At 39.3% G+C, this 72,089-nt stretch overlaps 2 protein-coding genes across 5 annotated transcripts; both read left to right on the top strand.

Annotated features, from left to right (window-relative positions):
• Positions 1 to 11,511: 11,511 nt before the first annotated feature.
• Positions 11,512 to 36,940, top strand: LOC135466541 (RNA-binding protein Nova-1-like). Of its 3 annotated transcripts, none has more exons than XM_064744082.1 (5): positions 11,512 to 11,668; positions 31,875 to 32,015; positions 32,540 to 32,688; positions 34,867 to 35,020; positions 35,425 to 36,939. In XM_064744082.1, exons 1-5 carry the CDS (start codon positions 11,551 to 11,553, stop codon positions 36,669 to 36,671), a joined length of 1,809 nt encoding a protein of 602 aa, XP_064600152.1. In that variant the 5' UTR covers positions 11,512 to 11,550; the 3' UTR covers positions 36,672 to 36,939. The 3 variants fall into 3 exon arrangements, with proteins under 3 accessions (XP_064600152.1, XP_064600151.1, XP_064600154.1); XM_064744081.1 differs by having other exon boundaries at positions 34,852 to 35,020; XM_064744084.1 differs by lacking the exon at positions 11,512 to 11,668 and adding an exon at positions 11,999 to 12,243 and having other exon boundaries at positions 34,852 to 35,020; positions 35,425 to 36,940.
• A 6,100-nt stretch (positions 36,941 to 43,040) lies between these two features.
• Positions 43,041 to 66,308, top strand: LOC135467792 (atypical kinase COQ8B, mitochondrial-like). Of its 2 annotated transcripts, none has more exons than XM_064745639.1 (14): positions 43,041 to 43,100; positions 44,274 to 44,490; positions 48,380 to 48,964; positions 49,490 to 49,556; positions 51,452 to 51,523; positions 52,825 to 52,950; positions 55,862 to 55,947; positions 56,385 to 56,525; positions 56,949 to 57,030; positions 57,370 to 57,463; positions 58,158 to 58,299; positions 60,874 to 60,981; positions 62,498 to 62,650; positions 63,303 to 66,308. In XM_064745639.1, the coding sequence occupies exons 2-14, from the start codon at positions 44,299 to 44,301 to the stop codon at positions 63,591 to 63,593; spliced, it is 2,139 nt and encodes a 712-aa protein (XP_064601709.1). In that variant the 5' UTR covers positions 43,041 to 43,100; positions 44,274 to 44,298; the 3' UTR covers positions 63,594 to 66,308. The 2 variants fall into 2 exon arrangements, with proteins under 2 accessions (XP_064601709.1, XP_064601710.1); XM_064745640.1 differs by lacking the exon at positions 43,041 to 43,100 and adding an exon at positions 43,129 to 43,176.
• Positions 66,309 to 72,089: the final 5,781 nt, after the last annotated feature.

Genomic DNA, 72,089 nt, shown 5'->3' with positions numbered 1-72,089 from the left:
GAAGCAGAACAACACAAGATATAACACAAATTACTGTGCTTTTGCGATGAACAAGGCAAAATTTACGAGCAGCTAAATGTCGGTGGTTAACCCCCGGGCACTCAGGTCTCCTCAAACCGTAAAGCCGGCCGCCGTGTTATATAAGCATAGCATAGTATAATGTACAGCCGACCAATATCCACACTGCCTGAGACTGAGTGATGTGTTTGGTGTACACCCGACCAACATCCACACTGTCTGAGGATAAGCGTTGTGTTTGGTGTACACCCTACCAATATCCGCACTGTCTGAAACTGACTGTTGTGTTTGGTGTACACCCGACCAATATCCACACTGTCTGAGACGGAGTGTTGTGTTTGGTGTCCATCCTACCATTATCCACATCACCTGAGACTGAGTGTTGTGTTTGGTGTACATCCGACCGATATCCACACTGTCTGAGATTGAGTGTTGTGTTTGGTGTACACCTTACCAATATCCACACCATCTGAGATTGAGTGTTGTGTTTGGTGTCTACCCGACCAATATCCACACCATCTGAGACTGAGTGTTGTGTTTGGTGTACAGCCGACCAATATCCACACCATCTGAGATTAACTGTTGTGTTTGGTGTCTACCCGACCAATATCCACACCATCTGAGACAGAGTGTTGTGTTTGGTGTCCACACACCAATATGCATATCATCTGAGACGGACTGTTGTGTTGGGTGAACACCAGACCAAAATCCACACCATCTGAGACAGAGTGTTGTGTTTGGTGTCTATGCAACCAATATGCATACCATCTGAGACGGACTGTTGTGTTGGGTGAACACCAGACCAATATCCACACCATCTGAGACTGAGTGTTGCTTTTGGTGTCTATGCAACCAATATGCATACCATCTGAGACTGAGTGTTGTGTTTGGTTTGCTATCCGATCAATATCCACACTAAGACTCAGTGTTGTGTTTGGTGTCCACCCGACCAATGTCCACACTGCCTGAGACTGAGAATTGTGTTTGGTGTACACCCGACCGATATCCACACTGTCTGAGACTGACTGTTGTGTTTGGTGTACACCCAACCAATATCCACATCACCTGAGACTGAGTGCAATGTATGGTGTACATCCAACCAATATCCACACCATCTGAGACTGAGTGTTATGTTTGGTGTCTACCCAACCAATATCAACACCATCTGAGACTGAGTGTTGTGTTTGGTGAACACCCGACCAATATCCACACCATCTGAGATTGAGTGTTGTGTTTGGCGTCTATCCGACCAATATCCACAGTAATACTCAGTGTTGTGCTTAGTGTCCACCCGACAAATATCCACACCATCTGAGACTGAGTGTTGTGTTTGGTGTACACCCGACCAATATCCACACCATCTGAGACTGAGGGTTGTGTTTGATACCCACCCGACCAATATCCACACCATCTGAGACTGAGTGTTGTGTTTGGCGTCTATCCGACCAATACCCACACTGTCTGAGATTGAGTGTTGTGTTTGGTGTCCATCCGATCAATATCCACACCATCTGAGATTAGGTGTTGTGTTTGGTGTCCACCAGACCAATATCCACAACATCTGAGACGGAGTGTTGTGTTTGGTGCCAACCCGACCAATATCCACACTGTCTGAGGATAAGTGTTGTATTTGGTGTCCATCCGACCAATATCCACATTATCTGAGACTGAGTGTTGTGCTTGGTGTCCACCCAACCAACATCCACACTGCCTGAGACTGAGAATTGTGTTTGGTGTACACCCGACCGATATCCACACTATCTGAGATTGAGTTTTGTGTTTGGTGTACACTCGACCAATATCCACACTATCTGAGACTGAGTGCAATGAATGGTGAACATCCAACCAATATCCACACCATCTGAGACTGAGTGTTGTGTTTGGTGTTCCCCCTACCAATATGCATACCATCTGAGATTTACTGTTGTGTTTGGTGAACACCCGACCGATATCCAGACCATCTGATATTGAGTATTGTGTTTGGTGTACACCCGACCAATATCCACACCATCTGAGACTGAGTTATGTGTTTGGTGTACATCCGATCAATATCCACACTAATACTCAGTGTTGTGCTTGGTGTCCACCCGACCAATATCCACACTGCCTGAGACTGAGAGTTGTGTTTGGTGTCCATCCGACCAATATCCACACCATCTGAGATTAACTGTTGTGTTTGGTCTACTCGACCAATATCCACACTGCCTGAGATTGAATGTTGTGTTTGGTGAACACCCGACCAATATCCACACTGTCTGAGATTGAATGTTGTGTTTGGTGTCCACCCGACCAATATCCACACTGTCTGAGACTGAGTGTTGTGTTTGGTGAACACCCGACCAATATCCACACTGTCTGAGACTGAGTGTTGTGTTTGGTGCCCACCCTACCAATATCCACACTGTCTGAGACGGAGTGTTGTGTTTGGTGAACACCCGACCAATATCCACACTGTCTGAGACTGAGTGTTGTGTTTGGTGTCTATGCGACCAATATGCATACCATCTGAGACAGAGTGTTGTGTTTGGTGTCCACCCTAGCAATATACACACCATCTGAGACTGAGTGTTGTGTTTGGTGTTCATCCGGCCAACATTCATAATATGTGAGGGTTGTTTTTGGTGTCCATCTAACCAATATCCACACATTTGTGTTTGGTGTCCATCCGACCAATATTCACATTACCTGAGAGCTAGTGTTTGCTTTGTCTATCCAAGCAGTATCTACACCATTTGAGGCCGAGTGTTTGTTTTGTCTATCCGAACAATATCTACAGCATCTGATGCCGGGTGTTTCTTTTGTCTATCCGAACAATATCTACACCATCTGAGGCCGAGTGTTTGTTTTGTCTTTCGAACAATGTCTACACCATCTGAGGCCGAGTGTTTGTTTTGTCTATCCGAACAATATCTACACCATCTGAGGCCGAGTGTTTGTTTTGTCTATTCGAACAATATCTACACCATCTGAGGCCAAGTGTTTGTTTTGTCTATCCGGACAATATCTACACCATCTGAGGCCGAGTGTTTGTTTTGTCTATCCGAACAATATCTACACCATCTGAGGCTGAGTGTTTGTTTTGTCTATCCGAACAATATCTATACCATCTGAGGCCGAGTGTTTGTTTTGTCTATTCGAACAATATCTACACCATCTGAGGCCAAGTGTTTGTTTTGTCTATCCGGACAATATCTACACCATCTGAGGCCAAGTGTTTGTTTTGTCTATCCGGACAATATCTACACTATCTGAGAGCGAGTGTTTGTTTTGTCTATCCGAGCAATATCTGCACTATTCAATATATTTATTTTGAGCGTTGTTAAACGATGAAGGAACAAGATTGTCACACCTAATGATTTAGGAATGACTTCGTCTTGAATCCATTTTCTCGCTTACAATAGTAAGACTCTCAGTTATATATTAAATAGCTACACTAGTCAAATTGCCCTTTCCAGAGATATGCCAATACTGTAAACAGCTGAAAATTATTTCTGGCACGAAAACATCTTCTTTTTCGCCATAAAATTTTAAAGAAAATGTATTCCTGCTAATGTATACAATTAAAGTTCATTTCTGTTTTTAAAATGTTTATGCCGTATCATATCAGTTTACCTTGTCATTTTCATAAAGGGACGAAGAAACAATATTCAGACTTAATTATTTTTTTTCAGAATATACAAATACACAAAACAAGGGTGCGAACTTCACTCTTTGAGAGATAACCGCGTTTAAGAAAACTGAATACCATAGTACCTAATTATACGAAAAATGTGTCACGTGCCGACAAAGATGAAACAGCTGCTGTTTGCCACATGACTTTTGCTCATGTCAAATACGTTTACACATAGTGTTGTCGGCTACATAAATATGTTTGGTACATTTAAAAACAGAAATCCTCCATGCGGAGATTTAGATTTGCAATTTATCATTCTCCACACCGTATACAATGCAAACTGTTCTTGACCATAAAATGGGGAAAAAAATTCCTTAAATGGATAAGTCCATTATAATTAAATGTCATTTAACTTTAATTGTCCTAGGTTTTTCAACCTAATTTGCCATAAATAAACATGGCAAAATAAACAAATAAGTATAAACTTATTTGTCACAATATGGGTCTTAACTGCCCACCATTCAGGAGTGAAACAGGTACATGTACCAGTGCAACAAAGTACGGGGCTCTTTGTCACTGGTCTTATTTACAGTCTGACACTCCACGGTCTTCTCCAGGACTGCTGTGATTACATGCAGTACTGCTCCACGCCATATGGCATTACTGTCATGTACCATGCAGCCATCTCAATAAAATCTATACACGTATGGCCTTTACCCTATGTAAAGAGCAGATCGATGCATTTCATATACACAAGCCTATACAAAAGAAGTGTCAACCGATGCGATCAGCCAATTTACTCAGTGTGAAAGAAGATTCAGTTTAATGTTATTTTAAATTATGCTGGTTCATATATATTCATTATGCCACGAGTTATAATTTAACATGCATTACAATAATATATAGCAAATCACCTCATTAGGATATGCGTATATTGATGATCACTCCCCTTGATGTGCATATCACAGAGAAAAAAACCGGAAATTATATTTATAAGGCAATTGCGCGATAACAAAAAAAAAAACCCCACACCTGAAAATCTGAAATCTGAATAGGTGATTCTGCCAATGGTAATCCAACACGCAGGTGAAAATCCATCATTAAACATTGCAACAATTTAATGGTTTATAGGCCCGTGGCACATACATGTATCAGCACAGCCGTAGGTCTACATATAGGGTCTACAACATGGGATTCGCGATATGCACATACAGGCATGCGTTATACTTAAGCTACTTCCCCTCCCCTTTTATCTTTGGAGAAGTGGCTGTGCAATAATTAGAATGAGCTGACAGTGCTCTTTGAACGGCGGGTGAAGATTCAGAAGGAGGCCGTATCCGATAGCCGGCGGGAAGGTTTTATATTACCATATTCAGCCTGACACAGCCTGAAATAGAACCGACCCGTGCAGAGGCCACGCGACCACTCAACTACGCCTGCGCAGCAGGAACCACGTGTACCGGCGAAATCGACATCTGACAGCTCGCTATGTCGAACAGTTGAGAAGCCGGCCTTGCGAAGCGTGTGGCCGGCGGCTGAGGCAAAAGCTCACTACTTTACACGGCTTAAGGACGGAGACAGGCTACTCAGGCTTCCAGTAACGATGATTCAACTGGCAGACCTTACAGGTTGATTATCAACTGCAATTTTACCCCCTCTCTTTGTGTTATTTTTGTCGAAATATGGCGTTTTGTGATTGTGAAGTATCGGTACAGTGTGCGTGTAAACCCCTCGTAAAAGATAGGTCACCTAGGCTTGTCGGTCAGAAGCTGTGTCGTCTAAAACCTTTCACCTTTCATACTCATCATTCACTCATGTCAAAAAGGCTACTGGCAAAACCATGAACATACAATATGGGGATCATCTCGTGTCGATTTTCTGAGAACTATACAGAACCAGTTATGCCAACAGCCCCTCTGTTACCAAATATGTGTGTTCCTATCAGTAGGGCCTCGTATAGGACTACAAGGTTAATACTTTATTGTTAATAATTTTAATCATTTGATAAATACACGTATACTGCCTGGTAAGATGACATGTACAGTAATTAAACAATCCACGTGTGGTGAGTGAAAGTTATATTAATTGTAACTTAAGTGTTTGGGTCGTTTGTTGTTGTAATGAGTTTGTGGTAGATATAAATCAGTCAGCAGTGCATGCGTATGATGACCGACAACATGTCGGCCAGGACTGTATGGAGCCTATTGTGGAGATTCTATACCGTACAGTCCGGCTGTCCAGCCAGCTTACAACTGATAATCAGCCATGAAGATCAATACGGCCGAGTCAATAAAATAACCCACTGAACCAAATACTCATTAATGGTTATATATTACATTCATTACGGTGTCAGCATAATAAAGCTTGTGTAATGAAATGTCTGTATATACATATATTTTACTAAGATAAACTGACTCTCCCTTCTGCCCATCTGGTGCTGTCCACCACGTGCTTGGGATTCCTTCACATACTTCGTGTTTCCTGGACGTAATTGCATGCTTGGGCGATCTCATTACCCTTGGGGGTGTCAAGCTGTGAGATGGCGATGTCCGTTTCTACTGTGTCATCGTATATGTCATGAATTCCATGTGGAAATCATCTCGTGTATCACGTGCATATTCCCACTTACAATGTTTGGTCATATATTTTCTTAATTACAATGCATTCTTTTAAAATAAAATTTCAAGGACAATTAAGTTTTTTAAAAAATCCCCTGTTATAAGTTTGAAACACGCATATATTATTACATTTTAATTTAGCATATGTAATTTATACATTGCGCGATATAAATCCTGCACATTTTTCACGTTTGTAACAGTACAAGATTTTTTTTATTTTGGAAAATTGGAAACCTCATATTCAGTTGATCTACGCCCATCATGGCATGCAGCCAACGTACTTGAGCTTTCGGAAGGGTCAATCAGTGTGTACTAGAAATATTATTTTCATTATCTTTCCTTTTTAACTTATTTAGGTATTTGTATTTTTATTTAAAACAATCAATTTGTGCAGTGCATTCGCTTCCAACCTGGTTCACTGTGTATTATTACGGTTTTAGTTCAAACTTAAGTATTTTAAGTATGTAAAGTATGCTTGGGGTTTAACGCCGTACTTAGCAGTTTTTCAGTATCAAGATGACCAGGAGTCATTGGGTGTGCACATGTACTATATCTTCTAGTGGCAAGTCGAATTCATGCCCAAAAGCACTGCCTCCACTGAAATATATTGCTGAAGACACCATACATGACACCTCAACCAGTCACATTAAAACAACACCGGGCCAACGAGTCGTGTTTCCTCGCTTTAACCCCTTAGTGCTGAGCCCCAAGCAAGGGAGCAACAAATGCCGTTATTAAAATCTTTAGTATGACACAATCCGGATTAGATCCCACGTCTCCCGACTCCAGATGCAAACGCTCTAATCATTATATTTTGAGTATGTACCTGATTGTCATATATATATATATATATATATATATATATATATATATATATATATATATATATATATATATATATATATATAATTATACGATTATCCCAATTAAGGCATATATATTTATATGTATATAGGGAAGCATGTGTGGACTATGCAGGCATGCCATGAAGCCTAATTCTTGCTTCGTACATGTAAGGGCCTATGTAATGTTAATTGTTTAACTTATATGCATGCGTACACGTGTCATTCTCCTCTAGTAAACAAAATATAAAAATGTAATCTTACGAAACAATCTGAAACTGGAATGAGTGAACGTTTGTACCTCGTCAAAGCTAGGCAAAAGAAATGGTATCTGGTGGGGAATTGAAATAAGGTAATGATGTTAGAACATGTTGTGGAAATTAAGGATATATACTTGTACGTCCACTTGAAAGGACAATATAATATATATTTATAAGAATCTCCCCTTAAATATTGATCTATGTTCATCACCGTTGAACATTAATTTAATTATCGGTGGTGATCATTATTAATATCATTTTTGTCTTTCATGCACGTGTGAATGCAGTCATGAAGTTGTGGAAATGTGTGCACCCGACGGCGACTTTAATTCGTGAACGTGTGCATGTCAAGAAATCATGACATTGTGTGCATCTGTCGTGCACATGCCCAACCATGAGGTCATGGAATTGTGGAGCACGCAACCAAATTGCCTTCAGCTCTCCCGCCGGTTTTCTTTTCTTTTGTTTTCTTTTTTTTAGCGCATGAAAATTATTCAAAGAAGATCTAGTGTTGGCCCATACAATATGAGAAAATCGACATATATTAATGCATTTTTGATAAGAAAATTGCAGGTAGACTGTTAATATCGTGCCGATACTGGGAACAAAATCGTCTCGAGGGAAAGACCTAATTCTATAGTTCAACTATAAAGTTATATCCCGTTAAAATTGTGACAGGTTAAAAAGAAGCCGTGACAGCATGAGTTGTTAAATCGGAACCTATGTGGATCTTACAACATTCTAACCTATATAGAGCTTAATGGTCACGCGTGGTACATATGGTCGTGTATATCTCCATAACAAGGCAATTAATACTCCGGTTTTACTGGTTAGGGAACACGCTTTGTTGAGCGAAATCTTGCAGAAATATTTAAACGTTTGATTAAACCGCCGATAAAATTAATGAGCGATCGCCTCTACCGAAGTTCTATGGAACAGTAAATACACTGTAGTTTATATAGACTCTTTCGCGTCTGATCAGTGCGCGATATTGTATTGTATTAATATCCTTGCTAATATCCTTGTAAAGAGATCAACGACTATTGAAATCAAATATATTGTCTTAATAGGTAAATAGATGTCCAACAGAACATTTGCGTCATCTGCATGTGGAACATACGGTCACGTGAGAGCGGTCAGTGTTAGTCCATGGGTGCATGGCACAGCCTCGACCGACTGTATACGGTCTGGGAGTTTGCCGGCATGCAGGCCTCAACCGGTGATCCCATCAACAAATATCCTCCCCCGTTACCATGGATATTCATGGTTTAGTCCGTCATATATATAGGTTATCCACTGAAGCACATTGTGCCCAGGACTCGGTGCCATCAGTATCGGTATTACATCAATTCATGGCACCGACTATACTGGGGAATTCCCTGACCATGCCGGACAGCTACATACAGCATGATACCAGCTACCGATACTGATTGTGACAATCTCCACCCGCGCCATGCACAATCCATATCACATCATTTGTTATCCATTGGAACCATGGATGTAGTGATCAAAGATGGTTTTATTTTTCTATAAATCGAACTTGTCAAATTAATGCCCCATAAAGTCTGCCGGTACATTCTTCTGAGTTCCAGATATATGTCCACTGGTCGATTGTTGAGCTATAATATAATATTGTGTACAAGACGTCATACCTGCAAAATATGAGGACACTTTCAATCAATAAACATGCTCTTGGTCTTTCGTTTGGATTTGATGAAAATGGCCATGGCGCACAATGCATACCTCCCTATAAATTATCTCCACATATACCTTGCCTGTACGTGCAGTGAATAAATTTTCCAGCGTTCGTCCATGGCGAATATTAACTAATTACTTATGAAGTCTGTTGAATATTATTTTGTTAATGACGTGTTATTATAAATATAACATAAGTAGACACGCCGAGCGTATGCTTCAGTTTAAATCTTAACGAGTTTTTAAATACTAAAACAGTATAATAATTCGGCCAGATGTTGACATTTCCTAAGTACCGTAACTTCGTTGAGCAGGACGTGCACTTTCCCTCATATACAGTGGTGTTTACCACTTATATACCTTCCAAATTACATTTGGAATTATTAATTTAAAGCTGTACATGCAGTGTTTCGTTCTTATCTATGAATGTAAATGAACGGTTTCTGCAATTTTTTAGTATCCGCAGCCAAAGTGTTCTAAAAGTTTTTCCTTACATGCTGGTATGTTCATTCGATTGTCCCGTCAAAAGTTTATGCTAAGGTAGACAAATAATCGAAGAGGAAAAATTATATTATTAATGTACTATGTATGTACATACAATGTAAATTTAGACTGGGCCATTAATGTCAGCAATTGTTAGTTGCTTTTTTTAAAGTGTTAAATAAATATAATCGGTTTATGAAATATACATGCATATACATCCTGTGTGTGAGTTTCAAATGTTATGGTTTATTGTCGTTAATAGATGTGCTGTTAGGTGTATACAATATATATTCATAGGGTCTTTTGACTTATACTGGACACATATAGGTCCATCTTTTGTGTATTATATTAAAGCAGCGTATATATTTTCAATTAATTTCCATTTAAAACACAATGAAGCTGAAAAATTTGCATGTATATGCGTTCAAAAAATTGAAAACCATGAATGCATTTGCACACGATTATGTTTCCTCGTGCATGAAGTATGAGTATTTATTGTACATAGTTTGACTACATACCTTTCAGAAATTTAGTTGAGTGAAGATACATGCTAAACATTACGCTGTATGAGGTTATATTGCGTATCGTGCCTATATGCATGGACGAAAGACACTTAGAATATATTTCTGGATGATGATGGTGGTGATTTTAGTTACCGAAAAAAAATATATATTGCCATATAACCAAAAAAGGTTGTTGATAAAATTTGTTCCAAATAATTATTGCGGTATTTTGGTGTTGACCCATGGTCTCAGGTGTGTGCCAAACTGTTACGTAATATCAACACACGGTTAATTACATGGTCAGTCACAATACCTGTACAGATTAAAATGGCATTATAATTAATTAACATCCAAAGGACTTAGTAGATAGAAAGTCCGTGCAACGTGTATACTTGAGTAGCGTTGAATCATTCTGGCATAACGATCATGACGGACTGTAGGCAAGTTGTCAACAGCGTCGGCATGCGAATTGGAATGAGTAGCACCTGTGGAATTGTCTATATAAGAGGCTAATTAAGGGTATCATAAGAAATCATCACGAGAACGACGGAAAGCATTTGCAAAATGTATGTATTTAACTCTCACTGATTATTGACTCGGGGATTATTGCATGTATTATCGAGAAGCCCCATATGCAGTGAAGTTAATGTATTCATTTAATTTACATGTAGCAAATTTTGTCCGATCGAATAATAAATTATAGACCTAAGTAGCGGTAAACTGACATTTATTAACACTTCTTTGGGGCTGTACGATGTATTTGTTCTGTTATAATATGTCAGGCCACTACGAATGAAGCTGCATAATGTGCATAAAGGATGTGAAATGTAGACCCTATAGGCCTACACACGAAGGCAGTAGGCCTAAATTTGATACCGGCTTCTATATGCGCGTATGTGGGCATGGTTTTAATATCTTTATTTTCACGTTTTAGTAAATAGATTATCTGGTGTTCATAATCAGGAGTAAAATAATTATTTAGTTTTAATTTTAAATTTCTTCAGATTTGCAACAAGGCAAGATGTGGTTACATCAGTTTATTTTAACTTGCAGCTACCACATTACATGCATGCACGTAACCTTATAAGCGAGATTTTGGTTATATATTTTTTCTTATTGAGGCATACGTATTTTTAAAAAGGTGCATATGTCAAACAGGGATAATTAGGCTAAGAAATATGCATGGGCTGAAATTTACATGAGATGTATATATTTAGTCAGTAGCGAAAGATTGTCTACACAGCTGACACAGAAATTCACATTCCGACATCTGCTTGACCACGCCCCCTTTTTCACACAGAGCTTCGCTGTGATCTGACGCTCCTCTGTGGCGAGTTCAGGAGAACATTTGTCGTATTTGGTATAATCTACTGGGTATCTGTTAAATCTAATTAGATATGTAATCCCAAATCCATGATCAGACTGGTTTTGTTGACGGGTGTCGAAGAGCCGAAACAAGTCTCGTGACCGGTCTCACGTCAAACACGTTACCCCACGAGAACTGGGCGAAGTAAGAAGATGGCTATGAGCTACGACGGCATGAACGGATCTGACATGGACACCTCGGACTCGAGGAAAAGACCGTTGGATGTCGAGTCAGAAAGCGGGGTCACAAAGCGATCAAACCAAGGAGGAGGTTAGGCAATCGTACCCGTTGTATTCTTTCCTCAGAAAAGTTTTGCCACCAGCCTGAGTCCCGTCATTTTCAATATGGCGGCTCGACATGCAGCCGGTTTGCACTGCAGTGGCACGAAAAAATTTTCGGAATTTTCTTCAAAATTCTTTTACTGTGGAAAATAGATTTGGGAATCCAGAGAAAAATGATATTTTATGCCATTTCCAGGTTTTTCTTGTTTTTTGATAGGCATTTTAAGGATTGTTTACCACTTTCTTTTCGTTAGCAACTGGAGAGCGAATGCATTTCGGTGTGGAAGCATGCATGTACGAACATGTGCGAACAAACTGCTGGGATCCAATTGGATACTATTGTTCCAAGATTTAAGGCCAAACTATACCGTCATCCCAGGGTAGTGTTTAATTGACAACAGGCTAGGTTGAGCTTGCATTTCTCAACTTGCTCGTGAACAGTTAGGATATCGAGCAGCAGATTGAAGATGACCCTTCTCGACCTAAATACTCCTATCGATAGTGTGGAGGAGGCCGCATTTGACGGACACGAATCTTCGACCTTCACTTTCGGCGTATGGCGAGGTATTACCACCATTTTGCTCTAAATTCATCGCATTTGCACTTGGATATTTTCGCCCTCCCTCTATCCTTAGTTAACATTTGCTGTCAGTCTGCTGTTTACCGCCGCAACCGACACATATTTCAACCCCTCATTTCAGCATTCATTCGCCGCTCATTTTGCTTTCGACGTCGGCGTTCCGTATTATTTATTTAGTTTGCCACCATAGCAGTCAAATATACAGAACCATAGAGGCTACTTCTGAAATGTCAAGGCATATGCATGATTTGAGAGCTAGTTCAGTATTTTTCTGGCTGTGGAACCTGTTCTGTGACTTTTCTTTCATTGCTAGTGATGAACTGCCAACGCATACGGTGCAAGTCAGCACAGGCGGGCCTCGGTACTCTCCGGCTGTCATTGCTGGGAGACCGACTTGTCATGCCGGGCAGCATGATCTTTGACAGCTGGCCACAACCCTTCCTGTCCAGACTCTCTCTATCACTCAGTCATGTACCCAGAGTCCTATCCCAAACCACTTCATAGCTGCCTCATGCCGTCCATATATATTTGCAGTTGAATGTTGACAATTTTGAAATCTGTAATGTAGCCTATTTTGCCATCCACATGTGGTGTAATTTGTTACAAGTAGGTCCCACATGTAAAGCCAGGCGTGTAAAATGATGTAGCAAATACATATTTTGTAACACATGTACCCAGAATTCACCAATTTCACTCAATGCGTTAAGTAGGTCTCCATTCTGTTTACCTTGAAGGCCAGCCCATTTTACTGCGATGTCTTTATAGGCGGTAAACCAGTCCTTACATACTGTATATGAGGTCATTCTGCACTGTGTGAAAATCAGCTAGCAATACATTTGTTTATCATTTTCATAAACAGAATTTATATTTACTGGTAAGATTTGGGGTCTGAAGTCCTGAATGTTGTCTGTTTGTATGGACAGATGTGCCAGTTGTTGGTGTCATTTAGTCAAGTTGGACATTCCTGTGTGGTTGTGCTTGTGTTTTAACTTGTAGCATATTTCAGTTGTCGTGATCAAAATATATGCATGGTTTAAATTTTCAGTAGATTGTGTGTTTATTTAAATACCATGTCTTCCACGGGTACGAAGACCAGTGATAAGGCTACAATGAAGAAGAAAGATCAGTGTCTCTGACGCGAGTTCTCTCCTGCATATTTACTGAGGTCTAAACCAAGGTAATTATCCCCTTCCCGGTAACTGGACAAAGGGGTGGTGAGAGAAATATACATGTACTCATACTGCGGGTTCACACCCCATCTGCCAGTCTATCATTCCATTTCAGAACAGTTTTCCATATTTGTATAGAGTTTGAACTTGGTACATGGTTTCATCTTGGCAAGACACATATCAATTTCCAGGCTGTGTAATTAATATATTTCCGATGAAATTATACCATTGCTTTTTTTTTTTTGGACTTGAATTTTTTTCAAAACAATCTGTTTATCTGAATTGAAACTTCACACGAGCCTTCACCAATACATGATACAAATCAGGTTTAAGTTATTGATGGTTTCGTCCAATTTTAGAAAAAAAAAGTTGATTTTTTTGCATGTGACATGGTTTTTATTAAGATGTCACGTTCTGCTAAACTGAGTTCGCTTTGTTGTCAGCCTTTTAAAGCTTGTAATTATATAGTGTACATGCTGACTTTAGTCCTGTTTGAATTAACTTATATCTGAATGGTTTTTGTAATTTTGTTCACAGACTCCTTTCTTATTGTGTTCATGGTGCTGAATGGTACAAGGGAACTCATGTTGTCAGTGGAACAGGCTGGGGAACCCACCACTGATCTGGTTTATAACTAGTCTATTTTTTAAATACATCGTTATTATTTGGTTTTTGGAGATCTTGCCTTACAGTACTACTTTATTCATTTGGTCATCAGAAAGGATGATATCCGTCAAAACAAGTCTGTGGGTGAACAGTTCATATGGTGGGTGCTAAGCTGCTTCCCAGTAAGATGATTTACTTTGCTAAAGTTTTTGACCATTGATGAAAAATATGCATAAAACAGAGGAGTTAAAAAGAGAGAGAAAAAAATGCCTCAAAAGTCCAAACATATTTTTTAAAACTTTAACATTTCCATTAAATCCATAATCTTTGCTTGAGAGTGCCTACGAGAAACAGTCCGTGCAGTTGGCATGCACTAATTCCAGAAGTCATCTGAAATGTAGATAGCCCAAGACCAGCATTGCTAAACAGTCTTTGAACAGTAATTCAGCCATTCAAACTTCTGAATTGAATAAGTCGAACCATTATCCGCCATGTATTAAGTTCGAACTTCCACCATTTTTAGCAAGGTATGTGCTGACTTCGAAAATTTCTTCTGATACTTTTCGTTGAAGTTATTTAGTTTTAATTTTTTTGTCCTTCAGAAATAATGGTATTTCAGTCATGCATTCTGTTACAGTTTGTCTTTCATACAGCCACCATGTACATGCACCTTGTCCAAGATTCAAGCATGAAACATTGCAGAGGTCAGGTGGACTTTCAAAATTTCCAACGCATGTTTTTAATAGATGGTTTACCGGTGCACGTTTTACATCTTTTAAACGCAGATAACGTGGGGATTCAGATTACACCAAAAGTAGGATTGACTTGAGCTACAAAGATTTGTGAAATTTTCAAGCTCGGTGAAATATGGCAGTAGGACAGTATGTACTGTTTTGAGAGGTGCATGTGGTAGTGAAGTCTACTTACGTGTGTATATAATTATATTTTTTCTTTCACAGTGGTATGAATTAAATAAAAAAACATCTTGGCTTGCAAATGGACAGTAACTCAATTCTCAGAATTTGTCAGAACGCCATTAGCTGGAAGAGCCGTATAAGTCACTCTGTGGCTGTAGCTCCGTCGATTTTTTTACATCTTTTAACACAGGACATTTACTTAATTGAGGGTCGGAGTACAAGATGACATTAGTTTATTGCAAGACATTGTCACTTTTGCAAATTTGCACGCTTTTGTGATAAAACTTAGACTAGTCCAGCATAGTATGTCAGTTCTTTGGATCCAGGCATAATGTTGGCCAAGTCGTCGCTGATGCGTGCATCTCCTGTATGCCGCATACAAATCTACTTAATGACGGGATGAAGTAAGTGATCTAGTTATTCAATACATTGGTGACAGATTGAGCTTGTAGTGTCAAGGCATTCAGCTGAATGGACCAAGTGTGTAAACTTTGGATTTAGGAAGATGCTTCTTCATGTGCATAATACTGGGCATTCAGATGAATGCTGGATTCTACTGATCGGGCAGGTGAATGTGATGTGTATTCTGATTGTGATAAGATTTGTTGAGACCTAGGGCATAGTGTTTGGTGTGAAACCTGCCCAGTCCAGTGGCTGTCAAGGCCTTCGAAGCTGTTGAGCCCCAGATGGCCTGAGATACACTCTAAAGTATTTGCAGGGGGAATAAAATGAAAAATTATCACACATGTCAAACACATGTCACAATAACAAAATACTGCAAGATTTTCTAGAATTACTTGCCATGTCAGATATTTTTTATCGAACTTGTCGTCTCTGTTTATATTTGTTTGGAGCTGATTATTGATGAGGCCTAAAACATACTTTTTATGTTTTTTGGGCGCTCCATTTACATGTAGCTTTAAAATATTTGACGGTTATTGTAGATTAGTAGACATTTCCTGAAGCACTCAATTCTGACCTTTTGGATGCCTCTTGCATATTTGCTCAGCGAGTACTTCAAGGTGTACATGTATACGGGTTCAGTTGCGTCTCAAATTTGAAATGTTTGTGTGTTACTTTCATACTGTATATGTACATGTACATCTACAGGAAGTTTTTGTTAGGCTAAATCAAAGATGTTGGCATCTAGACAGCTTAGAAATCATTTTGATGCACTCATGTGGCAAGTGAAAACAAATGTTTTGTTTCCTGTAAGCTTCATTGGATGTTGACATCTATAGACCTGTAGACGTATTCATCAAGTAAGGGTTTTGTCGGTCTGCTGGTCTGTGATGTTTGCAGGTCTATGATGTTTGCAGCTGAACGAAAGTCCTCATTCATGCTGGTCTCAGAATTGATTAAACTTACTTGTTGATTGACTTTGTACCATGCAATGCAAGAAAGAGAGACAAGGCAATGCAGCCCCTTCAGCAACACCTCTTGAATATAAGAGACATAATTTTCTTTGACTACATTCACTCTGGTATGGCAGTACATGTATGCAGTCTTATGTGGCATGCATGGCACCAGCTTCATGGTGTCTTATAACATAGTGCTCATCTACTTTGGTTAGTAGGGCAGCATCTAGTCTGGGAGGTCGGCATCTAGTCTGGGAGGGCGGCATCTAGACTTGTATGGCTGCATCAAATCTGATATGACTGCATCTAGTTTGATACAGTGGTATCTAATCTGGTATGGAGACTGATAGTCGGACATTGCTTGAGTGTACAAAATCATGATCTTATATCTGCTTTTGATAGCTTTCCTTTTCAGGTTGGAAATTTTTGAACTTCAACTTTGATTGTACGGCTGTTTCATCCCGCCCTTAGACAGTGAATATGTGGAGTCTGCTTTGTCGCTGTTCACAAGCAGTGGATGAAGCTTGCACATCCGTTTGCACAAGCTAACAATAATTGAAGACCAGTTGTCATCAGTATAGAGTTCCTGTTTGTACATTACTGCTGATTAAGTTGGTATGTAACGTACCAGGTCTCTGGTTTATGGTGTGGACTTTCGACTCTCGTAAAAATTAAATTAGCGAATAAAGCAGGATTTGTAACTGTGATTGGAGTTCTTCAAGATACATCTATGCAGGAAAATAGGTATTGCCCGTTGTCCCCATAGTCTGTGCAACTCATCTTTATTCAAGTAAATTAAGCTTGAACAAGAGTAGCTTAAGCACATGTTCATGTTCTGGTCCCCCCTACATCCTCCCTCCTACATCCTCCCTATGTAGTACAAGCCCTCCTCCCTTCCCCTTTGGCACCATCTGTTGGGGTGTGTCCTGCCAATGGTCATTGTGTACATGGATACTTATTGGGTGTGTTCAGGAGCAGGGGTTGTTGATTTACTCCATGGGTTGTCATGGTTTCAGATGTACATGTATTGGTAGATGTAATTCTAAATTCCTTGCCACTAGGAATGGTTAATTACCCCATCTGCATGGTGGTAATTATCAGTGCTGACTAGAAATACACACTAAGATCATTTACACTATCCAGAGCTGATTATTTATTCAAAGTACAGTTACTGACTATTCTAATGATATAGGCTGTACAGGATTATTGGGGTATTAGCTTTTACTTTGGCAGCCTTATGGGATTTTGTCACCATTTCTGATTCTTATAATCTGCCTAGTCCACTTTGCATGGACGTAGGAGCCTTGTGCAGACTTAGGATCAAGGATGGTAATATTGTTGATACTTTTGAACTTTTGAGTGTGAAAGTACATGTACCTTAAGAATGCAGATAACAGGGTATTCTAAAGAAGTCAGATGTTGATTTATAGCACGTACTACACTAGTTTAAAGTGAACACAATATACTACCCATACTTTCATTATAATAATGCTTCAAAGATCATTTTTGAATCCTTCAGATTCTATTAATTAACATTAATGCATTGTTTTATAATTTTGGCCTATGAGATGATGTTTGTGGAGGCAGCAGAAGAGGACACAGTGTATGTGCTGATGCCTGTGATGACTCCTCATTGTCATATGACTGAAGAATTTGTAAAGTACGACATAAAACCCAAGCATACATGACCGCATGTATGTGCACGGAATTTGAAGAATATGTATTTTGTTTGGTGTCTAGCAGTGCAGAAACATTTACAACGGAAGTTTTAAGTGAGTTCTAACATGATTTATTTATCTGACTATCTTTTGGTGGAAGAATGCAGATATGATCCAAGCTGTACCTCTGGCCTAATGTAAGTTTTGAGTGTCTGTCATCTCTGCTAAGTACACTCTTTTATATCCAATCTTAATGTTCAGACGAATAGTCACTTCAGTATAGAAGTGTGAGTGTAATTATAAGAAGTATGTTTTGTTCTGATAGTTCAGTGGTTGAAAATCCATTTATGTTGGTAATCCAGTGGTTACCAATTATGATGAACATAGCTAGGCACAGGCCCTGAGTGACAGGAATCCATAGCAGACCTAAGGCGGTGACCAGTTAGCAGTGGTGGCATCAGGGGAGGTCATTGTAACCTCTGTGCTTTTCTGGCGTGTATCTACATGTAGATGTGTACTGTATACATACACATAAATATGTACTCATATTCCTGTTTTAGGATGGGTATCAGATTTAATAATCTAGATTCTGATTTTACGAAGTTATACATATTAACCATCCCACACCTGATTGATCTTCTGCAATGTTCCTTTTGTTTTGACAGGCTGTTAGAAATCTTGCATGGTAACACTAATTTGCAGTGATCTTACCATGGAAGACTTATTAGGAACTTCATCTTACTGTTTTTTCATCTTTTGATTTCATTTTGTTGCGGACAAAGTTATACACAGTATGGTATTGTTTAGGGAGATGAGTGTCCTTTATGTTACATCCTGAACAAGTAAGTTGTTACTGCTCTTCTTCAGGTGAAGGCTAGTAAATGGTCAGTATTGTTGAAATCTTGATGAATTTTCATTGGCTTATACCATTCTGAAGAATGACAGGTTGTGAGATGGCTGACCTTGAGTTTGATATTTTAACCCTCCTCTCCCTGGCGCATTGATTTCGGTCTGTGGTTTATTGATCTTGGACTGCTTGCGGCCATTCTTTCGGATTCTTAAGTTGGCATTGTACAGTTGTGGGCTGAAATACATTGCTGTAGGAAATAAGCGAATGTCCATCTGACCAGATATGAGGCCAGCCAAAAAACGTTGAACATTAATAACTTGGTTGTAGTTAATGTCCATTTGTTCACTGGGGTTTACACACAATGTGTTGGAGCCATTCCCACTCACCTATTCATGGAGTCCTCATTTTTCTGTTCCATTGAAAGAACTTTAAACCAGATTGAAAGAACAGCAAGTTTGACATGAATCTATAGTCCGAGTAAACAGAAAGTGCGGGTTATACAGACTAAGCACTGGATAGATACTGATAAATTTGTTTGTGAATATGTTATCTATGAAACTATGCTCTTAATATGATGCAATGGCAAAGAAGCACCATGGGACCCTAACTTGCCCGTCAAGAAAACTTAAACTGAGGGGGCAACCTGCGGATGGTCGTGGGTTGTGCCCGGTTTCCACCCACCATAATGCTGGCCTCCGTCATATAAGTGAAATATTCTTGAGTACGGCGTAAAACACCAATCAAAAAAAAAAAAAATAAATAAACTGAGGGGGACAGAGTCTACCTCATTTACACTGAAATTACATTTATTGCTAATATTTTGGAAGAAGTTAATTATTTCATTTACAGAAGCACTGAAGTTTCCTGTTATTTGTCACTTTAAAATTATTAAACTAAATTGCAAGTTAAATTCAAGCTCACCTTGCATTACTATTAGCAGGAGAAGCTTCATGTGTCACACAAGGCTGACTGGCTAAAAACTATCTCTGGCCTGTCTTGACATGTTCTAGATCAGGGATAACATGATCCAATATCTTACATGTATGTCATCGGATCTGTGGCAGATCCACTTCCATGGATTAAACAGGCGAAGTTGCAGTCCAAGGCTAGTCTGAGAAAGAACTACTTTCTCAGTGTAGTGCATGCAGTGCAGGCATTTTGTATTGCAAGATGTGGTAGCTTGCCAAAAGTTGGACGACTTGTAGATGGTTTCAGGAAAACTGTGTGACTTGGCGAAGAACCAGCCGCAATTGAATCTTGTATTTCTCCAATGCCACTAAGCCTATGGATTTCAGCTATACATGTAAGTTCTGTATAGCAGAGGGTTCCTTGTGTTTTAAGACGATGTTGAATTTGTCTTTTGTGAGTTTTAACGATTTGACCTTACTAAGTAGCTTTAAATACCATAAAAATAAATACTATATATATGATGTACATGATCTTTCTGATAAGTCTTGACCATGTAAGGAAAAATGAACAGTCAATATATTTTAAACAGATAATGAAATATCAACTAGGGCATGCAATTGGGGTGTGCATGGGGGAATGGTATTGTGTATGTATAAATTCAAAATTCTGAGCAATGAAAGGGTTGTTGTTTATCAGATTTCTAAACAACCAGGAGGCCATTGTGTTTCTCTTGCACATGTCTTTCAGCATTGATCTAGAATGTCTATACATGTGCTTGATGGTTGGGTAATCTTCAAAAAAATCGAGTACATGTATAGGGTTAGACAGTCATATTAACTGAATCCTTTAAAGGCTTTTGTTAAGCTGAAGACCACATCGTTAATCTGCCCATGGGTTGGCTCATTGAGCTAGGAGTACATGTACATGCTGGGTTGGTCTTGTATGTTACAAATCAGATTGGATTAATATGAAAGCTGATTATGTATTCTGAAAGATTCATCAGGCCTAGTAGTACTGTTTGTGACATAACAGTTAATTACAACCCTGGCTGAATGCTGGACTTGGTCAGAGTGCATGCATTTTGGGTTTAGAAGGCCTGGAGTGACCGGCTCTAACCATGGGTGAGTTGAGCTTTAGCTTCCACAAAAACAGTTATAAGGGATATAATACTGTTATCAGTGTAACTCAGCTGGGCTACCTGGAGTCAGTACTTAGCAGTCTGGGTGGAGATTTGTAGCCTTTTGTAACTATCCTCTAGTCATCCTCTTCTTGCCATCAAATAAACATACCCTAATGCAAGAGTGGTCAGTTGATTGCAGCCATGTGACTGCATTGACTGGTCAGACTGTCTGGTCAATATGTAGTCCAGTAGGCCAGTTCCTACATGTGCAAAGGAGCAGGCTATAGGCATGTTCTCTGATTGACCAGAGGCTTTCCTGCTGTGTCCATTACTCTGACCAACCTTGTAGTAAAGGCTGTGGTGTTGGGTAACTGGATACATACAGGCTCAATCTTAGTGCACCCACAGTGCAGGCCAGCCTCCATTTTTGGTAGCCAGCTGGATACAGTAATGATCACATGGACTTGTTTCTCTGTTTCCATTTGATGTATCCATGTACTAAGACTATTTAAAGGACAAAAATATTTAAAACTAGGATGCAAATTAACAACATGTTACGCTGCTCTGTAAACTGTGCATCTGTGGCCTATAGCTCCTTCAAAGGAAGTCAACAATTTTTATGTTTACTTTGTGCATTTTGCTGTATTTAGTTTAATGTTATCTCTGTATTCATGAACTATAGTGAACTGTCCTTTGTAATAAGGGTTGGCTTCGTTTCAAGAACTCAGACCATTCATATGAAATACACATGTGGAAGTTATGTTGATAAACATTCACGTTGGACGATAAAAGAAAAATAATACTAATGGCAACTAACTACCTCCAGTATGTGAAGTACATTAGGTCATTACACAGAAGTCAAAATCCAAGGGCAAGATCGAGATACCGTTTCATAGCTGTTGAGCACTTTGCCTTCTATCTTTTGAACTAGGTGCCGTCTGTCCACATAACCTTGTATCCATGTGTCTGTCCCGTTATTCCGAACAGTGGAAGTTGTAATAGATATACATTTGCATGTGGCTTAAATGTTAACATGTATGTTTTCTCATATTTCACAAAAGCTGTCTCTACTTCTGTTTTTCTATCTGTCTGTTTTTCTGCAACCATGTTTTCGGTATTGTATATTGACATGAACTAGTTTAGTGTATTGTCATGGCGGACATCAGTGTGCCGTTTCTCATCTTCCATTCAGTCGTTTTACACATACCTTTTCCTTGATTGATGTACTTTGCAAACCTGTGGAGCAAGGTATCATATAATGAGGTTTGCTCGCTTTTTTGCTTGTTGATGCTCAAGGCCTCTTCTCACTGCAGATCACTGTCGGTGGTAGTGCTTGGCCACTGACCTTGAGTGACTGAATTTAGGACCCTATTTGGGCTCTGACGTTGAGTGATTGAATTAGATGTCTATTTAGCTGTGCTAAAATTATATTGATGTCCTTCATCAATATAAATTTTGAAATTAATATTCCTTGAGTTTGGTGTACAACACAAATCCAGTAAATCAATACATGTATGTGTAGAATATGTGATTGAAATCAACCCTAGGTATAGCATGGGTTGTGGTTAACACATGGCTGATAAAGTCACATGATAAACCTTCATTGTCAAAATGGGTCTGGTGAAACATGTCATAGTCATGCTATTAAGGAGTGAGAACTAGTACCTTCATATCAAGCCAGTGTCTGCAATAGCTAGACTGCTCTGGCCTTGGAGATAACACTGCCTGGTAACTATTGACATGTCTTTGACCAAACAAACATGGCAGGAACAAAGAGTGGAGTCTGCAGGACATGCTTCAAACATGCACTTGGCGTCACGTTTTGCATCGTGACGATAGTATGAAGACGTGTTCCCAGAGACCAGGATTTTGCCTATAGAGCTGAAGAACAGGATCTTGCCTCCAGGGCTGCTTTTTCCATGGAATAGCCACATGTACATGCTGATAAGCACATTGGACTGATATGAAGAGGTGACACATAGGGTGTATTCAGGAGTTGGGAGCTATTAAATGTTTGTGACGAGGTGTTTGTACATGCACATGTACGTAGGAAAATAGTTCAGCATTTGGTTATTCGTAAACTTCGAGAAAGTAATTATTGGTCATAGTTAGTGGACAACATCCTTCATCTGGGTTTGCTATTGTTTGCCCTTCACTATGGAGTTTTGGGCAGTTTCAGTCCCTCACAGTTCTGAATAAATTAGCGTAGCCACAGAAATTCAAATTCATATATTTTTTATTTTTTTGCCCACATTTTGGTTTGTCTTCATCCTGAAGCATTATTGATTGTTAAAATTTAGACCTGCAAACAGTTTGTTGGAAGTTCGGATTTAGTGTGAAAAGTGCTTGTTTAGTGCATGTCCTGCGGCGTTCACTGTTCTGATGCAGCCTAGTTGTGTAGCTTGTGGTGTTTTGAGAGCCAGACATTGATATTAGTCTCATGCCAGTTGTGTTCATTCGTCAATAATGCCTCACACCACCTATGTCAGCAATCATAACTTAACTGAATATCTGGAATGGGTATACGGCCATGCTTGCTGTGTATGCTGAAAAAGAACAAGGAATGTCTACATATTTTTAAGGTTTGGAAAAGAAGCCATTAATATATTCATGTTGGAATGTATATATATATTCCATGATGGAAAAGTGTCCAAAAGTGGATAGCTTACCAGACAGGTATATTTGAAGACTTCAATGTGTTAAGAAACGTTATGCATGGAGTTAAAGCTGGGTACATGTAACTTTTCTCATTTCATTGGCCAGCATGAAGTCCTATTAGGTTAGAGCACTAATAGCTACGTGTCTTGGATGGCTGTCTGGAATTTGCAATTAGCAGTGGTTTGGCTGCTGGAGGAGGTTTTCAGCAATAAACCACTCACCAGGTGCATAGCCACAGCAGGTGGTCACATTTAAATTAGCAGCATAACATGCATGTTAAATAATTATTTAATATTAACATGACTTTTCATGTATCAGAGAGGATATCCTTGGCTTCTCTTATCTCCAACCATCTCAGGCTACATTAAACAAGATCACAACAAAATGGCTGAACTGCCGTTGTGTTCGTGCACGTAGATGTGCACCACACCTTACCCCCATGGAGGTTTGTGACAGTTCAAGTTGTTGGTCATCTAACGTGTTCATTTGTCACAGATTTACACAGCCCAAACTGATGCAGGAAGTTCACACATTTCTTCAAATTTACCTCAAGCGGCAAATTGGAGATACACTATGCCTTGTACATGTACAACCAAATGTGTTGTACAGTTGCAATTGCAATAACATTCTCCACATGTAACATTTATTGCGACTTTTAGTTTAAATTGAGTGATTGTGAGTCAAATTTACACAATTCCACTTTTCTTTCCTCTCCCTGTTTCATATTTGTGTTTAATTCTAATATTGTTTTTGCCAATTGTTTGTCACCTGATGCAAGTCTTCAACCTTTTTTGTGTGTTCCACATGTACATTTAGTACAGTCTCAGTTTAGACATGTTTTGTGTGCATCATGCTGACTACTGAGGTGAACTTTATAACAGACACATGTGTTGCCTGAAAATAAAACGACTCAACCAGTGTAAAATATGTGTACCAGTGTCAAAGTGATAAGGTACGCAAATTGTATTACGGTGGTCTTTGTTAGTGTGACTGATGAATTAAGGTAAGTGAACTATTTGCAATTAGGAATGTGTTGAACTGTTGTAAATACACTCACTTCCTGTCTCCAATGCCGCAGGCGTGCAAACACCAGTATAGTGATTGTCTGACCATTGCATCCCCTGACTTTTAATTAACCTGTATTTAAATTTGTTTCATTATAATTTTAAGGATTATATGGTTGCTCAAATTGAACCTTGCCACCTGGCATGGTCTGGTTGATTAACTACCCAGGTAAGGATGTGTTCAGGCCTGTGCCTGACCCAGGCGTCTAGCTGTGTTTTACACCTGCTACATATTTATAATGTACCATGAGGGTAGGTAGACCAACAGATGGCCTGCTGGCAAATGCTTCACACCACTCAGTAAGCTTATGTACTAGTCCCTATGGCCAGCCTCTCTGGTGGTAAACTTCAGTGTTGTGGCTTGGGCTTATGATCCTATACAGGCGCAGTATTAGCTGACCAGTGCAATGTTTGTGGAGGCAATATTGATGACATCTGGCAGGTTTTCTGTAGGCTTATAGGATGGATGGCCAACAGTATGCAAAATTGACAGTAGAGATACTAAGCACCCATACATGTTCCTCCATAGTCATTTGTTACATGCACATGGTGTGGCCTATGGCATGCCAAATGTACATGTATGAATGCTGATTGTTATGGGTGAATGAAGCAAGGTGACATATTGATTCAAAGGTCACTCTCTGTAAACACCTCCTTGCACACTTGATCCATCTAAAAATTGAAGTGGAAATTAACATACCTGTAGGCTACAGTGAAGAAAAACAAATCTCGAGCTGTTGAAAAGACGCTTGTTCTTCATGTAAAGATACCTGTAATTGTTAAAGACTTCGCATGCAATCACCAAGTTGGCACTACATGCATGTGTAGATCTGCGAGTGATTATGAATGATTCTTAACATGTACTTTTTTTGTCCACATTGTTGTTTCAAACGTAGAATTTATGGTACTGAAGACAAAATTTTAAACACCCAAAATAAAATTATTCATCTTGACTTGATGTTTGATTTCATGTCAGGACTGATCACTGCAGGACTCAGCAGTTTGGCCTTCCAGTGTTTGTAATCTGCTATGCAATGTTTTGTGCAGTTGTGAAATTGCATTCATTATTTGGTGTGTAGACTTAGTTGTGACAATAGGTGGTGTATTTTTGAAATACAGTGCACAGACTCGTGTGTGTCTGTGCTTCATTTTGTCCAGTGCAAGAAGACCGAATCTTGTGAAAATGGCTTGTATAGCCAGTCATGAGTTGTGTTCAAGTTGTCATGCTCTTTTGTTCCCTGATCAAAACAGCCTTTGTACGGAGTGAGTGCTTGGGGTTTAATGTAGTCTTTGTATGGACAGTCAGAACCTTGTTGACAGATTTAATTTTAATACATATGGTATCGCTAATACAGTAAAACTTTCATTTCCATGTTATATAGGTTTCTTAGTTTTTTGATGGGATGTCAGCAGAATGGAAGAAACTGGATTTGAACCCTATTCGAATCCACACTTTTATGCCCAAAGGTAGCAGAGAATAATTGTGCTGATTCTCAGCTCTGAGTTTGGGATGGTGATATTCATATAATTCCTTAGATACTTGCATACTCATTGCTGCACAGTCTTGTATTCTTGCCAGTACAGTGTGTATGTGTGTTGGCAAATACAACTGCTTGTGCAGATGTACTTGTGAAATGTGGAACGCGTACATAGGTACAACACACAGTTAAATGCCGGCTGGCAGTAGTAAGTACAGCAGGTTTAATCGCAGCAGTGGTTTACAGAGATCCTACCTTCTCCCACCAGTTATAGCCGAGAGATAGTGCGGTGCTTTATAGCGCTGGTAACTAGGTACAGGCCATGGCTATATGTAGGTGTTACTGTGGACTGGCTGCTGGCGTCATGCCAGACCACTGGCAGATTAGGAACTCAAACCTTTTTGAGGCAAAGGGGTCTAGATGGATTTATTTCCGTTCTCCCATGAATATCTCCAAACATTGTTTCTGTTTCATTTCGTAGCACTGCTGTACATGCAGCTTTAGGTTTCTGTACCTATGTGATTCGGATCGCCTTGGTGGGAAGATACCAAATCAGGTTCTAACTTTGTGAATAGTCTGGCTCAAAGGCTGTCCTGACCATCCCACCTGGCCTGTTGACCAGTGTCTACTTTAATAGGACCTCTGTGAGAAATGTCCATGGGTAGTTGATATATATATATATATGGGTGGAATTTCAGCTTGTTCATACGCAGTTTTCTTGTCTTTTCATCAAATAATAATAAATACTCCCTTAAGGCAGTAAACTGCGCAAATAAACGTAATTATATGTATATGGCTGGGTGAGAGTTGTACAGCTTTCAGCTGTAATTTGTGAAGAACTGGTGTTGCCTGGATGGGCCTTGGTATGATTATATACACTTGTGACTACAGTGGCAGGTGACCTTACACGTGTACATATAGTCTGTGTTCATGTGTACACTGCTGTACAGGAATATACAGGTTCAGTAATGAGTTGTTTACTTTTGTATTGGGATACATATATGCGTGTTCACCAAACCAAGAATATATTTAGCACCCTCCAAATCATACCAGTGGTCTATAAATAGTTAGAAACATAGCTGTGGTTGTACATGCATGGAGGATGGTTCTAGGCAGCTATGGTTCCAGTTTTTAAGCCCTTCACCCCCCTCCCTCCCCTCCCACCCCTCCCACATCTGTAGACTGGCATCCCTCATCTGAGAATGGTACACCAAACAGTGGCCAGGGTTATAGGGGTGTGATGGACAGAGCAGTAGCTGCTTCTTGGCAGCCATGCTGGGCTCATTCCCACATTTAGCAACTTTCCTTTGAGGCAGATATATCTCACCTGATAACACTAAGCATGTGACTAGAAGGCCAAGCCAAAGCCATTCCCTGCTATCTGTACCTGTTTGTTTTTACTCTGTAATGCTGCTCCTGTCATATATAGTACTCATACATGTATGCACCCTTACAAACATGAGGTGTACACCTTAGTGTGAGGTATAGATGAGGTGTACACCCCATCCGTATTATCTGAGGTGTACTGCACCTCAAGTACACGCCAACCATATACCTATACCTCAGTTGTACCTCAGGAACTTAGAAAAAAATCAACACTTTGAAGATGTACTTCAGATACACCTTAGAAACTTTGAAAGTTAAAAAAATATGAATGATATACCGTAGGTACACCTTGGAAACTTGAGTGTTTTTGAGCGGTTTTTGAACACAAGATAACCTACCCCAAATACACCTGAGGAACTTTGAAAAAAATCCACACTTAGAACATGTACCTGAGGTACACCTTAGAAACTTGGAGGGTTTTTGATTATAATTTAGTGGTCATGTACCTCAGGTACACCTCAGCCACTTTTAAAACTTTTAAAATAAGAGGTCAGGTTTACATTTTACTTCAGACAAAATGGTGAGTACATAATTACACATTTTTGTGTGCAAAAGCAAAATATTTACTATGAAATAAATATTAGCCTTTGCCTCACCCTAAAATGACTTGCCATTCAGTGTGCAAATGTTGACCAATGACAGAGCATGGATATATTTGCCCCTGATTATTCCAAGATGGTTGCCCTGAACAAGGTGCATAAATCTTACGGGCTGTGGGAAAACAACCCAATTATGCGCTGATTGATGCTTCCTGGGACAGAATTTGGGCTCAAAAACAGTTCTTAAAGGCATAGAAAAGTAGAAGCACTAATGTTGATTAAGCAGCTAGAAAGCCTCATATAAATGTCTGTCACTGTTGTTGTTGTAAGTCAGCTGAGATTTACAGATACTGTAAACAAAGAACAGCATGCCCTCACAAACTTAATTAAATTTATCTGTAATTTATACAGCCAATATTTAAGTGCTTTGAACTTGTTTCCTGTCCAGATAAAGTGGAAACAGTGTGCATCCACCTTGACTATAAGCATGTATCTAAGTTATACCTCAGTTGCACCTTAGACACACCTCAGGTGTCATATTTTTTACCAAACACTTACAGTGTACTTCTCCACTGAGGTGTATTATGGGTGTGCTGGAGGTACTAATTTGCATAATTGGCAGTACCTCAAATACATGTACACCTTTAATACACCTCAGATACACCTCAAGTATATCTTAGACACACCTCAGTTCAGATATACTACACCCCAATGTATACCTCAGATGTACCTCTAGTACACCTTATAAGGGTAAAGATAGTAAGCCAGATTGTATCTTTATGCACTGTAACAGAGAGTACATGCATGTAAGCTTAGAGGGGATAAAAGTGAACAGTGACCTTCATTGTAGACCAGTGTTAATTTACATTGCCATCGGCTTTGACCTTTGTGAACATGTCAAGGTTCAAAGTGTACACTGACCCAAAGAGACATTGTAAATGCTCTATCCCATCTGTGCACAGTTGTGGGCATGCATTGTGCCTCATAGGTATTGGTTAGCAGGACAACATAGCTGCATTATTAATTCAAAAGAAGCAAACTAGGAATCAACTTTATCCGATAGATCAGATTAATAGTACTCTGTAGTGTTTAATATCATACAGTCAACTGTAATTAGTGCTTTATATATGTTTGATCTGATAATTAAAGGATTAGGGCAAAATATAGGTGTAAGTAATCCCTGACTTTTGACCTCTTAACAAGTTAATTGCAGTACTTTGTACTTTCATTACAGTGCAGTGTTAGTAGGAGAAACCTTTATTTTGAGTATTTATATTGTACTAGTATATATGAACAACTAAAGATGTTTTGTATTTTCAATGGCTGTAATATAGGAATACTTGTAAGTGCAGCATGATTAGCGGTTTTAGGCAAGGGTGGGATTGATTGAGATTAGGCAGTACTATTGGTAGGATGCTGGGTGGGGCTCTGTCTCCACCCTGTATACAAAATTACCTATGATACGTTTATGCACCTGTATTGATGCTGCTAACTGCTGGCTCCACTGCCCAGGCCTGCCCCATATTTGTATGTCAGGGATAGTGGCTTACTGTGGGAAATCCTGTGCTGGTGTTTCTGTCTCCAGAGAGGAGAATCAATAATACTGACAACATGCCAGTGCAGGGAGCATGCCACGATGAATGTTCAGCAGTGAAGTTATTTCCCTTGCATAGCAGCACCTTCATTTAAATTTAAGATTTTTAAGACATCCCCAATCATACATGTATAATTAATTATGTGAGCATGAAACTGAGTGACCTTGCGTAGAGTGGTCACATTTAGGAAATGTAGGATTTGTGAGGCTGTCTGTGACATGCATGCATGTAGGTATCGTCAAGATGTAATGTAAAGCTTTGTCATACATGTTCTTATGCCATTGCTTTTTCAGAGGAAACATACTTTCATGTACATTGTTGTTAGCATCGCTTTTTTGTTTAATTTTTGGATCAAGAAAAACCTGGAATTGTAAACCACATGTAACATGTAGTGTGTGTACCACTGACCCTTTCATGCTTTCCTTAATCTCATGGACATTCTCTGTGTAACAAGGTTGAAAATGTTCTATCGAATTTCAATGCATGTATAGGTACATGTATTTATTTCAACTCATATAATATTCTATAGCAAATGTTTGCACGGATGTTAACGATAAATAAATTTATGTTTGAAAGCTTTTTAGTAACATGTTTGTGTAACTGTGCATACATGTATTTTTCAGGGTAGCATGGACATGTACGGTTTTACATTTGTGGATGTAAACAAAAATGTGAAGACTGTTTTAGCCCACCCTCTATTTCAGCTCTTCCTGCCTAACTACATGTAGCTCCTTTTCACCCTGTTTTTACCTGTACCAAGCTCAGGCAGGTTTCTGGCTCTTTGATGAATGCTCTCCAACCTGTTAGATTACCCCTCATCCTCTGTTGTCATGGATACCATACGGGATACTTTCACTACGTTCCCAGTTTATCCAGTACTTAGTCCTTTTCTCATTTTACATCTTGCATCTTTCTTTATACTCTTGGTTGACTTTTTTCAGAGCTTACAGAGTTTGGCAGAAAAACCAGTTTGGGATGTTGGCGTTCATCATATAGGCATGATGCTGTGCTAATGTGAAATAACACCCCAATTCACACAGGTTTAACATTTACCTGAACAGGTTGTTGGATGACAGGCTGTATCCTCCCCCACACAAACATTGACTTCGTTTGTCTTTAAAGCTCATATGATACTGACCTATAAACACATTACTTTTTCTTTATTCTACATACTCAAGAGATGAGAAAACATGCTGTCAGTGGTGTATGCTGTCTGTATGTGTACATGAACAAACGTGTATGTGAGCGTGACCTCTTGTGACTTTACAGTTGTAATGCTTGTGACATTACACTTGTACTGCTTGTGACATCACACTTGTACTGCTGATGTAGACATCCATAAGGGCTTTAGAACTATAATTTTTGGATTTGGTGAAGCTTATCGAATAGGCTGACTTGCCTCTCCTCAGTTGGTATGACCCAGTACCATGACCATGTAGTTTATACATGGTTACAACCACCAGGATGTATTGTAGGATCTGCCTAGACTGCATGGCCTGTCACAGGGCTTGCCACAGCTGATTGAATGGGCACTTTGGATGGTAATTCGGGTGACATGTGATCAGATCCATGTCATGGGACAATGGATCCCCCTGATGTGACCAGAGATTAGATAGCTTCCACATCAAGGCTGGGGAAGATCTGGTTAATTATCGTCTCCCCGGTATCCCCCCCCCTTCCCTGTCACTCCTATTTAAGATCAGTCACTATAGTCTATACAGCACTGCACCATCTAAACATACATGTGGTGACGTTCTGTTATGAGCCCAGCATTATTTTTAATTTACATGCATCAGTATCATTATTGTTGCATAATTGTGCAGTAGCAATAATTTTGAGAAGAGCAGACATATGTACCACATCTATGCACATTGTGTACATTTTCCATGCTCCAGTAGTTTCTCAAAAAAGTAATTTGTTGAATGTGTACTGACTCTTGCTATACTGGTTTCAACATGTTCCCACAATTGTGTCTCTGGCCTGTGAACATGGATAACACAGCTCATACTGTATTTTACACTATGCATCCTCATGGAAAGCCACTCCATACCAGACATGGCTATTACGTGATGTACATTTATAACAAAAAATCATTCTGGTACATGTAGATACTATAAGCTTTAATGGGGGAAACTTTGCATGACTGTCATGGTAGACCGTTGTACATGTATGCTTAGTTATGGATATTAACCCAGCATACATTACTGCCTCTGTTATGCTGATATGTGTACCAGTAATACTACTGAGATTTAAATCTGAATTAGCCGGCATGTATTGATACAGGTGTTAAACTGTTGTACATTTTCAGTGGAGAACATTCACATGAAGATCCTTGTCCCAAGTGTAGCCGCAGGAGCTATCATAGGCAAGGGAGGAGAAACAATTGCCCAGGTTCAAAAAGATGCCGGTGCCCGTGTCAAAATGTCCAAAGCTAATGATTTTTACCCAGGTGAGTTTTTACCGTTATCAAGTCAGACAACAAACGGTATAAATTGAACAAAGACAATATAGAAAGTATATAAAGTTCTGATTTTTGTTATCCACATTGGTACATGTCAAGGTGTATCTGTAACAGGCAATATAGGCACCAAATGGATGAAAGGATACCTGTACATGGACCTGTTTTTATAATAGCATAGGGTATGATTGTACAACCTTTCCTGCCTGCACAAGTCTGTTCCAAACTGTAAAATAAACATATCACTTGCTGCTGTTAGGCTGTAGTGTTTGTAAACTTCCTCTTTGTTTTTACGAGCACACCTATATGGAGTCAGTGATGTATTACAGAAGAAAAAAACAAGATATAAATGCTTTGGAAAAGCAGTGTTCCCCATTGACGTTAAAAGATGAATGAACCAATTTTTGAGAAATCATTCTTGAACAGATTGTACAATGGCATTCGCTGTTTTTTTCTTTTTGCATTTTTCATTATTTACCTGTGTCTAACTGTACATAACTGTTCACTTGTTTCAGCTACAACGGAAAGAGTGTGTTTAATAATGGGTTCCGTAGATTCAGTTAGGAAGGTTCACAATTTTATCATGGAAAAAATACGGGAAAAACCTGATCCAAATCCAAAACTTGATGGTGAAGCCAAAAGTAATTTTGAAAGGCATAAACAGGTAATTATTTCTTTTTCTGTTTTCCTTGGCTAGCTGGTATATAGGATAGTTGTCTTACTTAATAGTCTGCTAGAACAAGAGTTCATGGAGGGAAGGGTTTGGAATGGTGGTTATCTCCTCCTGAATTGGAATTCTCTTGCTTATGTTTGCCCATACACATCTGTTTCTTTGGAATGTTTTGTAGTGGAGAAATGAGGAGGAACTGTTGATTCTTGAAAAAAGATGCAGAGCGCTGTGTCAATCCCTTTTCAAGAATGAACTGTTCTTTCTCTTGCTTAAACATGTTTGTAGTAATGTAGCAACTATCGATTATTTTTCAAGAATCTCACGGAGTCATTTCAAAAAAATTATAAATAAAATGTTACATCACAGTTAGCGTCAATGAATGCTCTTTTGTGCCGGCTTAGTCACATTTATTTGCATAGTTGAAAATAATATGTAGCATGGTTGATCTTTAGTGACGGTGTTACATGAAATTACATAGTGCATTAGAGTCAGGGGAGGTCCAGTCGGTTGTAGACCATAAAGGTTACTACATGAGCATACACTGGGTGTGTAAGGTTTATGGACAGTGACTCGGACAGGGACTCATTATTCTTGACCCAGTGTAGTAATGGCGCAGATCCCACCATTGGTTCATGTCTTAAAAATGTGGAAGACCTCTAGCACATAAAAAGGTACAACGCATCTGTTCATCTGCTGATTTTTTTTTTTTTCTGACTTATCATAATTCTACAAAGGTCGTTTATAACCTGGCATTGGAATTTATACTTTTACCTTGTATCCATAAGCGCTCCAGAATTGGTAGAGAACAAGTATGATAGCATTGACAACTGTTGATAGCGAGCAGTTAATTAACACAACCAAAGTTGGCATACTGCCACAAATAATGAGAAAATAGGTTGTATTTCTTTCGTACTGTGACAGCCACGGATTCGTAACATCTTCGTTTACATATTCGTTTTTGTTGTTACTCTGCTGTTACATACAGGTTCTGTGTGAGTTTTCATTGTAGGTGTTGCCTGATTACTGTTTGTCTCTTACAAAGATTAGGGTAGTATGCAGTTTGGTATTAAGCAAAGGACAAACTTTTAAAGTTGCATTAAAGGAGAAGGTTGTATGGTCTTCTCAGATAGCTCAGTGGGATGCTGGAATGTTTTAGGGCATTGTGTGCTTGGGTTCGAATCCACTCAAAACAAAACTTACAAGTGTGGATTCTTGAGAAATAATCAGCTGCTAAGACAATAGTGTGGCGTCACAGCAATGTTTAAGAATGGGAAATAGTTCCAGGAAGCAGTTCTAATTTGCAAGAAAGTGTGAAAGAGATAACCACTTGTTCCAAACACACCAGAGAGAAGTAACATTTAATATTAAGATAAATGGAAATGGAAATAACATGTTTTAGATAATAAGTGAAGCATTTAGTTATGCTGTTTCTCTGATTTACTTTTGAAACTTGTTTTTTGTTTTGGAGTATTGAAATGTAAAGATTAAAATGTTTCTAGCTGCATGTATATGCTTTCTTGTTTTTGGTGTTGTAGTATTATTGAATTGTTGCAGTAAAACCTGTGTGGATGAACGTCTGCCATTTTCTTGAGGACGTTTTGGAAAATTGAAATAAGGAGGGCTAGGAAATGTTCAGTGATCCTGATTTGTGTGATTATCCACAAAGTAATAAATTTCAGTCACATGGTGTCGATTTTCTCTTGGAATTACTTATGCTTTCTGGTCATATATTGAAAAAACCCATGTTTCTCCTACACTCCCATAATGGCTACACAGCTTAGGTGCAGAAAATAAAGAAAATGTTTCTCAAATGCGTGACCTGTTCAATGCACTAAAGAAAATGTATCCAGCCAGCATAAATGGATCATCTGATAGGATTTTTGTATTCTTTCAAGTGATGAAAAAGGGTAGTGAAAAAGTATCTTTCATCCCTGATTAAATTGCAGTTGTGTCTGAGAAACATTTAACTAGGTAGATATACATATGGCCTTATCACCCAACTGACCAGCTCACTCACTCTCCACATTCACATCCTCCTCCTTCATCACAGGTTTCACTGCACTCTGCTTTCGTCTCGCAGTGTGCATCATCTGTCTTCTGTGTCATGCCCAATCATTCTTCAGACATATTACTACATTTTTAAAACATGTTTCCCAGTTTGATTCTTTTCAGGTGAAGATCTTAGTACCAAATAGCACAGCTGGGATGATCATTGGCAAAGGAGGCAACTTCATCAAGCAAATCAAGGAGGAGAGCGGGGCATACGTCCAAATATCACAGAAATCCAAGGAAACCAATTTGCCCGAGCGCTGTGTAACAGTAGCAGGTAAGACAGGATCCATTCTTGAGGTGTACTCAGCCTCCATGTGAACATGTATTCTCAGTGCAACTTTGATCGTTAGGATTTAATTTCTTTCAGGATCAAAATGGGTTAACCAGGTGAATGCTAATTGCTCAGTGACCCCTCACTAACCCCTCATGACTCAGGGGTTGATCCTCCAGCCATAACCCTGACTGATATTATAAGGTTGAAAATGCTTGAATAACAAGTTAAATGTAAATCAGATAAATAAACTGTTAATTTTGAATGGAAATGGAGTATGTGATATTGTTCAGATCAAGGTAGAAATCTTTAAGTACTTGTATCAGTTGTAGAAACTGTTGTCTTTCGTGATATTGTCATATCATTATTAAGTTTTAACATTGTTTTTTTCGGCTTTGCTTCAACAGGTGATATGGAGTCCAATAAGAAGGCTGTGGAGCTTATATTACAGAAAATTGTTGAAGATCCTCAAAGTGGTAGTTGTCCAAATATAAGCTATGCGGATTACACGGGCCCGGTAGCCAGCGCCAACCCAACTGGTTCACCTTTCGCTAATATTGCCAGCCAGTACAATCAAAACCGTGGTATGGAACTGGGCATGGCGGCAAGCAACCTCCCCAATAACTTTAATGCGAGCAACTTTACAGGGGCATCCATTGCGGGATTCAGTGGAATGAATGCCAACAATGGTGCGTTTGGTTTAAACAATAGTATAGGAAGTGGAATGACTAATCTGAACCTGAATAGTGCCATGTCGGGCAGCATGAGCAGTTCGGCCTTGGATAACCTCAAAGCTACTCTCCGCAACCAGGGCTACTCGGAACAGGCCACAGACGAGATCAGCCTAGCCATGAACACCCTGGCCAGCTACGGCATTCTGGGAATGGGTTTAGGTATCGGCAATGTCGGCCCCATGTCTAATTTATCAAACCTGGGTGCCAGCAATACGAGCCTGGGCAACCTGAACCTGGGAGCGTCGCCTTTAGGTCCTACGAGTATTATATCGAATACGACAACCAATACGAATAGCAGTGTGAGCAGCTCGTTCCTGGGCACTACCACAGCCACAGGCACCGGGGGCAGTCTGTTTGGACCAGTAGGCAGTGGCTCCTCCGGCCTCGGCAGCTCCGGGTCTACCGGAGCTAGCTCCAGTCTCTTTGGCAATTCTTCTCCCAGCCTACAGGGTAGTGATCGTTTCGGGGGCAGCCCCATGCTGAATGATTCTTTTGGAAGTAGCAACTACACCAGCCCGACCGGCCTCCCCAATACTTGTGCAGGATTCGGCAGTGAGCGTTCGCCCAGTGTGAGTGTCAATCTTAACCAAAATTCTTTCGGTCTAGGAACGGCGATCGCCTCTCCGTACGCTGCCTCTGCGGAGGAGAAGTCAAGCGTGGCCAGCAAACGTGAGATCGAGGTCGCTGAAAACATAGTGGGTGCCATTTTAGGGCCAGGAGGTAAAGGCATTGTAGAACTGCAACAGCTGACCAGCACCAATATTCAGATCTCTAAGAAAGGTGTGTGGGTGCCGGGCACCCGTAACCGAGTGGTCACCATCACTGGCTCAGCTAACAGCATCGGGCAAGCCCACTATTTGATTAATCAGCGGATACAGCAAGAGGAAGTGAAGAGGGCTCGTCAAGGAGCCACACGCTAGCCCCTCTCCTCACCATCTTAGTACGTATTGTTTAACCAATTTGAAATTTTAATATGCTATAGTCAACAAAGAAACCCAAGACATCTGTGACGTTTTATTTTCAGTTTTCACCTGCATAATGGCACAGAATGTGATCTATCTCTGTTTTTTTTCAAGTTTGTCCTGCATTCTGCATACATTAGGATCATTCAGTCAAGACGGACTCTTGATGCCCCACGGATATGTCGTACAGTCATGAGGTCATAGTGCATGCTGTAAATAATCAATATAAATATATATAAATATATATATATATATATATATCACAGAGTTGGAACTCCAGCCAAACAGACTCATAGGGACGTGTCATTTTCAGTCTTCATGCAGAAAACACATGAAATCGGGTTTTCAGGACACACTGAAGTGGTGGTTGTTGTTGGTTTTTCTTTTTGTTTTACATCATGGATTTCCTTGCCCTTAATTTATATGAAGCTTATTCTGGACTGGAGAGTGATATCTGTGGAATCTAGGACTGTCCCTGTGATATCTGTGGACGCTAGGACTGTCCTTGTGATATCCGTGGACTTAGGACTGTTCCTGCTCAGGCATTTTAAGTGGACTTTCATTGGACAAACAAATTGTTGATGTTTTAATTGGAACTTCCAAGTGTAATGATGATACCAACACTGTATGCTCCTCATATATACCCTTATGCCTTTCATAGAAAGGCTTCTTGTTATTTATCACAACTTCATGCACTCAGACAGACAAAGATAACGTAATAATATATTCATATAGATCCATTTAATATTATTTTAGTTCATCGGTATGGATTTACCTCGGTTGCTACTGAAAACAGACATGTGATCAACAATTTATATATATATAACATATATATATATATATATATATGTACATGTATATGATAATACGAAATGCAATTTCTTGTGAATCTTAAATTTATTACTAGTTATTTTAATTTTCGAATGACTTTATAGTATTGGGGAGATGTGCCCAGACACTAGCCATTATTTGTGTTTTTGTTGATCTGGATGTATGGGGATTTGTGCTGAAGATAATGTGTGGTTGTTATTGGACTCCTTCATATGGGGCTCCAACACTTTTTTTTTATTATCATTCTTCTTTTTTTTTTTTCTTTTTACATTTGTTCTCCTTGTATGGGTAGAACTGACCTTTTACTATTTATGAGAGATGTTACACTTTCATTGGCCCAGTAGTAGACTACTGCAGCGTTCATCCCCTCATTCTGATATTATTGTAAAACCTTGCCTGCTGTAGATGTTACACCCCTGCAGAGTGGGGGGGAAATACAGCAGCTGGTTTTACTGGACATCTACCTTGTCTGTCTTCATTGCTTTTACTTAATGCTACTGTTTTAGTTCATGCTGTGGTCTTATTTATGTTTTCGTTGTGGCAGTCATTGTAGAGACATATACCACTTGTTTGTTTATTCATTAAACAGCGCTGACATTTTCCCCACCCACTGAAAACCTGTCATTTTTCATTTTGTTATTTATGCCTTCAATCACATTTACAAATGTCTGTGACGCTTCACTTCTGAAAATCACTTCTGATCAAACTACCGAACACATTGGTCATCTTCAAAACTGTGCCTGTCGGCAGTAGTACTTGTATATGTAATTGACGAAGATCATACTGTCAGCCCACCATCTGGTAACGAGTAATTTAGTGCGCACAAAGCATAAAACATGCAAACCATACACATGCAGATAACTTGGCCATCTTGTACCCTAGGCATGTATAGAGAGGGACTATTAACTGTTCACTTGATATTTTACTCAAACCCTTAACTTCGTATTTGTTCCACTGTAGAATGGACATGTGCTGTATGAAAGGTTGATTGAATGGGTATCATTGTGGAGCGAGTGAAATAATCACTGGTGACCAGATTGGTAGATGTCGTTTAAAAAGTTAATTTTGTTAGGGAACAGGACTTGGAGGTTGCAGGTTTGAAACTTGCAATTTGGTATTGGTTAATTTGGCTATAAAATCTGTGCTATATCCAGGAAGTGTAATCCCAAATGAACATAATACTGTTGCTGGTAACAGGTTTAAGATGACAAGTACAGGACAATATTATTGACTGGGACTTTGGGGTTTGGGGCAGGACTTGAAAATTCCTATCTCCTCACAACTAAGTTGAAATTCTTTTCCGTGAAGTATACTGATGAAAATTTTCCCTCGCTGACCTAGGAGATTAAACGCATCAACTAAAGCCATTTACTTTATCTCACTACAGAGGCATTGTATTGTGTACAGTTACTTCAAGAAGTAAGATTTCTCCTTTTGTTGCACCATATAAAATGTGCATTGAGTATGGGTCTAATTTAATACTTGTGTTGACAAAAGCATGAAGTGCATTTCTATGGCATAAAACGTTTCAGCTTCTACAACTGTGATTTATTTAGCGATACTAGTCCAAGGAGACGAATCTCGCCGCTTCCTGTTACTTAACCATATGGTGTTAGTGCTCTTTTCTACCCCACATCTTGCCATCTCACTCTTACCTCAGAGGTAACCCCACATTTTACTGTTCTCTTCATCACTTTTACAATTTCATCTACGTATACACATAAATCTGAATATTTTCTGCACAGCTGTTAATGTGAAAATTAACGAGGGCAACATGGATGTTAGTGGAGCATTGCACGGATTTTAACCTCTAAATCTTTGTTGATAATCTGTCAGAGGACGAAGGAGTGCGTTCCCAACACCTATTTTGATCATGTGAGAAAGGTTCACTGCGCCTGCATAACCCAGCCACTGCCATACTTCAGTACTTGATCTTTTGCCAGCCCTTTTGTGTATTCATTTCTCGGCAAACCGCCCATCTCCTGGGCCGTCCATTGCGCAGTGTTGGCGAATGTCTGAAGTCTGGCAAGGAGAAACACAAGGGTGTACGTTCCAGGTCTTAACACTACGGAGTCACAAGACTGGGCATCACAATTATGATTCAACAGTTGGCAATATTACTGTATTTCCCCTTACTGGTCAAAATAAAGCGTGTCTGTGATGTATATAGAATTGAAATTTTCCTTCCGTTCAGCCGAAATCGCGTAGCCCTTGACTTATATAAACTCTTCCAATATCTACACGTTTGTACGTTGTTATAAAAAACAAAAACGGAAAGATAATCATTCAGTTTACAGATTATTTGCATAAATGAGTAAATTAAGTTCCACTATGGTTGATGGGGTCTATTTCCATTCGGAAGCTATTTAACCTGTTGTAAAGAGACTTTCTCTTCACTCAAGACCAACTGTACTCGTACACCAATAGCAGTTGTTTATATATTATTAAACAAGCGAAAGTTGGCACTAACTCTGACATCCCGCAAAATGTTCACCTGTGCTAAACATTTAAAGCCAAGCGTAAATTAAAACTTAATGCTATCTTTTTACGGCTTGTCACAGGCTAAAAAATGTCTAAATTTCATTGAAGAACGCTCTTTTGAGGGATGCAGCAAGAAATTTTTACTATCCCGCTTGGTGTTCAATGACCAAAGATACATCGCACCAAATTATGAGTCGTTGAGCTCGAAAACCGCACAGGTCTGTCGCATGAAAGTGGACTCGTTTTGAACCCCAGGCTTGTTTAATTTTCAGTATAACGGTATGCGTAGAGGCGTGTAACAGAAACAAAGCAAAATGTCCGAGCAGAACATCCTGTGACATTTAACTGGTAATCGCTGGACTCCATGTACATGGCCCAGTTTCAACACACAGGGGTGCTGTGTGGTCGCCACACAGGCATGTCTGTCTTCCTGTCGCTACGACACACGAGGGGTTGGTTTCATTTCTAACACCGGACCGAGAGTCTTGAGTATTCCCTCCTCCACTGTTCGAGGAGCTTTGGTGGCAATTCATAAGCGGTTCACAGCGCTCGCAGCGTCACTTAGGTGGTCTTTCATGAAATTCTTCGGAAACCTTTAAGTCAATTTCACCAATATAACGTACGCCTTGTACAGGTGAAAAAGGTGTCACACCAGTGGGAAAGTTTGTTAGTTACTTGCTTTGAAGGTTCCCCCAAGTGTTCATAAAACTGGCTTCAAGCAATCGAATCAATTTTATCGCACATCCAAACAGGCGTGAGTTAATTACTGAGTATTCCATATATATGGGCTCCATTTATTTGGATGTATGCTTCGGGTTTTACGTACGTTACAATTTTTTTTTATTTATATGAATTTGAGGATCATTCGGCGTGTGTACATATGTACTGTGTGTACTTGTGGAAGGGCGAATTCATGCCACCAGAATGCTGCCGCCTCTGAAGTATCTTACCGAAGACACCCCACCCGGTCGCATTATACCGACTCCAGGCCAACCAGTCATGTTTCTGTGCTCTAACCTCTCAGTAGTGGGCGCCAAGCGGGACAGCAGCTTGCCATTTGTAAGAAAAAGTCTTTGATGTGCCCCGGTGTTATTATGAAAGATCAAGATCAATCATGATTTTCATTGTCAGTCAGTGCCGTAACTGATACCTGTGCTCGGGAACCACAATGGGTCAATCGACATGTACGTGCTTATATCCGACGTGATCATAGAGTTTGTACCGGTTGGTAATCGTTTTTCAAGCTAATAACTAGAACACTTCACGCACAAAACGGACTGAGTTTACATCGTGTTTATTAAAAGCGCCACTTTTGATGGATGAGTTAACAGCTGCCAGCAAAAAAGCAAGTGAGATACATATTTTGATACCGACAACCTATATATTTTTGGGGTGGTTTTGTGTTGAACGTTGTTTTGGAAATTGGGTTTGCGATTATTGAACTGGAATGGCCATATGGTTGACAACTGGAATGTGTTTCGACGTCTAGTCCTTAAAAACTAAACGAACCATACACCTGTAAACAAAGTATTCATCTAAAAGGACATTTTGTGCTCATCCCGAATATGGTCTTCGTGGATTTTTTTTCTCCACATTCTTCATGCGTTTAATAAAATGCAAATATGATAATAGTTATGTTACTGTGAATTGCCGTTGGCTTCCCCAGGACTCTGCCCGGTTTCCTCCCACCATAGTGCTGGCCACCATCGTGTAAATGAAATATTCTTTGGTACGGCATAAAACACCAATGAAATAAACCAGATTATGGTTATGGTGGACCTTTTAGCCCATATTGAACAAACTGAAGCACGGTGACGTCACCGCTTTTTAGCTGTACGAGACCTCCTCAAACTGCTGTATTTCTTCGTCCAACATGAATATAAAAGTTGCACTACACCTGTAACTATATTTTTTGTGAAGATATAGGGCGGTAGATCCAGGGACAATCCCGGGTCGTTTCACAACTCAAGTGGAAGTTGAAGCTTCCCCCTTGGTGTGTTCAACATTAAGGGGATAGTGCAACGACCCGCTTCAGTATAATGACTTTGTTGGGGAGACTTACTTGCCTTCGGTAAGTCGTCTCAGTGAATAAAAGAGCGTGGAAATCCTTCCTGCGACAAGAAGGCACATTGCACATACTGAAAAATTGTTAAGTTCGACGTTAAACCTTCAGCACTCACTCACCCTAAGACGTTGGCTAACCCTCTCCGTGGCCGAGGGGATTAGCACGATAACGTGGAGAAATGACCCAGGAGCCTCTCGTCAATGCGGTCGCTGTGAGTTCAAGTCCATCTCAATGCGGGTGGTCGTTGGTTTCCCCGGACTCTGCCCGGTTTCCTCCCACCACAATACTGACGGACGTCGTATACATGAAATATTCTTGAGTACCGGTACAGCGTAGAACACCAATCAAATAAATAGGCCTAAATAAATTAGAGACGTCGAATGGGTTTGATGACACACATCACATTAGGCTATTTATTTATTTATTTATTTGATTAATGTTTTACGCCGTACTCAAGAATATTTCACTGATACGACGGCGGCCAGCATTATGGTGGGAGGAAACCGGGCAGAGCCCGGGGGAAACCCACGACCATCCGCAGTTAGGCTTTTTAAGGGAAATTAATACATACTTTCGATATAATTTAATACTTTAAATGTCCATTGAGAATTATGAATGCATTAAATGGGCAGAACAAGTTTTGTGTTCTTTCGTTGTAGGCCCTTATGTAGGGCTTGCTTGTAGGTCTAACTTGAGGGGTGTATGGCGGTATAACTGGGTTTTGACATTGAGAGTGACCTCCCTTTGACAATGTCTATTTCAGTAAGCACTAGTGAAATAAATCCAACAGATCATTGGCTCATTAGTTTTTCTTGAGATAAACAAATTATACATAAACAAAGATTTAAATACTACTAAGTGTTGTGTAAAAATATATTCATTTTGTATAATAAGTTCGATTTTAATAATATACGAAACTATGTCTGCGAATGACCATGTAGCTCCGCAAAGTGAAACCCATGCGGAGCATTTCGTCTTGTGTAACGAAAATAGGACGTAAACAGAATGATGTAAGTGACTTTCAAAGTGTTGCTGTTGGGATCACTCGCTATTGGGGTTTCGGTCTAGTCTTTCGAAGTTCTAGTGGTAAGGTCTTCCTTCTAATGAACTAAATGGTGAAAGAATTCGCCATCAAACGTTTCAATGAAGCCTTTGACATTGAGTGACATGATCGGCTTCTCGTCAACGATCAAGACATACGTTCGATTCTAGTCAAGTTGTTTTCCCGACACTGCAGTGATTTGACTGGTCCCAGAAATTTGCCGGCTTCGAACATGCGTTTATTCCAAGTTCCGTTTATTCATATTCACATCAGAAAATTTTGAATATACTTATTTATTTATTTATATATTTATGTTTTTGCCGTTATTGCATTGTGGAGTGTTTCCATGGCCGTGCGGTAGAGTTTGTGAGTTGTCGGCCGACAGTTCTTTTGAAAATGGGACTTACATAATTACAGTGGACTGGCTTGGTGAAATTGTTTAATGAGAGAGTTAGCCTGAGATTGCTCTGACGTTAGGTTTGGTCAGTTGATGCAAGGATTTATTTATTATTTAATTGTTTTGTTTACGTTATATTGAAGAGTATTTGACTTTCATGACAGCAGCCAACAATATGGTGAGAAGATACAAGTCCAGGGAACCCACAACTGTCCGCAGGTTGCTGGCAAAGTTACAAATGTACAACCGAAGAGGAAGCCAGCATGAGCTGGACTTGAAATCACGGCGATCGCATTGGTGAGACAGAGAGGCTCCTGGGTCAGTGCTCAGCACTGGCCCACTAACGACCTCGACCACAGAGGCCCCTTTTAACCAAGGATGTCCAAAAGCATTAGAGCGCATTCCATTTAGAAATTATGCCCTTGTGAATTATGTTGAGGCTGGCAATGCAGCAGATCACATTATCAAAGAATCTCGGGGAAGATGTGGCCTTGAAAATAAGTAATCACAGTAAAAGTTAAGAAGTACGTTTGACTGCAAACTTTACATATGTAAGGCTGTGAAGATGTGGTTTTTGTGTACGTGCTCACTCAGATGTTGATTCGGCCATTTTGATGACAAAATGCATGTTTCACAATTCTGATCGTGGAGGTGGTTGAAATTGTTGAAGACTTAGGATACACTCCTTTGTAGTGAGAATCTTCATTTGCATGTTGACATTAATTTTGATTTTAATTATTTTAGGTGATTCAGGCCACGCAGATTCAGCATGTCCCGCTCGAGTGATATGCTAGCGTTTATTCGTGGCTTAGAATACATTGCCAAGGCCCTAGCTAAACACCAGGGGAAGGAGTATCAACAGGCATGGACTAATTCCTCTTTGAAATCGGGACTACAAGATTTGGGGGCAAAGGTCGAGGAAGTAGTCAGTGATGCCATTGTGAAACAGTCCATTTCAAAGGTACATGTAATATTCTGATGTAGTAACACATAAAATGAAACAGTACGTGTCAGAAGGTAATAATACATGTATGACTTGCATGAGGTACATGCGGTAATGCTGTAGTAAACCAGTGGAGGCGAAAAGGTAAATACTGTGATAGTGTGATACCATACAGAGGCAGTCATTGTACAAAATACATGTATATTATAATAAATATGTAAAATTGTGGTGTAATGACACCATATTGAATCATTGCAATGTATTTGTAAATACTCTGACTCAGTAGCCTGGCCCTGATAGCTCAGTTGGTCGAGTGTCCACTTTGGGAGCGTCAACTGATAGGTCAAGTGTCAGTCGTGGGTTGGGTCACACGTAAGACTTTAACAGAGGATGCTGTAACTTCCTCGCTTAGTGCTGGGCATTAAGGGGATAGTGCAACAACTGTTTGACCCGTATCAGTATAATGAAAGGGGAGAAGGAGTCTTACAAGTTCACTGTTTCATCTCCTGCTCTTAAAGTTCAGGGATTTACCAGCTTTTTACTTTCCAAAGTTCTCTCTGGGCTCAGTCCAATTACTTATGGCCATAAACTTTCCAAAGATTACTGGATTACAAGTCTTACACCATATTTATGGTGTAGGACTTGTGCGAGAGACATGCACATAAAATAATCTCGACCCTACAAGGACAGGCTGTAAAAGATTTCCAAAAGTATGTCTCTGGAACTAATTTCATGAGCAAATGGATTGTTGTATACGTCACTTTGAATCCAAAGGTCACGCAACGGGTTTGTAGTTTGAAAAGCTGCTAGGATCTGGGGAAACAAACACGTCCAACAATAACACTACCAGCAACAACAACGGCAGAGGCACACAGCCAAGAATCCACTCATCTCTTCCAAATGCGGCAAGAAATGGTTACAGGATAATAACTGTCAGTTGTCATTTTTAGGGCAGTTTCTTCATTCTAGGCCTAAAGATAAAATTCATTTAAATTTAAACCTTCTTAAATGTCTCTGAATATTCAGTAAATGAATAGACTGAGTATACTGTATTGAATGGCTGTGGTAAACTATAACTGGCATGGCTGACTACAGTTCCTGATTTTAACTATGTATAGTTTAATAGTAATTTTTGTCATAACTTCAGTTTAATTGTGACGTCTATACCAATCACAGGTTTATGATGATTCATTTATGAACAGTGTATGTTGTGTTGAGAAATAGAAATAAATTAAATTCCATTTGATGTTTCATGCAATAAAAAACACAAGCCAAGTTGATATGTTCTGTTATTGACAGGAAGCTGATGAGGACAGCTTACATACATGTACTTACAGCCAGTGGTTAGCCACCTTCAAAACAGTTGACATTCAAAAAGCAAATTGTAATACATAAACAAGAATCTTTCACTCAAATTTATGATCACATTAAAATAAAATAAATTGCATCACTTAATTTCAGGTGCAGACAGTAGCCAAAAAAGGCAATGAAATGATTCAAGAGATATCTGCAGCAGTCAGAGACAAGCTTGTCAAACTAGTATGAGAGTCAAACCTTTCTGGTACTCTGTGAGATGGATTGCAAGTGCGGAAAACCAGCTCTAAGAAGGAACTTGTTCCTGTAAGAGTGGTTGGAGAGGGTGGCACAGTATTTCATGCTGTAGCACTGGAAAACATAGACCCTAAGGCCAATGTAGAAATGCAACAGCAGATAATCTGAAGGAATCCTTAGATGATGTGTTTCGAAACAAAAGTAAAATACAAATCCCTGAAGAGACATATCAGAATTGTCCAGTGTCGTCTACAGCTGACAGAGAATCTGTTAACACAGGCTTACATGTATACAATGGTGTTCTCACCCAGCTGAAACGAGACCAGCTGTGGTTGCTAACCACACATTGTGTTTCACATATGCTCGAATTGGCGAGAGAGGATTCACTATTGAATCACCCAGAGTCCCCAGTCATTCAGTTACATTCAATTGCAGTGAACGGAACCAGGTTCTTGAACCACACTGGGTGAGGGATAACACACTTCTACACAACTGGCCTATTCTTCTACAAAGTATAGAGAACACCCTAGCCTCACAGGCTAAACAGGAACCAAAGGTGTTAAGGTATCTGGAAAAATTGAAAAATTACACATTTTTATCCCAGTGCTGTCTTTATCAGCAGCTTGTGGAGACTTACTTGCTTTTGAAAACGGAGAATTGTTAGTGTTTGAAATAGGTACCTAGGTGAATCAAACATGGAGGGAACTGCGTGACTTGTTAGGTGAAAGAAGTCTCTGTGCAGAAAACAGTGGTTTCACGCTTAGTAGTGAAAATGTGCTGTCATATCAATGACAAAAAGCTGGCCATCAAAGGCGCAAGACAAACGGCAGAGAACATGTGACTGTTAGGTATACTGGAATGACACATACTGGTGAATTTGGCACCCCTATTGAAAATTTGAAATTGAAATCAGTAAAATGATTGAGTGCATTGGGCATAGATTCCTGTCTTGTGACAGTGACCTATTCAAAAACTGCCATTGGCTTGATCCTACAAACTGGCATACTGAGGAAACAGTTGACAAACTAAAATCTATTAAAACTGTGGCAGATCATTTCTGGACAACTCTTCAGGCCAGGTCATACCAGGAAGGCAGTCTGAAAAAAGAGTGGAAATACGTTAAGCAGATTGGAAAGTTACAAGACGAAGTTTAAGCCAAAGGAAATGTTGGTCAGAATTTTACAGCATTAGAGAAAACATTGTTCAAACATTAATTGTGAATCTACTCATCTACTGAAGCCTGAGTAATAATTCTGTAGAGAGGAGATTCAGTCACAACAGGTTGTCTATGTCACACAAAACTATGGAGATTCTCCTATTAACAATAGTAAATCACCTTAGCTGGTCTCTACAGGAGAGGGAACAAATAATAGAAGCTGCTCTTGATTCATTTATGAACAATACGCAAAAAAAGCATGTTGCATGCATCAGAAACTGTTGGTGTGGGGAATGCGGCTAAGCCCAGTAATTCTGATGGTAAGGACTCTATCTCTTCTAACTCTGACATGGAGTGTAGTGAAGGCTTACTGAGTGTGTCTCTCTCGGATTCAAATATATATGACTTGATATCAGATGGTGATGATATTGATGCATGGAACTTGAAGTAAGAACTTGTCATCAGCATATCTAATCAGTTCAGTGTTAATGTCTTAAGAGTGTTATGCTAGTCATGTGACTCATGATAGTCTCCCATAAATCTTGATCTCATCAGTGTTGGGCCAAGGCTTGACAAAAGCTGGAAAGCTTTTTTGTGTTCTTTGTTCTGATTAAAAGACAGTGCAAGACATTTTAATGTGTTTGCTCTCTTTATCCCAGCAAAAAGTGTAAAGTGTAATAGATAACCAGTCCAATTAACAAAAGGTTCAAGCAACCTGCGGATGGTCATCCATTTCCTCCAACCATAAAGTTAATTTGTCTTGAGTACAACGTAAAACAACAGTCAAGTAAATAAATAACTAACAAAGTTTGTAGGAGAGCAAATGCCTCTCCTGGGGGATTTCAGTATTTTAAATGACGAGGCATGCAGTCCAATTACTTCTGCCCATAAACTCAAACAAAGTCGTATGAATTACTTTTGAATATGACTGTAAAGCCAAATAAAATAAATAAAACACGTCTAAGCCTCTTGACTTGTATTACCCGAAGATTTGCCCAGAAAAAGTGCTTTGGAGGCAAATATAGGTAGTGGTAGTCATTGAAGATCACTTCTGGAGCTAAAATATTTGCAGTGGGATATCATTCTACTTTGAAAACAAACCTCAAGATACCTTTCTAAGGTCAGTAGAGCTTGTAGAATGGGTCAAACACAGTGATTATTATAAATACATGTATTCACACATTTGTCGGACTTTTTCAGAATGGACTTGGGGACAAGATCAGTTTCATGGGGACACAGGCTGGCGCTGTTGTCCAGAATCTGCGATCTTCATCAGTGTTGTGTGGGAGATTTGGACAAGGCAGCAATAGTCATGAGCGAGATTTGTCAGAATTTGATTTAGGGGATGATGGGTTGAGTGAGGATGTTATTTTACGGGCAAGTCAGAGTCAAGTGAAAGTGCGATGGGAAACGCCGGACTACACCAGTGGAGATAAGAACAAAGCCATGGGACTGAGGGGTGTAGTTAACATGGTCAGCAGTACAGCTCAGTCCACGATAAAAAATGTGGCTCAGGCTGCCTCCCCTACCACCAAAAGCTTCCACTACGACCCTACCAATACAGGTGTCACAGCTGATGATCTACAGAAAGAGGAAAAAGCAGCTAGAGAGCAACAACAACAGCAGCAGCAACCACCTCCTACACAACAACATCATCAGCGTCTTTATCAGCAACAAACATCCACAGCTTCTCCAAGTACCTCGGCTTCACAGAAGATTGACCCTTCTGTGACCTTCAAACAACCTCTAAGGGCAATGACCCCTAAACCCAAAATTGATCAGAAGGTATGATGCAAGCATAAAATATTATTGTTTGCTGGATCAAGGGTCCCTTCCATGGGACCCAGAAATCAGTTTTCTTGTAACTTCTTTTTCTGAAAGTGATATTGTCTGGGTTAAGATGTTTTATAAATGTAACAAGATTAACACGAAAACTTTCAAGAAAGGTCTATGCACAAATTTTTGTGATATTGTGCCCTGGTCACTTGCTTACGCGTACACTGTGGAGTTTCAAATTGTGTCATCTGTTATATAATGTAAAAAGATCACATACAGGTTTTACTCATGGTCTTATAATTTTCCTACACAAAGAAGCTAGCAGGCTGGGGACAACTGTTTACTTACGCCAATTGTTCTAAGATGTAAACTAAGGTGTAGTGTAAAAACTTGGGCTGACTACGGTGAATGTCCATGGTCTGAGATTAACATTCACCTGTCAGATACGACTGGAAAGAATACCCTATCCAACAAAAAATAGGAAGAACAAGGACAGGTGTTTTTGATCGGTTTTGAACTCTGTGTGTGTTTCAGCTGAGTGAACGATCACGAGAACGCCGCGTCCCTGGCTCCAGGATTGGCCGTATGATGAGCTTTGGAGGTTTGTCTGGGGTTCTACTCCATTATCTTCATGTATAATTGGCACAACAGTTGCAGCTGTGTTTGGATGAAAATTTGTGTTTAATGTAAAACCATTGAAAAATTTCTTTTTGTGTTCATTGTGTTGTGTTTCACTATTTAGTATGACTACAGTAGACGACAGTAGATGATAGCGTTCACTGTCTAGTGTCACTTGTCCAATAGATGATAGCTTTCACTGCTTAGTGTGACTACAATAGACGACAGAAGATGATAGCGTTCACTGTTTTGTGAAATTGTCCAGTAGGTGATAGCGTTCACTGCTTAGTGTGACTGGAATAGATGACAGAAGATGATAGTGTTCACTGTTTAGTGTCACTTGTCCAATAGATGATAGCGTTCACTGCTTAGTGTGACTACAATAGACGACAGTAGATGATTGCATTCACTGTTTAGTGTCACTTGTCCAATAGATGATAGCTTTCACTGCTTAGTGTGACTACAGTAGACCACAGTAGATGATAGTGTTCACTGTTTAGTGTCACTTGTCCAATAGATGATAGCGTTCACTGCTTAGTGTGACTACAATAGACGACAGTAGATGATAGCGTTCACTGTTTAGTGTCACTTGTCCAATAGATGATAGCGTTCACTGCTTAGTGTGACTACAATAGATGACAGTAGATGATAGCGTTCACTGTTTAGTGTCACTTGTCCAATAGATGATAGCGTTCACTGCTTAGTGTGACTACAATAGACGACAGTAGATGATAGTGTTCACTGTTTAGTGTCACTTGTCCAATAGATGATAGCGTTCACTGCTTAGTGTGACCACAATAGACAGTAGATGATAGCGTTCACTGTTTAGTGTCACTTGTTCAATAGATGATAGCGTTCACTGCTTAGTGTGACTACAATAGACGACAGTAGATGATAGCGTTCACTGTTTTGTGAAATTGTCCAGTAGGTGATAGCGTTCACTGCTTAGTGTGACTGGAATAGATGACAGTAGATGATAGCGTTCACTGTTTAGTGTGACTACAATGGACGACAGTAGATGATTGCGTTCACTGGTTAGTGTGACTTGTCCAGTAGATGGTAGCATTCAGTGTTTTGTGTGACTTGTCCAGTAGATGGTAGCATTCAGTGTTTTGTGTGACTTTTCTAGTAGATGGTAGCGTTCACCGTTTAATGTGACGTTTTCAGTATATGGTAGCATTCACTGTTTAGTGTGATGTTTTCAGTAAAAGTTAGCTTTCAGTGTTTAATGTGACGTTTTCAGTAGATTGTACTGTTCACTTTTTAATGTGATTTTTCCAGTAGATTTTGCTGTGCACTTATTACTGTGACTTTTCCAGTGGATGGTAGTCTTCACTTTATAATGTGACTTTTCCAGTAGATTGTGCTGTTCACTTTTTTATGTGACGTTTTCCAGTAGATTGTGCTGTCCACTTATTACTGTGACTTTTCCAGTGGATGGTAGTCTTCACTTTTTAAAGTAACTTTTCCAGTAGATTGTGCTGTTCACATTTTAATGTGATTTTTCCAGTATATTTTGCTGTGTACTTTTTTATGTGACGTTTTCCAATAGATTGTGCTGTTCACTTATTACTGTGACTTTTCCAGTGGATGGTAGTCTTCACTTTTTAATGTGACTTTTCCAGAAGATTGTGCTGTTCACTTTTTAATGTGATTTTTCCAGTAGATTTTGCAGTTCACTTTTAATTTGACTTTTCCAGTAGATTTTGCTGTGCACTTTTTTATGTGACGTTTTCCAGTAGATTTTGCAGTTCACTTATTACTATGACTTTTTCAGTGGATGGTAGTCTTCACTTTTTAGTGTGACTTTTCCAGTAGATTGTGCAGTTCACTGTTTAGTGTGACATTTCCAGGAAAGGGTACTGTTCACTGTTTCAGGGCTTGCTGCTGGGCTGGGCATTGGGGCTGTGGCAGAGGTGACAAGGAGAACTTTAGGGCTTAAACCTGAAAGTAAGTCCATGTATGCTCTCACCCTGCACAATAATGTGACACTTTCCCCCAGCACTATTACAAAAAGTAGTTTAGGTGAGCATAGGGAAAGTTTTTTTTCTTATTTTGGATAATGAAAAATGTAGGTAATTCAAAGAAATATGGAGGGGACTTCAGTGGCCTAGTGCTTGGTTTCCTCTCACCACAATGCTGACTGTCGTCGTATAAGGTCAGTATTGAGTTCTGTATAGCTTGAAACTACAATCAAATAAATTAATAACTAACATTGAGAGAGAAACATACAACAAAAAAAATTCTTATATCTGAAACCTGCAAAAACTTTAGAGTAGAGCTCTGTTTTGAGACTTGTTTATATGGAACATATTTTAAATGGTTAGGTATCAACGCCTGAATTTAGTAAGTATTGTGAATTGTCTGAATGCATCTGACACTAGTTAAGAAAACTAAACAAGCCACTAAAAACAGCTACATGTAGATATATCTGTCAGTGGAATGTTTATATAGTAAATCATCAAACTTGTCGGAATTCATCAAACATCAAATGTCTTGGTACAATCCCAAGGTCATTGTCATTAAAACTGTCAAATTGTCTATCTTTATGCTGCCTCCCGTTGCGCTGTCTCCCGTTGCGCTGTCTCCCTTTGCGCTGTCTCCCGTTATGCTGTCTCCCATGGAACTGCACATACAGGAACAAGTCAGATAATTGTCAGCCCTTGGTTAGCGTAATGTGACTGCAAAGGGCATCATGTCTGTTGTGTTTGACATAGCATTTCAGTGATGCAGCATTATATATGCATTGGTATAGGGACCAGTCAGATACCAGGAGATACGCATGGGTCAAAATGTATGGTCATTCACTTGTCTTTGAGAGTTCAAAATGAAAACGATTAGCTCAAATTGAGCCAAGGTCATCTCAGCATGATTTTGTAACATGCAAAGATTCATCATTTCACACAGGTAAATGATTGTTGAATTGTATTCACTTTTATGTTGTTTACGATGATATCTAATACATTTCACACCCTTAAATCATTAGTGGGAAGGTGTGCAGATTGTTGCAGGTTTCTCCAGTTTCTTGTCACCATAATACTGGTCGCCAGTGTATAAGTGAAATATTCTTGAGTATGCAGTAGAGCAAAATCATATTGAATGGCCACAATTTTTATTGAGGTCATCACTCCCTATGCCAGAACATGTTGAGCTCTGGGCATTTAGTGATATAACCAAATTAACGCCAAAATCCAAACAGACAAACTATCTTGAGCTGAAGCAATTATTTCATGCTTGTTTTATAATTACAGATTTGGGTACAGCAGTAATGGATAAGAGCCCGTTTCTGACAGAAGCCAATGCTGAGAGGATCGTGAACACACTATGTCGAGTGAGAGGGGCTGCCTTAAAGTTAGGCCAGATGCTGAGTATACAGGGTAAGTCTTTCCATATCAGTAGTGTGATTCAGCAGTGTGACTGTACCAGGGCTTAGGGTTGAACTCCAAACTATCATTTGGAAGAAAGTGAAGTAGGAAGAACTTGTTAAAGAAAAGAAGGCAAAGACTTATACATGCACATAAGAATATTCATGATACAAGAAAAGGGGCTCATGTAGTGATTTTATTTATTTATTTCTTTATTTATTTGATTGGTGTTTTACGCCGTACTCAAGAATATTTCACTTGTACGACGGCGGCCAGCATTATGGTGGGAGGAAACCGGGGTAAACCCATGACCATCTGCAGGTTGCTGGAGGACCTTCCCACATACGGCTGGAGAAGAAGCCAGCATAAGCTGGACTCATAGCGACTACATTGGTAGGGGTTGAGAAACGCACTGCTGGTTTTTTCACAAAATTCACATTTCACAAGATTCACATTTTTCGTTGAACGGTTGTAAGAGGCAGGGATAGAGAAAAAACTACCAAGCCTATGTAGATGGTTTAAGCTTGTTTGTAATTTCGGGCACCGTCTCAGCAAACAGTGTGATTACAGGTACTTTGAAAGATGAAATAGATCCATCTCTGTTTTGGCCCATATTGTCGTAGGCCCACAGATCCTGCATTTGACACGATCAACAATCAGTCTCTTCCATGAGTATGTGAAACGGCTAGCGAATAACCACCTTCTAAGTTTTCCATTACAGTTCTTTCACTTTTGAGGCCATTTCTATCATAACAACGTGTGGTGTGGGTTAGCTGCATGATCCTTACATCTATGCATCGTGACCGTCAACCAAAACGGACGTTACAGGTCAATCATAGCAAGGCCAGTTCCCAAAACAGTGTATAACCTGGCTGAAAGTTGGGGGTGACGGTCAAAAGTACATACATGTAGTCTCATAAACAGCACTAGAATTCCACATGGGGTGTATGTTTTTTCTATTTACTGCAAAAAAAACTAACATACTCTGCAAACGTCAAATGCAATAAGAAGAAATTTTGGACAGAAATCCAATAATAACAAAGTTAGTGTCTGAGCGTTGGTAACCTCTAGTGATTTTACTTGGTGGACTCAACTCATACTGCGAGCCAGGCACTTGAGGACAGTTCCATCCACCATAGGGGTGATTGACCAATCTAAGATAAACAGTACTTTAAGATTCTTTCACTGAGTAGTCGCCACCCCTCTCATACTTTTAATAGACTGGTTGAAACTTCAGCTTTCCATCCAGATAAAGCATGTGCTAGTGTTGGATACATACAAGCTGTGAATTTCCATAATATTTTAATCAAGCTTTTTTGTTGTGAGTTTCTTATCTGTTTATAATATCTAAAGACTGTACCTGTTGTGATTCTTCTCCATGCAGTCTTGATTTTTATAATCAATATGCACTTTGCATATTTTGTCTCACTAACGTCTATGTGAAGAGTTTGTCAAGATACTTCAGTAAATTGAAGTCGCAATGAACTGAGTTAGGTTTCCAAGAGAAGGATGTTGAGTTATATGGTAATGAATTTAGTGAGACCTTGACATACTCTGCATTATTTGTAACTTTTTTTGAGCATACCTTTAGAGTGACTGGTAGATAAATACACATGGGAATTTGGCAATTCTTGTCTTCACTTTAGACATTTATTTGGACACAGAACATACATGTATGATCTGGCATCTGGAAATGACTTTCCAGGGCCTCCCATGTCCCAGACCTGCAGGAGCCAGATGAAATCTACATGGTTTGTATTGTCGTCCGGGAACTTGGAAATCAGGCCTTTCATCTTTTCAGTTGGATCTAAGCACTTGAACTTTGTGTTCTGAGCGAACATTGTTTATACACTTTCTGTCCAATTAGCGATGCCTTTCACAGCAACACGTATATACTCAGAGATCCATATTCTCTCAAGGTCGTCTGGTACGTAATACAAGTATAAAGCCCGATTTAGCTAATTTAATGACATATATACATGAATGTGCATGCACTTCTAACTTTTCCTTGAAATACTGTGGTAATATGTTACAAACTACCTTTTTTAAATTAATAGAAAAAGGGTGTAGCCCCCTCCCCCTCCCCTTATTGAGACTCAGCTGTCAGATTTATGTTATGTTCCCGTTAAAGTAGATACGTGGTCAGTAATAAAAGGGAAATCTACCTGCAAGTCGGACACACCTGGTTCATGTGTATTATCCACATTTGTCAGGCAGCATTGTTAATTCAGTGATCAAATGCCAATCATCCATGTTCCATTCTTATATGAGCCCCAAGCACAAGTGAGAAGGAGGACAAACGATCGGTAGATTCATGACAATCGTGTGGACATAATACCTAATGCGGTATTGAATTGAATGTTCCCCTTTAAATAATGCTCCACAACCATCGACTTTAAATATAGGATAGCATAGTTTGTAAAACACAGCTGCCAAAAATGGCATGGTGAGAGCTTTGGGTAGAGAAATGGCAGAGAGATTTTTTCACTGTGTGGATGTTATGGTATCAATATTTTTGTCTTTTATTTTTTTTTAAACAAGTGTGTATATGGAAAAATGACATTGTGAGTTGCCGTGTACAAGCTGTCTGGCCTATAAAGCCGTATACTCCAGCGGGGCTAGCTGGCATGTCAGTATCACCTGTTGTGAGCACTTTGCGGGAGATTTGCATGATCTACCGCCTTACTTCCAGAGTGTCTCAGTTAGCGAGTTTCTGTAATTATTGAGAAGGTAAGGTAGATGGACATGTAGGAATGCAAGTCCCACTTTCAAGTGATCTTCTGGATTAGGCTGTTTGACATGCGTATGTTCCTTATTGACCTATTTGAAAAGATGGGTTGGCCACCCTCAGTTTTGGGAAATGCTCCGTTTGTTTTATAGTATAGAGAAGCTTTACTCATATTCCCTTCTCTTGTTCTTTCAGATAACTCCTTTATCAATCCTGAGTTACAAAAGATACTTGAGCGTGTTCGTCAGAGTGCTGATTTCATGCCAGCCAATCAGATGGAGGTAAGAGTTCAGGCGAGCTTGCCATTGTGTATTCGTCTGGACTTAGCTGGAATGTACAGAATGAACAGATTTAGTTTTGGCAATCATTCATTTGACAACAGATCCCTTATTAATGGAGGATCTGTTAGAAAAGGGGTGTCTTCAAGGGTTTTGATTCAGATTTTGAGGTACTTTATTCTGGGAAGGCAAACTTCTGCTTATGGTCAAGTGATGAATTGATGACTTGTGGTCAGAAACTAGGAATAAATAACCAGATTTAATAAATCTTGAGATTATGTAAGGAACACAAGAACACCAGTTATCCACTTCAGCTTTGACCTTGCAACTGTGATGTGTAATAGGTTGTTTGTTGTCTATACACATGTGCTGCTTCATTAGCTGTTGATGAATATACCACTACATGTACATTGTGTAACCAATTGTCTGTCTCGTTACAGAAAGTGCTGACAAGAGAGCTAGGGCCTGATTGGAGAAGCAAACTGGTGACATTTGATGACAAACCATTTGCTGCGGCATCAATTGGTCAGGTCCATCGTGCGACCCTACCTGATGGACGAGAAGTGGCCATGAAGATACAGGTCAGACTTTGAGACCATTTGATTTCCATAAATTAGTGACAAAACAAATAAACATTTATCTAATATTTTAGTGTCATTCATCGCTCTCAGTGCTATTGCATGTAGCATAAAATATATACAGAGTTGCAATCAGAAAATGAAGCATATAATGTTAACGTCGTGAAGTCTTTGTCCATGACCTAAATACTATAAGTCATGTTCCTAAAAACTTTGCATGACACATTTTAATATTCAGTTATATGCATACATATACTCAAAATTCTGATTGCTTGGAATGGGAAGTCAGATGGGATGGCTTTGTGGGCAAAATTGCTGTGTATAGTACTGGCTGAGAATTGCGTAGCTAAATTTCAGACTTGTTACATTAGACGTTTTATATAATGATTATTTTGTCTGCAAGTGTTATGTTATATGTCTTTGCAGTACCCGGGGGTGGCCTCGAGTATTGACAGTGACATCAACAACCTGATGGGGATTCTCAAAGTCTGGGATATACTACCTAAAGGTGAGTGATACACCACAGCTTCAACTTATCCTCAACATCGTAGCCAAAGACTGCTATAGGCAGTATGTGGATGAATTTGGCAGTGGCTTTATGCTCCTGCACCAATAAAATTGTCTGCAAAAGTATCAATGAAAAATTTGTATAGCATTACAAAAGAGTCAGAAACTATTAAGTAAATAAATTCTCCACATTTTATCTACTGTCAGAATTAGGGATAAATGCTGAAGAATCAAAGATAGCTTTTTTAGCTTTCACAGGTAATGAAAAAATTTTAAGATATTTACATCTGCCAACATGAGATTAGACAGCTGTCATTTTGTTTGTTTCTTTATAAATCAGGTATGTATGTGGAGAATGTGATGGAAGTGGCACGGGTAGAGCTGGCCTGGGAAGTAGACTACATTCGGGAAGCTGAGTGCGGCAGAAGATTTAGGTTGGTATTTTATCATCTTTTTGCTGAACCTGTATGAATTTGTAGCGAGAATATTTCAGTCTGACTGTAACTTTAGCTCTTTATTCCCCAACACTTAGTGTTCCTAGGGGTGAGGGTAAGCGATCAGCTGCGATCGTAGGGCTGTTCCCACAGTCTTAGCGTTGGGTGAAGGCCAGCTCTCTTCCACAAAATATGGCGTTCAGGTTTATATGCCACTTATGGGAAAGTCCACCAGTAACTTGCCAAAGGCATGTGGTTTATCCTCCATGCATCATACTGACTGAAAAATTCAATTCAATTACAACAATCAAACAGTCAATCTTATTGTAATTAGTGACTGTAAGTTACATGTAGCATATAGTAAGTAACTGATTGTCAGTTAATGAGTATAGAGCACTGCTACCCTAATTCCTCAACCTTTTCACGTATGAAAGAGAAACTCTTAATTTTTAAAAAAATTTTAAGTTGATTTTGGGGACAAAACTACATTGGTTGGATTAGCCAATTTCAAAACTGCACAAAAGTTATAATTTTTATCATTCAACACAGAAAAATGCCTTCAGAATATACTTGAGTAAATGCCTACATGTAGCAAACGTGCATAAAGGTTGGAGGATTACATTACATTTAAGTACATCTAATTTTGTACTACTGCTCTATGCTTGCTAGTGAAGAAAATTTTGTGTGTTTATAGAGAGCTATTGAAGGACGACCCTGCATTCTACGTCCCTGAGGTGATATCAGAGTTGAGCACAGGTCAGGTTTTGACCACAGAGTTTGTCAATGGCATCCCATTGGACAAACTGGACGATGCTGATCAGGCTACCAAAGACTTTGTGAGTAGTGCAGAGGGGTAGCACACATCTTCCCTACTTCATGTCATATTCCTGGAATCTAGGCCCTAGATAATTCCTGGAATCTAGGCCCTAGATAATTCCTGGAATCTAGGCCCTAGATAATTCCTGGAATCTAGGCCCTAGATAATTCCTGGAATCCAGGCCTCAGATGATTCTTTATTTTGACTTGAAAGTTATTTACTAAGCTTATTAATGCATACATAACAAGGCACTCTATACTCTACAGACTATGGGTTTAAGGAAATGAAGTTACGGTGAAAACAGCTTGTAACAGATTTTCATTTTTGAGCTGTAATTTATATTTCCTTAACAGTTATTCCTCTGTTTCATACCTATTTTGTACCAATGGAAATTTTCGCAAATGACATCTATGAACTATGAACTTTGCGGTGTAGCAGAACCAGCTGAGCTTGTGTGTTACAATCCATGTTGGGTAAATGTTTTAGTACTTCATGTATTGAGTTGAAGTTTTGCATTCATGTGTGTCCTGCAGGGGAGCTCTTTGGTACCTTGTCAAAGTTACTCCAACATTATATTAGCTAGTCTCGAAAACAAGTCTTGCGGGCATTTTACATATTGTGTTAACGTATGAACCTTTTATATGATAGCCTCTCTACTGAACACCAATAAGCATCAAGCCACATAGAGTTGGCATTAAATCTGACTACATTGTACCACTGCTACTCTTCAGACTTCTTTCATGGTCGCTTCATTCTCGATGTATAAACAAATTTTCATGATCATGTCCACAAGACTTCCTTAAGTATTCAAGTTTAATAAAATGCTGAAGTCAAAAGATTCTTGGGAGTCCAGAATGGAGTGTTTCTTGAAAAGTAAACTCCAAAAGTAAAAAAGTAAAAGACTTGAGTTTCTCAGCTGATGCAAAAAAATTTTCGTAGAATGTTGAATTTCCTAACAATTGTCCCTTTTCTTATTTTGTGCCACCTGTGTATGTTGCCATTTCATTCTCATATAGTTCTACCCATGATTACTTACATGTACCAACTTTTGATTTTGACTTTGTTTGGCATATGTTTTTTTATAATTTTATCAACAAAGATAAATGCCGTTAGAATAAGCTTGAATAAACACTTGGTAGACATGTGAAAGGCTGAAGAATTTCAGTACCTACATATATATATATGCTGATCTCAACATAATTCACATATTTAACTGGTGGTTGACACCAAAATTGCTGGTATATTTGGGGATTCACCAATGAATAAAGTGGACATAAAGACAAACGCAATGTAGGCAATAGACAACTATGTCCAGAAATACTTTAATTTTTTTTTGTTTTACATTTTTTATTACCTAGAACATTTTTTATTACCTAGAAATTCCAGGGGGGGGGGGGGGAATTTTTTTTAGTGGGTTTTTGAGACCACAAAGGTTTTTATTTTGAGCACCTAAAACCCATTTAGACTTAGTAGCAGAATCCTAAGGTAGGTCATCAAAGGTGGCTTCCCTCAAAATAATTGTCTTCAAAATGTTAGGTAGACAAATAAAGGAAAGTCTTCATAAGAAATTGATGTGACGTCACAAATGGGATGTGATCTAAAAGGCTACTGTATTTTTTTCCTAGATTTAATGTTTCTTACATAAATGTCAAAGCAAATTTGACATTCTAAAAAATAAATGAAAATAATTTTGTGGACAAATTTTCCCTGCCTTTGGAATGACATTGACATCATTACACCCTTTGTGTTCACTATGTATTTTATATAATATATCTGCAAAAATTTTTGGTAATTTTCTTGATTTTATCATTGATCACTCGCTAGCATATGCCATTTGATATTCTGGACTCTTTCAAGGATTTATCAGTGATGTGTTCGAGTATGGCGTAAACACAAAATAAATAAGTAAATAAATTTACCACCGATTAAAATGAGCCCCATTATGACTGGCCTTGTTAACCCAGTGACTTATGCGTCTGTGGCCTCTTGCATGAAGCGATCGTTAAACTAAGCTGATCATAACTACCATGGCAACATATATGTTAGACTTGTGTTACCATGGTAGTTACAATCAGCTTAGCGTATGATCAATTTGTCCAAGCCACCCTTGATATCTAGCTGAGAGTTAAGAGTTCAAAACCCTCTGTTGCCTTAAAGGTGCATTTATGTGGACATCTCTTGTTTTTGATGTATCTATAGAGACTTAGTGCTGTGACAACAGGATCATGTCACAGCAGATATTAGTGTTGGCTCTTATTTGAACTTTAAGCTTTTGTCAGCATGTCCAACAGGCCCTTGGTGACCTCTGAATATCACGCAGTTATACCTGTGGTGTTAGCCAGACTGCTATTTTACAAAACATGAATGAGTGAAAGAATACATAATTGGTGTGATTTGATAAAATTTTAACAGACGTTTCAGAAGAAAGCATGCTGCTAGCTTAAAAAAAAAAATGTGGAACTAGGTGGGTGATTTTGTTGTACAGTGTTTCTATTTTTTGGGGGTTGTGAGGTTGGTTATGGGTTTGTTTTCTTCTTCTCCTGACCTGTGCCATTTCTAAGTGAAAATGAAGTTTTTATTTTCCTTTGGCCAGATTGGTACGCACATTTTACGGTTGTGCCTGAGGGAGCTGTTTGAGTTTCGCTTCATGCAAACTGACCCAAACTGGTCAAACTTCTTTTACAACTATGACACAGACCAGGTAAGATTATGGAAGATTCACAGATAGCTTGATGAAAAAAACTGATGGTCTGTCAATATTATAACTTTGAACTTTTTGAATGGCTGATGTATAACTTTGAACTTTTTGAATGGCCGATGTAAGGGATGTTACAACTATGATACTGACCAGGTAAGATTATGGAAGATTCACAGATAGCTTGATGAAAAAAACTGATGGTGCTGTCAGTATTATAACTTTGAACTTTTTGAATGGCCGATGTAAGGGATGTTACATCTATGATACTGACCAGCTAAGATTATGGAAGATTCACAGATAGCTTGATGAAAAAAACTGATGGTGCTGTCAATATTATAACTTTGAACTTTTTGAATGGCCGATGTAAGGGATGTTACAACTATGATACTGACCAGGTAAGATTATGGAAGAATCAGAGGTAGCTTGATGAAAAAACTGATGGTGCTGTCAGTATTATAACTTTGAACTTTTTGAATGGCTGATGTATAACTTAGAACTTTTGGAATGGCCGATGTAAGGGATGTTATAACTATGATACTGACCTGGTAAGATTATGGAAGATTCACAGATAGCTTGATGAAAAAAACTGATGGTGCTGTCAGTATTATAACTTTGAACTTTTTGAATGGCCGATGTAAGGGATGTTACATCTATGATACTGACCAGCTAAGATTATGGAAGATTCACAGATAGCTTGATGAAAAAAACTGATGGTGCTGTCAGTATTATAACTTTGAACTTTTTGAATGGCCGATGTAAGGGATGTTACAACTATGACACAGACCAGGTAAGATTATGGAAGATTCACAGATAGCTTGATGAAAAAAACTGATGGTGCTGTCAGTATTATAACTTTGAACTTTTTGAATGGCCGATGTAAGGGATGTTACAACTATGACACAGACCAGGTAAGATTATGGAAGATTCACAGATAGCTTGATGAAAAAAACTGATGGTGCTGTCAGTATTATAACTTTGAACTTTTTGAATGGTCGATGTAAGGGATGTTATAACTATGATACTGACCAGGTAAGATTATGGAAGAATCAGAGGTAGCTTGATGAAAAAAACTGATGGTGCTGTCAGTATTATAACTTTGAACTTTTTGAATGGCCGATGTAAGGGATGTTATAACTATGATACTGACCAGGTAAGATTATGGAAGAATCAGAGGTAGCTTGATGAAAAAAACTGATGGTGCTGTCAGTATTATAACTTTGAACTTTTTGAATGGCTGATGTATAACTTAGAACTTTTGGAATGGCCGATATAAGGGATGTTATAACTATGATACTGACCAGGTAAGATTATGGAAGAATCAGAGGTAACTTGATGAAAAAAACTGATGGTGCTGTCAATATTATAACTTTGAAATTTTTGAATGGCTGATGTATAACTTCCAGCTCCACTGTTGCTTATTTAAAGACAGCACATACTTGTAATGGAGAAAATCATTGTACATTGTACTTCAGGGCAATTCTTTTCCTCTAATCCACTTATTGTGTTCTATGTTTTCCAGCTGTGTCTGTTAGACTTTGGGGCAAGCCGTGAGTTCAGTAAGAGTTTTGTCGATCGGTACATCCAAGTGATTGACTGTGCCAGAAAGAATGATCGTGAAGGGGTGTTGAAGGGCTCTCAGGATCTAGGCTTTCTCACAGGATATGAGGCCAAGGTAACTACAGTATGTCCTAATTACAACCCCTGGAATGGTCTATTTTGCTCATAAATAAATGTATTTATACAGTGCGGCCTGTTTACCTTGTTTCAATGAGGAAATAACATTGAATGGAAACAGTATTTTGAGCCTGTTTGTGATATGAAGTTCTGTGCCAAGATAACTGACATTTTACCTGTAAATTTGTTTTAATTTTGTAAATAAGAGTTTATTATTTTCTTTAGGTTGTTTGCTTTGACACTGCCTGTTCTGTCAGTTTAAAAAAAATTTAAATTATCCATGATTTAAAACATGTATATGCGTCATATAATGATCCCTTGATACAAGGGATGTTACTCTAGCATGTATTTTAGATATGCATATTGTGAGAGTAACCTCCCCTCTATTTGTACATACTGACTCCGTCTTTCACAAAGGGATAACACAGCGCCAGTGAGCAGATAATACATTCTGAACCTGTCAGTCTATTTTTTTTTAAACATGTTATTGCAAAGGTAATTAGAAATGAAAGTCTGTGTAATTGGGATTAATGTTTAAAATGCATTGCAACAATGAACAGAAAATTCATTTATCTGCAACAAACTGTCCATTTAGCTAGCACTGAAATCAATGGAATATGACCCACAATTGGGTGTATGTTGATAACCAGGTGATGGAGGATGCACATGTGGATGCTGTCATGATTCTTGGTGAGGCGTTCGGACACGTCGGTCAGTTTGATTTTGGCCGACAGACGACGACAGCTCGTATACAGAACCTGATCCCGGTGATGTTGAAGCATCGGTTATCCGCCCCTCCTGATGAGAGCTACTCCCTACACAGGAAGATGTCTGGAGCCTTTCTGCTCTGCTCTAAACTCCAGGCATGCATTGACTGTCATTCCTTATTTGCGGACGTGTGGAACAATTACAAGTTTGGGGATGTCGAAACAGAGTTATAACAGAGTTAATTTGTATAGCAAAAGACTTTGAACAGTTACAATATATTTGATGATGAAAGGAAATATAGATAGGAACTGTAATGTGAAGTTGCTACATCCATGTACCAGTAATGTATGCTGTCAGGGGAAATTGTATACTTGGCCTTTATGCAGAAGATGTTAAAATGAATTTTCAGCTGAAGTAGATTTTGTGCACAGAGATAATCTGTCAGTCTTGGAACACATGTTGCAGTTCAGAGTGGAGGCCGATTTCCTGTTCACAGTGTTCCTTGGCTAGCCAGTAGTTACTGTGAACTGCACTTTCTATAGCTCGTGTGAGGTTAAGGTTAAAGAACAATTCTACATGGATTAAAGGCCTTGAATCTGCTGTGTTTTTTGCTTCAATAGGGATCTGCTTGGCTGGCCTTCTACATGTACTTCTTCATGAAAAGACAACATTAGGCCCAGTGTATGTATGCATTGGTAAAGGATACACATGAAGTTTAAAAAGCATAACTTCTTGTTTTTGTGATGGCTTATATATCCCAGTTTAAAGTGGATGAAATCTTGTAAATTGAGAAAACTGAAAGTGTTTCCATGCTATTTATTTTATCCAGTCAGGCTATAAGCTAAGAATGCAGATGTTTTGATTTATTTATTTTTTGGATTGGTGTTTTATGCCGTACTCAAGAATATTTCACTTATACAACGGCAGCCAGCATTATGGTGGCTTGAAACCAGGGAAACCCACAACCGTCCACGGGTTAAGGGCAGAGTATGACTGGATAGCTGGACTTGAACTCACAGCGACCGCATTGATGAGAGACTCCTGGGTCATTACGCAGCGCTATAGCGGGTTAACCAACTGAACCACGGACGCCCCCCAGATGTTTTGTGTTTTAGCCATATCAGTGTGGTGCACAAGTATCATGACATCATATTTCTAATTTCCCTTGAACACATAAGAATTCCAGATGAAGAGTAGATTTTTGGACTTACCATGCACGTCATCTCAAAATGGCCTTGGATGTTCAGCTCTGTTCCCAACCCTCTTCTGAAATAACCAAGGTTATGTTATTTGTGCAAACCTTGAAAACCTATTCATAGCTGATAATTATTATACCATTTTTTAAGCTTTAATCGTGTTAAAAATCATCTGTGTGGTGCCTGCTGTAGAGATAACAAGAACAGAATGTTGTGTTAATTAGAATTAGTCAATGCATGGGAGGCAAGGGAACAGTTTTATCCGTCGTCTTGAGAACAGCATTAAAGTGTGACACTCAACCTTTGGCTCACCATGTACGAGTTCAATTCTGGGACAGGAAATTCTGCCCTCATTGTCCATGGAACTGTTTGAGTCTGACAGACTTTTGTTATAGCTACTTGTTTTCTACTAGTACGGTGTGCAAGTCTGTACGTCAAAATGTCCACCAGTAACCAGTCACCAGGTGTTGGTTTTGAACAGCAGTCTAGTAAATAAATACATTGATTAAAATGACAAATCAGTGAATCATTTGTGTGGCCTTTGCCCAGGGGTATAGTACAAATGTATGATGAGTGGATAAAGAGTGGATTATTGAAAGTGTAAAGGACAGTATTCACCTTTTACCTGTAGATACAATCTGTTCTGTTTGTAAGGTATCGCAATTTCCATAACAAATTTTACACAGGCATTTCTATAGCATTCGATTGGAATTATTTGGTTGTAAATTGTCAGTTTTGAGAGTGTGACTTATATGTTTCTTGTCCTTCAGGTAAGGAGACACAAATTGTTTGTGACTTTACCATAACACAGGGATTACGCTTCACATGTTACTATGTATACAATATTGTTTGGGGAACAATTTATTTTGAATGGCATGGTAAAACTAAATAGAAATTGATATATAATAATAATAATAATAATAATCACAATAAGTGATATATATTTTGTGTGGATAGCTGTGTAAAGGTATGAAAGTGTATTGTTCGATTGACACAAGAAAATAAATTGTTAATAGCCAGGTCAGTATTGTATATCATTTTGAGGCATGCTAAATGACCTAAAATTTGGTCCAAAAATTGAATTTTCGGAGACAAATAAATGCCTTAAACTATTACTTTTTGTCTTGAAACTTGCATATTTCCAGGGGGATATAATCAAGCCTTCTGAACAGGCTTTGGTTCACCTTTGTAAAGTTAACAGAATGTGCAACTTTGATATAGGGGAAATTTTTTGTCTTTTGTCCAAAGGTCCTGTATCATGACCTGGTGGATATAGAGGAAGCAGTGTGTTTATATATGTCTAGGTCAGTAGTTTTCAGGGTCACCAATATTACGCAGTGAGCGTCCAAAACCTGAAAACGGTGTATAGCATTTGTAATAATTGCACCAGCTTTTATCGGTGAAGTTACCATTTACAGATCTCAGGTTTGCCAGATACGCCATTTAACCTCAGTTCAAGGGACTACTATTACTGGATGTACATGACGTCTCAAGTGAGTGCTCTAGCCTTAAGACACTGCTCTTCAGATTAAACAAAATGAGTTACCACCTGGAATTTGACTTCTTTATTTTTGCATCGGAAGGAGGTATGTTTTCAGACTTGCATATTTCTGTAGGCCTACGTCTCTCAGTCTGTAATCATGACACTTGAATCTTCCAAAATTATCAACCAAATTTCATGCAATTTTGGACTGTTTCGATGGCCGAATGGTTACAGCGTCCGCCTCGAAGTCGGGAGACCCGTGATCAAACCCGTTCGGGCCATACCAAAGACTTAAAAAATGGTACTTGTTACTGCCTTCTTGGCGCTCAGCACCGAGATTTGGGCAAGGAAATGGGACTGGTTCACCCGTTTTCAGTATACTGGGTGAGGTGTCTAGGCGTGGTGTCATGTCTGGTGTCTTCGGCGTAATACTTCAGTTGCGGCAGACTCGCCCTGCCACAAGAAGGCGCGGTATCAGCACACACGCCTCATGACCCCTCGCCGTTATATGACTGAAAAATTGTTAAGTACGACGCAAAACCTGCATACATCCATTCATTCATTCCATACGATTTGGTTAGACCTTTGGCCCTACAGTGTGGTTTTTAGTTGCTATAAAAGATCTGTCAATCGCTCTATCTGTTAATCTTTGGGAGGGTCATATTTGATTAACATTTGTCGTTCAGTGAACACAGGACGTGAGTTCAACACGCGCGGCAATGACTTCTGGCGGTTAGTCGCAGCTAATACGAATCTACTTTTGTTTCTGAAATACCAACTATTTCTTTGATGACTACACCATTTAATATAAAGAATGATTAATAAAGTTGAGCGTCGAATGTATGGGTTCTTCAACGATTTTAATCTTCGCAAAAGATGCAAGAGATGTTCTGAGCGGAGAAATGTATAGGAAATGTTTCCCCACTAATCACTTCAGGTGGAGCGCGTGTTTTCTTCAGTGACACCATGATATAATATGTATTGCCTATAGATCTAGCGCCTGATTGATACGTTTGATTGATTTATAGTTTACGACATACTCTATACTATTTGACTCACAAGACATTAGTTTGCATGGTTGATGGGTGCACTGCTATAGTTAACTGATGAATCTGTGGACGTAAAGCGTGGAACCTTGGATCCCATTAGTACTAAATCGCCATGGTTCAATACAAAGATACGAGACAGTAAATGAAAATGGCGTTGATGGCTTAGAGACAACACAGCTTGCAAATGAATTGCAAAAGTCAGTACATGAATGATCCTGTTAAAACACACGTCAGCAAGAGCTCAAACCTTAACTACGATCTAGTTAAAGCATCCATGTGGCGCAGTCTTCTTAGGCTTTATTTAAATTTACACATTATTTCTACCAACATAGAGCAGTGAACTATATGAAATTCTGTTGACCTCCTGATTCTTTGACGCTATGGACCAAATTCGTCTGCGCTGGTTGTCTTGACGGGCTAGGGGCGTGGTCGGTACTTGAGCGTGTTAAGTCTCGCGGCTTATTGACACTGGGTTGGAGGGACGAGTATGTTGGGATTACTGATACCCAGCGTGACGTCAAAGAAACTGAAAGAGTAAGTATAGAAAATCTGGCATGTTTTATTGACCTATAGCCGTTAAGGGTTTGGCAGTTTTAAGTTGACGATATACTGCACATCATCGCATCTTCCTATTAGAGTATTCAACTGATATACTTTTCTGTACAGCTAAGTGACATTTCAACGGGCTTAAAGCCTATGGTTTTGCCAAGATGATATTGATTGTCGCTCTCAGCGTTCAAGAAGCATTCATGAGGTGAAGAAAGCTAGCTTTTTTCAAAGTCTCAGATCAACGTGTCTTTCAGACTCTTTGGGAAAATCTAACTTACGTTCTGGAGGTGAATTCCTTCTTGGGCTGATAGTAAGTGTCAAGAATGACTGGGAGGCATCCTACCTGAGTCCATGCGCCGTAAAATAGATCTGCATAAACAGAGAACCACGCATAATAAATCGTTCTAATATCTTGGTTAACTTTCCATTGACTAACTTGAAATGTGGTTGATCTTCTCTCTCTATACATTATCTTTTGACAACAACAGCTACGGATGCATGTACATGTTGTTTTCTGGTGCCCTCTGACATCGATCACTGTTGATTAAAATGCCATTCCGTTGGGTGAACCAGATCCACCTTACACCGCTCAATTATATCCCACATCTGATAAACACTGCTGGAAGCGGAGATGTAATGAATGGTTCTGAACAGGGAATATACGGAACACTGCTGGAAGCGGAGATGTAATGAACAGTTCTGAAATGGGAATATACGGAACACTGCTGGAAGCGGAGATGTAATGAACAGTTCTGAACAGGGAATATACGGAACACTGCTGGAAGCGGAGATGTAATGAATGGTTCTGAACAGGGAATATACGGAACACTGCTGGAAGCGGAGATGTAATGAATGGTTCTGAACAGGGAATATACGGAACACTGCTGGAAGCGGAGATGTAATGAATGGTTCTGAACAGGGAATATACGGAACACTGCTGGAAGCGGAGATGTAATGAACAGTTCTGAACAGGGAATATACGGAACACTGCTGGAAGCGGAGATGTAATGAATGGTTCTGAACAGGGAATATACGGAACACTGCTGGAAGCGGAGATGTAATGAACAGTTCTGAAATGGGAATATACGGAACACTGCTGGAAGCGGAGATGCAATGAACGGTTCTGAAAAGGGAGATTTTGGCTAGTCTTTGGTACTGCGTGCTCCGGTCAACCTGGAGGAGAAAGGTATCATGAGGTGGGGGCTGTTTCTTGTAGGTCAGCCAAAAGTTATGGGTCGTTTCATAGTCAAGGTGTATGTCTTTATTATAGTTATAAATGGCATAACACGCATAACTGAGATACGAGGCACATCAGTTAATTCGTGAAAGGGCGTATACGACGCAACCGTCATTTGACAATTTCTGTTTACTGAACACACTCAGGTCTTTCCTTGAATATGTCATTTTCAAGAATGAACGTAGAGCTAAAGATTGCGTGTTAATTAAGCAGCAATTATTGTTTGTCTACTGGCTTCTGCTTATCGCGTGAATCCATTTGATTCGTTTAAAGCAGGATCACTAAGGTTACAGATTTGATCACCCAATCATACATATGCCCTTTTAAGATTTTTAATCTATGTGACAGTATCCATCTGGATACCTATGTGTTATGACAAAGAAACGAACATCTATATAAAAATGGATAAATTTCGATTACAAGCAGGGACATATATACTGGCTGACTTACCTTTATTTCAGCAGCTTCTCCATCTGCGGTGGAGCTGAAAGGCGATAAATGTTATAGTATGAAGTGCAGTAGTGAAGGAATTATATATAACCAGAATACTGGCAAAACACAATGCGCTGATTGACAGTTGTCGTATGATTGACAGTTGTCGTAAAGGATTGCCGTTCCTTTTCTTACGGCACAGTTCAAATTTATTTGTCCATGAACACGTATTTTCAAACGACATTTGAAAATTTTGGGCAATTGTACAAGGAATACTCTTTTCCTACCTAGATTTATTTATTTATTTATATATTTATTTGATGGGTGTTTTAGGTCGTACTCAAGAATATTTCACTTACATGACGATGTCCAACATTATGATGGGAAGAAACCCGGCGGAAACCCATAGTCATCAGCATGTTGCTGACAGACCTTCCCTCGGACGGCCGGAGAGGACGCCAGCATGAGCTGGACTTGGACTCACAGCGATCGCATTGGTGGGAGGTTCCCTTATCATTGCGCCCATTCTATCCAGATATGCTTATTATAAACTAAAAACTGTGTAGTTTCCTATAACTCGTAAAACATTCATTGTCCTGAAGATGTGTTTATTAAGAGAAATTTTATTTTGGTGTGAGAGGATAAATGTGCCTTTGTTGCTTGTCAGAACAATATCAGTGCTGTGTTCATTTGGGTCTCCATAACCTGACAAGTCTCACAACTTTGTGATTGATCGTAATCTTAAAGATTACTGACAACTGTTCCAGATCTAGGCGAGTCAGTGTCACATAAGGCAATCTCACTTCACCTACATTTAAGACAGCATGTGACTTTGTAAACTAACGCAGTTACCATGTGACACTTTCATGTCACGTAACGTTGATGTTACACTAATTCATGATATCTGCACTTTGATTGGTTAAAATATCTTACTGCACTTTCATTAAAGACAGCAAATATTGGTGTAGAGGACAAAAGCTTTATGAAATGAATTGACATTAAAATGGATGAACAACTGTAATCTAGTTATTTCCAATTCTTTTTCCTGTTTAATTTCTGAATAATCGTCTTGAAGACAAACATATAGGCGTTGACTGATTGCATAAGTGAAAGAAACAGGCATCCCACTATCAACATGCATTAACACCCTTCATTATTTTTGAACAAACTTTTGGGTCTATTATACATGCTATAATTGTTTATGCTTCAATTGTTAATGCTATAAATGTTTGAAAAGATTGTTTTAATTCAGACAGGGAGTTTACTGTACTGAGGCGATTATATAAGGATATATTTTTATTTACATACACTAGTGGAAAGCCGGTAATGCGGTTTCAGTAAGTCAGAAAAAACAATCCTTTCATTTCAGCGTAAAGCAAGTTGTCGATTTTACGCGTTATATGAGTCAAACAAAATCTTCCCATTGCTTTCTTTTCATCAGTAAAGTAAATACTGCATACAAAAATCGTTACATTTTTTATCTTGAAGATAGGTGAAATAAAGCAGACAGTCAGTGTTGTGCTTACTGCATGGTGTGGGTACCTGACCATAGACTGCGGCCAGCATGGGCAGAAAGACGAGGACCATGTTCATTGTGGATGAGAGAAAGAAAATACTAGGTACCGTGCAGAGAGAAGATGTATCAGGGATGAAACTCCAACGAGACAGGGCTAAAAGCTACAAGACGGTTCAGCAGTGTACATCCTGACCCCAGACAGGTTGAGGGCCCTTATCAAGAGAACGGTCCCTGTTACAGTGCACAGGCTGATAACCTTGTCGCAACAGGTTGTCTTGGATGGTACATGTACATGTGTATTGTCCCCAAACCCACAAAAGATGCATACAGATAAATATGTTTCATCAACAGGCTGATTAATTTCCGGTGAAACATGACTGTATTCATTATTGCGTCGTTGACATAAATTCTTCACAGACTGTATACATGCAAGTGTAAATTTGTAATTAGTGTATGTCGTATACAGTCTATACTTGACCACGCGGCCACGGAGACCTCGAACCTTTAGAACTTCAGCATTATTGTTAACCTGACGATAGTATCTGATTAAGGCGTATTGGTTATTTTCGCCGAGTCTACCTTACATTATTTATTTGATTGGCAGCACTATGGTGTAAAGAAACCGGGCAGAGCCCTGGTAAAACTCACTATCATCTGCACGTTTTTGCCATACCCTCTTACAACAGGAGAGGAAGTCAGCATGAGTTGGACTTAAACTCTCATCAACCGCATTGGTGAGGAGCTCCTGGGTAATTTCGCCGCGCTGGCTGGTAAAAACCTCCACCACCCCCCAGCCATCACCCACTACACACACACACACACACACACACACACACACACACACTGCCCCCACCCACTATGTTATGTATCTCTCCTTCGTATTTGTAAACTCACTTGAAGCCTAGACCATTAGGTTTGTGGTTCTTACATGTCCCTGTAAAAAGGTCGAGATAATAAATTGTTGTTATGCCCCAAAATTAGCATGTTTGTCTGTGGGAATCAGTATAGGCCTTTCTTAACAAAATCTCTAAACATGACAATGTATTTTTCTTTATTATACATCTCTATGTATCCGGCAGCATTGAAAACCGTTCACTGCTTCTTTCTTAAGTTTTACCGGCTTTATTTACTACCGGTATGTATATATTACTTCTTACACTTTTTTTTAGAACTAGTCTTTGATGTTGTTTTGGAATGGGCCTTACGATGATTGACTTGGAACAGCCTTTTCTGGTTTACGAGTGCGTGCACGAATGTTGGATATGTT

This window comes from Liolophura sinensis, chromosome 6 (genome assembly GCF_032854445.1).
Source record: "Liolophura sinensis isolate JHLJ2023 chromosome 6, CUHK_Ljap_v2, whole genome shotgun sequence".
In the NCBI taxonomy this organism is placed as follows: Eukaryota; Metazoa; Mollusca; class Polyplacophora; order Chitonida; family Chitonidae; genus Liolophura; species Liolophura sinensis.
Note: the sequence above shows the minus strand (reverse complement) of the source record. Positions and strands in the feature narration are given on the sequence as shown.

Excerpts from the sequence above, each read along its gene's own strand:
- LOC135466541 (XM_064744081.1), top strand. The coding sequence starts at position 11,551 with ATGGCTATGAGCTACGACGGCATGAACGGATCTGACATGGACACCTCG. Across the intron at positions 11,669-31,874 it reads GCGATCAAACCAAGGAGGAG|TGGAGAACATTCACATGAAG; the intron begins GTTAGGCAATCG and ends GTACATTTTCAG. Across the intron at positions 32,016-32,539 it reads AGCTAATGATTTTTACCCAG|CTACAACGGAAAGAGTGTGT; the intron begins GTGAGTTTTTAC and ends CACTTGTTTCAG.
- LOC135467792 (XM_064745639.1), top strand. The coding sequence starts at position 44,299 with ATGTCCCGCTCGAGTGATATGCTAGCGTTTATTCGTGGCTTAGAATAC. Across the intron at positions 44,491-48,379 it reads TGAAACAGTCCATTTCAAAG|AATGGACTTGGGGACAAGAT; the intron begins GTACATGTAATA and ends GGACTTTTTCAG. Across the intron at positions 57,464-58,157 it reads GAGTGCGGCAGAAGATTTAG|AGAGCTATTGAAGGACGACC; the intron begins GTTGGTATTTTA and ends GTGTGTTTATAG.